The following is a 72,089-nucleotide window of genomic DNA, read 5'->3' as shown; positions in this document are numbered from 1 at the left end:
GGCCAAATTTGTGCCTATTTTTGCATTTTTCTCAAATATTATAGTGTATTTGATACAAGTAAGATATGTATATTATAGGGGCAAAGACTACAACTACTGCACCGAAAATTCAGCAACTCAAGGCAAGTAGTTATTGATTTATTGATCAAATACTGGTTTTCCCTCATTTTTGACTGTAACTCCACAACTGTTGTCCGTGCTGAAATAAAATTTCCAGTGCAGTAGTTGTAGTCCTTGCCCCTATAATATACATATCCTACTTGTCACCAATACGCTATAATTTTTGAGAAAAATGCAAAAATAGGCATAAAATTGAGCAGGGGTGTGGTACCCCCTAATTTAAGCTTTATGAGCATGCGAATTTTGCGAAATAAGACCGAACTAGTAGTGATATTTTTGGAATAGTATCTATTTTATCACATACACCAACATAGACACCCCTACTTACATACATACAGAAAATATGTCTGAAATTGTTCCTCTGGTAAATTTTAATTTTTAAATATATATCAATTGAAGTAAAAATAGTTTGCGCATAGATAGGCCTACTGCATGGATATAATTAAGATAATGCCACACTTTGTATAGGGCACTATGGGTTTGGGATTTTCTTTTGCTACATTAGTGGAACCAATGTTTTTTGACATCCTTAACCTGAAAGGATGAAAATTTGATTGGTTCCATTTTTTTCTATGCCCCCTGTGGCCACGAGGGGCCGAAGGTCACAGTGGGGAAAAGTTTTAAAAAACAGTCCCATCATGTTGTTATGTATCTCAATTAATTCTTCTCATTACAGGAAATAAAAAAGTCAATCGTCATATTTTTCTACAGTGCTTAGTTCAGGAGTTATAAGGCCGAATAGGTCAAATGTCAAAATGTTCATTCACAGAGATCAAAATTTAAAATGGTCCGATTTATTGAAACTGGCGTCAAATTACTCCCCTTAACATAAGAAATCTCAAACATATACTTAATTCATAATTTTGGTGCAATTTGTATTGTCCTTGCCCCCATAAGATTTAATGCAGCCAAAGTCCAATAGAAATATGTACATCCGATTTTGAGGTCAAACATTTCTCAAACAAATTATTTTCTTATTTAAAGTTTGTCAAGAGGAGTAATGTGAGATAAAGCGTGATTGAATCAGTGCATTGAAGTTTGGCCTCTATGCATGAGATATTTGACATTGACCTTAACTAAGGTCAAACTCCTGAACTAAGCACCCTAGTGTAATATGGCAATTGACTTTTATATTCCAAGCAATATGAGATATATTACAATATGATAGAACAAATTTTATAGTTTGGCCCCATTATGACCTTTTCTTTGACCCCTATTGGGCAGCATAGGGGGCATAGCAAAAAATGGAACCAAGTCAAGTTTTATAATTTGAGGTGTAAGGATGTCAAAAATTATTGGTTCCACTAACGTAGCAAGACGAAATGCTAACTCAATTATCACCCCATAGCGCCCTATACTAACTATAGGTCATTGGGAAAATTTGCCCCTTTTCTGCTGTAACTGAATAGGAAATACTTCGTCATGATGAGAGGAATACATTGGTATTTTTTAAAACTAAGTTTGATCAACATTGAAATTTCACCATGCTAATTTGTCATTTTAGAATTATGCAAATTAGGCACTGGCTATTCCACTACTACACAAGACTTGAAAAAGCTTTTGTGTGAGCTTTTGTAAAATGCATGCATACAGCATGGGAAATAAAGTTATAAAAGGTAAACATATCTAAAAGTTAAATAAAACAATTGTAGTTTATTCCTGACTGTGAGGGGTGGTGCAATAATTATGTGTACTCCCGGTGGTGAATTATAGGGGGGAGATTTTTGGCAGGCCCAAAGGGGGGAGGCAAAGATTTTTTGGCAGGTCGAGGGGGGGGGGCAAGCAATTTTGGCAGACCATTTTGAGAATTCACCACCCCGGGGGTACACATAATTATTGCACCACCCCTGACAGCAACAGCATTCATAGCAATTCCAAGAACAGTGGAATCTTAAAACCCAAAAGTGAATTTTAGTTCACATTTCAGGAATTTGTGTTATCACATATCAGGAAAATTGGATATATATAATGTATATACTCTGGAAAAGTTTTGTGTTATCAGGAATTTATGTTGGCAGATTTTATTGTAATGAGTTTCCACTGTTCTTGGTATAACAATGACTCATCAGTTTGTGGGGGCGGGGTAGTGCAATTGGTTATTTTTAGGGAGGGTCCATCACATCAACACTGGGCCAGGTCCCAGGTCTACTTCATCAGCAACAGCAGCCTTCACATGATTGGTGGCCTACATGAATGATCAATCCTGGCTGATGTTGACCAGAATGCTGCAAACAACAATATATTATCACAGGCACACTATCCAGCACCATCAAAGCGGGCATCAAAGCAGGGGAACTTCTTCTTGAGGTGACCATTCAGGTGTTCAATCAGAACTTATATCCTGGGGGATCTGAGCTCTGAAAATAAGTGAGAGAGAGAGAGAATTATTTTTATGTACAGAATATATTGAACTGTATTCAAAATTTCAGTATAACATTGGCGCACACCATGCACAAACAAGTTGACCAAGTAGTGCATTTTCTGAATCACAACTAGCTCCCCATGCACAAATGGACGATTTATAGGGAACCTCAATTAGGCACCTCCATGAGCTTCCATGATGGGTCATGCAGTGCTACAAACAAACCTGAGCAGTCCAGATACTGTTATATTAGACAATGAATAAAGAAAACCCTGTTCTATAGGCAGTAGCGTAGCCAGCGGGGGGGCAGGTGGGGCAGAGTGCCCCCCTGACAAAAAAATGAAAGAAAAAGTGCCCTCTGACACAAAATGAATGAGAAAAACAGGAGGGCAAGGGAAAAGAAAAAGGGCAAGGAGCCCCATTTCTAGCAAAATTCAGGGCCAAAATAGTGTAAAATACAAAATTTTTCAGCGCTTACGCTGCATACATTGTAACAATAAAGCCCCTTTTAGGCGGATAATGGACCGAAAATAGTGTAAAATACCTTTTTTTTTTTTCAAGGCCACGCGCACACTTCATCCCAATAAGGCCCTTTTCGGGAAGCTCAAGACATACAGTCTCTATGTATTGTATGATGCAACTGCAATTTTTTTTCTTCTGTCCCCCCAAAATTTTATTTTGCCCCCCCTGACCAAGAAAGCTGGCTACGCCCCTGTCTATAGGCCTAACCGACCTAGATTTTGAACAAATTGGGAAAAAAATTTCCTGTACAACTGAATGCCAACCCAAATTTGAACATTTCAAGAAAAAATTTTTTTTGTATTTTCCCCAATGGAAAAATATTTACAGATTTTGGTGATTTTTGGGGTCATTTCCAAAATTAAAAAAAAAGCCAGACTGACCGACCATACTTGAACCTGAGGCCTGTCCGATCATAGGACAGGGTTTTTTTTATCGTCTTATGGGCGATTTGGACATGTTATCGGTTAAATCTTCTTAATTCCAAGGGGAGAACCTTAGGCACCCCAGAATGGGTCATACAACACTACATTAAAGCTTTAATTAAAAACCAATCTTCCTGGCAATAGGTGCTCCCCGGTTCTGGCACTCAGTGTATCCATGGGTACTAATGCTCATTTTAAATTTCACGAAATTTGGGGGTATTTTCAGATAAAGAAAAGAGATTTGTGAAACACAACAAATAGGGGTCATTTTCATACCACTTATTTGCAAAATTAAAAAAAGACCCTCTTCATTAACGAATCACAATCCTATGCACCATCACCTCTGTTTCATTATTCTGTGCGGTGCACATTACATCACATCAATTTATTATATGTCGCATACAACCGTAGTCCAGTGTCGTGCATTATATGTCCTACACGTTTCCGGCAAAAAGGGGTTGGCCCTATATTAGAAATATTGTTTGTGTTTTATCGATGATACAGGGAGACGAAGTGCCGGATTTGGGAGGGGTTCTGGATCTGCCACTGTCATGCCTACTTCCCCCTTTCATAAAAATCATAAATAAATTACCTATTGCTTGTCTTCCTCCGCTTCTGTGCTAAGCTCATGTCTCGAACAGAAGTCATCATCCATGTATGGTTTTCAAGTATAGCCAGAATTTCTGAGCTGTCCTTGCAGCTTTACTGTCGTCATGCTGCTTGACCAAGATTGTGCCACTATCATGACTACATTGTGGATTCTTCACCAGGCGTTGATGATACTATTACCTGTATTCATGAAATTAACAGTAGATTGAATAAATACATGATGGAAGTACACTTTGCATTGTTGACATACAGTAAGCGGACTAACCGGGGTATAAATGTAAAATGCACGATCTCATGGACCTCGAGTCAGTAAAGTAAATTTTGAGATTTTCTCAAAAACTCAATTTATAGGAATGTGATTAAATGCTAATTGGATTCCTTCAATCATTTCCTTTTTTATGTATTTTTGTTGTTGTTTTGTATTGTTTGTTTGTTGTTGAAAAAAAAAGTCAGGGTCAGGCCAAAGTTAGGGTCTTTCGGGTTACCCCAATAGGTGGCGTAACTAGCGCCTGGGACAAGAAACACATGGTTAACACATAAACATGATAAAACTAAAAGGAACCCTGATTGAATAATTGTATACATCAGTTAAATTAGCTAATTCTTGGCCAAGGGAACCAAGGGAGAACAGTGCCAGTCAGGGTCTTAGGCAGGATTGAAGGTTTGGGTATTTATTCAAAAAACTGGATGTGTAAATTTAAGATTTGTGTAACAAAGTATCAGGTCATGCGGGCAAAAACTGGGTGTGTCATTACAAATTTGGGTGTGTAAAACACTCCCTACACGGCTGGCTGTCTAGCCCTTGGTGCCAGTGCATTGATTAATCACCCCAGGTTAAATAATAAATAAATAAATAAACTCGAACATTATGAACGCATACGCAGATAGCATGCATGGCCAGAGGAAAGCATGCCTGGGCATATATACACACGCGCCTTACATAGTCATTACATGCTACATCATACATTTAATGGACGCACACCACGCATGATCGTATATCGCGTATTTCAAACTACAACGCAAACACACCTTTGATACAAACCAATCACACCAAGTGCGTTGCCATGGTTTGATTCACTTCCTCGTTACTAACATCATGACATGACAGCTCACGCTGACGTACATCTCGCAGTGAACGCAAAAAACGTCACGCTATGTCACTGCCAGGCTGCGCATGTGCGACCGCTGCGTTCATTTAATTGGAATTTTACTTACCTGGCTGTATTATTGAAGACCGAATTAAAAAGTCTAGTTTGCGTCTGACGTCCTGTTAACCAGACCAAAAATGCCGTACTGCGCAGATCAGCAACCAATCACACCGCGCCGCTGCCCTGACGTCAGACGCAAACTAGTCGTTTTAATTCTGTCTTCAAAATAGTTGTAGTCAGCTGGTAGTAGTAGTATCAATTCAATTATAAAAAATAATAAAATTAAGTATTTCTTGGCCAAACTGGAACATGCGCGTTGCGTCCATGTAGTGAAGCGTGTACGCAGCCAGCAGTGACCGCCTAGCAGTGTATTAAAGGTCCGTTCATACTACCACTGCATTTGCGATGCGTTGCTTTGCGATGCGGTGCGTTGCCGCACTGCTGCCATGCCATGGTAGGCCTACTGCAAACTACTAACTTACTAGTACTGGTACGGTACTGCATTGGCATGCAATATCGCAATAAAGTTAAAGTTAAATACATGTATTTAACTTGGAAATGCGACGAGTTGGGGCAAAAAGTAATCAATATATCGACATAGCAAAGCAACGCATCGCAAATGCGGTGTGATACTTTCTTCTGTACCGTACCGTGCTATATTCGTGTGTGTTTTATCGCGGAGCCACTTGCACTAGCGTTCAGAGACTGAGACTGAGTGTTCCAGTTTGGCCAAGAAATACTTAATTTGAATAGTAATTACTATTTAAAATAATAAGCATATGACCCTAAATAAACTTACCACAGTCAGTGCAGTATTTAGGTCTTTTCTTGAAAGCTCGACGTTAGAAGATTCAAATCCATGACATATAAAGGCTAGCACTAAAAAAGCAGTAAGCAGGGGCCCATCACGATGCTGTGCATGCTGTGTGTACAGCAATGGCAATGCAATGCAATTCACTGAAAGTTATTCTTACTTCAGAATCATATGAGTGCCTTGGTCTCTGGGTTTTATATAATGGATGCCTAGAATGGATAAATATCAACTCCGACTGATGGAACGTTTTAAGCTTAATCAGTGCATGAGTATGAGTGCAAAACGTCGTCTGCTGCAGCTGTCCTGACCGCCGGTCTCGATCTCTCTGCGGCTCCGTTCGTTGCGTATTTTCACAGGATTTTCACCTGAATAATCGAAGTATCGGCAAATTCACAGTCTCAACAGACTCAACCCCGGACTTAACCGATCGCTTACATACCAACATAAACGGACCTGTAACTGAACTTTGACTCTATGAGGTTATTATAAAAGCTAAATAAAAAAAAAACGGCCCATGGATACTGGAATATATATGGCTAAAATTTAGATTTTATGTTTTTCTTCGTATGGTATTCATTTGGAGTGATTTCAGTCTGTAATGAAATGGCACAGATCAAACGAATGTCTATGTTTCTCTTTGTTTTTGGGGCGCCCTCTACGGAGGCGTCCCACAATATTGGCATGTACTTGTGAGTAGCTTCTAATTTCAGTCTTACTAGATTTACTCCGCAATTGTTGTGCTATTTTGCTAAAATTATGCCCTTGCTCAGAAATAAATCCACAATATGCTTGGATTTGATTTTATTATTGTTTTCTGTTATGCACAGGATAAAATGGTGTGCGTATATTCTTTGTTTAAAAGACAAAATTAATGGATTTGTAAAACACCAAATAAATCGAGACCTTTGACCTTTGTAACCACTTTGACCTTTGTAACCAGTTTACCGCCTCTTAGAACCCGATAGACGGTGACCAACACTATGGATTACAATAGCCTAATCTGAATGGCATAGTCCAATAAGCTCAAATAAACAATCATAGTGCAAAATTTGACCTAACTTGCAGAGTATGAGTTTTTGTACCCAAAGTTTCAAAGTCAGGCGTCTTATCAAGATCAAGATAGTGATAGTGACATAACAATTAACACGCTTATCTTACCAAGGTCTTATCTATCTGCATGGGGTAATTGGAAATTATGGTGTAGCCTATTTGTTTTAAGGATGAAACAACTGGCTCCTTTTGCATGGAAATTAGAACAAATTACTATACAAGCTGTATCAAAAAGTTTGGTACCCAGCAGTTTTGATAGTAATTGAAAAGCCTGGTTCTTCCAAATGCAATATCGGGTTCCCCTTAAAATGATAAAATGATCAGACCATAAATCTTTTGTGACTGTTTATGACATTAATCAACAAATTATGCGGATCCTAGATGTGTCGAGGATGTTATGTTTATGAACAAAACGTTACGTTTGTATTTTCAACATTGTTAATCATTGCTACGTGTATGTTAACAAATGAAAGTTCTGTAATTATTTTAATTCTTCAATGCTAAGTTAGTAAGTATTCTTTTGGACATCATCAAATTGTAAATCTCTAGTCAGATTTTCAGTGTGTTAACAACTATGTATCAAAGATGTTACGTTCATGTACAAAACATTAACGTTCTTATCTTGTAAACATTGTATACCCATATAGCTACTTTTGAAGAATGAATGTTCTGTAATTGTCTTTTATCCTTCATCTCTATTAGATTTTCAGTGTATTAGCAAGTAGATGATGTATATGTATCACAGACGTTATGATGTATATGTATCACAGACGTTATACATTCATAAAAACTTTTCTTTTGGTCAACATAGGGGTAGATCCTCTTCTATACTATCCATCATTATACCCCCTGCATAACGAAATTCAACAATATTCAATATCCAAAGCAATATCATCACTACAATATGCCCCAAAATTGAACTCCCCCACCCCACATAATCGCAAATTGACACGACAGCTTCATTCCAATTCAATTTATTTCATCCAAAACGGTCCTGTGATACACCTTCCCCAATCAAACACATTTGTCTTGCATTTGATCATCTTCTACTCTTCCCTAGAAAAAATCATTATGATACCAAATCCCCGGGACCAAATCTAAACACCATGCCATGGAATTCACCATATCACGTCCAAGCTCACATAATTTGGGCGCCCCATTCCTTTTTAAAGGAATTTTTATTATATTTCTAACGAAGATGCTCAAAAAATCCCTACACCACGTTAATTTGCGTATTTGAGCAATCACATTTCCCTGAATCCGCGATAGTAGTATTCAGTTAGTCAACAGGCCATAATCCTCCTTCCCCCCCTGAGGTGGTCAGGTTATGGAAACACCCCCTTGTGGGCATGGTGGGCATTCTGCTCAAACACTGCCCCTGCAGTGCACAGTATGCCTGGAGTAAAGTAAGATAAGAAAGTCCACTATCTGGCCTAACAATTCAAATGTCAAATAGATTTTTACAAAGTTATGATGGAAAATAATTATTTCGAAAGAATAACTTCAAAATTTTGAAACAGAAATTTTTGGAAGATGTGGTAAAGCTTCCATGAATTTTTCGTTCACTAACTATGGACGCCAAAGGACTTGAAACAAGTCTACCGCGAAGCCCGAGAACCGCTCTAGTTAGTTTATAATTTTAACGGGTTTTATTACTTTTTCTGTGTCTAAATTTCATTTCAAAGATAAATTTGGCCACCAAAATTTTCTTAAGAAAAAAATCATTACTGTAAACTTATTATAACATTATCCATTCATGCATCAATGTTTCCAATAAACTTGGTGTCTTATGCCTGAAAGTATGCAGTCGTTCTAATTGAATCAATTTCTATGGTGTATCTTGATGGTATCTTGATATTGATATCTTTCCACACGACCAATGTTTATTACCTACAGGCCTATACAGTAGTGAGTCATAAAACTCCGACCGACCGAATCACCCCAAAATTCCCACTGGAGGGCAAGCAAACATTTTTTTCTTGGCCTTATGGATCAACAGTGTAGTACAGTCGATACATTCTGCAGCAAAATGGGCATGTGAGAAATTCTTCGGATGTCCAAAAATAGTGTCAAAAGATTGTAGAAGACTTTAAGTATACATAAGAGTTTGATTTTAGGTCGAAATTTGGCCTGATAACGAAGATACAACATTTTGAGTATTTTGGCCAAAATTTTCGGATGTCCAAAAATGGTGTCAAAAAATGTAGAAGACTTAAACTATACATAAGAGTTGTTTTTAGGTACAAATTTGGCCAAATAACGAAGATACAAAATTTTGAAATTTTTGGCCATATTTTTTGAATGCTCCAAAATGGTGTCAAAAGACTTAAGAAGACTTGAACTATAATTGAAGACCGCATTAAAAACACCAGTTTGCGTATGACGTTCTGTCAACCAGACCAAAAATGCCGTACTGCTCAAGTCAGCGACCAATCACGTCGCGCCTTTGCACTGACGTCAGACGCAAACTAGTCTTTTTAATTCGGTCTTCAATAATATACATAACAGTTGTTTTAGGTCGAAATTTGGCCAAGTAACGAAGATACAACATTTTGAAATTTTTGGCCAAATTTTTTAAATGCTCCAAAATGGTGTCAAAAGACTTACGAAGACTTAAACTATATATAACAGTTGTTTTAGGTCGAAATTTGGCCAGATAACGAAGATACAAAATTTTGAGTATTTTGGCCAAAATTTTCAAATGTCCAAAAATAGTGAAAAAAAACTATAGAATACTTGAACTATACATAAAAGTTGTTTTTAGTTTTTTTTTCATAAAAATAAGGAATTTCAAAAACTTTATATTAAACGTATAGAATTATTCAATTGCGAATGTCTAATCTCTAATCTCTAATCTCGAGCCAACTTCCCCACGCTCATATGGAAAGGTTTCTATACAAAACCGACTCTCTTTTAAACCATCATGCGCACAGTTTCCACCTCTAAACACCTGAGAACACATTTTCGTCCAAGAGCTCTCAAGCAAGCAGTGAATTGTCTCCGCATAGTCTTTGATTACACGGTTATTCAATGTTATAGCAAGGCGAATGTGGAAAATCCTATCCAAGCACATTTTTGACCAAAATGTAGGTTTTAAAAGTCAAAATCTCAAGTGTTCCTTACAATATTTTATGTCATTAAATGAAAAGCACACTTATTGTCCATAATTATACTAGCGTCACTAGAATGAGCAATGGCCAATTCTATTTATATTGCAAATCTCTTGCTAAAAGTGACTATTTTTGCCTGTTTTGTCAAACGATTGTAAATTCAATGAACTATGAACTATGTCATGTACGTGTTTTGTTGCTAACAACCAAAAAAAACAACAACTTTTATAGCCACATAAAAATGAATAATTTTCTTGGTAACCAAAATAAGCTAACTTTCTGGAGAAATCCATTCCGATCATATCACCTTATGGTCGAATCCAACCAAAAGTGTCCACGGGCCAAAAATAAAAGTCCGAAATAAAAATGTCTCCACAATTTTTTCCTTTTGCCCATTGATTGATGACATATTGGCCTTATAGGGACCAAAAGTGCCATTACTAATCTTGAAAAATAAATCCAGGACGTGTGATAGTAAATGTGATATCAAAACCCAATGTTACCTACGAATACCACTAGGATGCTTTCACTATCGCAATACTAATCAACCTAAAACAAATGGAATATTCCCATTAACGCTTTTTTCGTGTAATGTAGACCACAGGGTGTCAGGAAAATGCTAGCTCAACCAGAAAATATTTGTTTTATTTTTATAACGCGATCAATATGATCTTAGTCAATTTATGCTAGTTTATTTTTGAAAATGAAGTTTAGGTCAGTTTCTGTATTTTATTTATCAAATGAGTATGAATCAATTTACACATTGTATAAGAACGAGTAGGATATATGTTTTCAAGAATATTAGGAATTATAAGCATACACCTAACGCTTTATACAATGAAAAGGTGAACAAACCCGGGTATTCGTAGGTAACATGAGCGATTTAACAATATCTATATTGAGTTTAGAGGTTTAAAGTTTGCTATTATGGTAATGAATTAATAAAATGGTAGTTTTAGATCTCTTTCAGATGGTACGTCCAAATGAATAAATGCTATTACCTTAGATCAAAATTTTTTGATGCTTTAGCAAGATTTTGACCACTTCATTTTGATATACAAGTAGTTAATCAGCAATTTTACATAATAAATAATTGTTGAATGAATCCGTATATGGGTAATAATAGTGTCCTGGGGTACCGCTTAAAGTTTTGACAATTAATTTCCATTGGTAGCGACACTTCATTACACATGTCATGTATTATGCTGTATTCGTAAGTAACATTTCAGTATTTGTAGGTAAGAATTAGACTTTTGGTGGATATCCCAATCAAAACTTCATTTTATAAAGCACTTTGAATGTATCATTTTCTTTATGTGCGTTTATTGATACTTTAGACCCTATCATGTATTAATAATGTCGGTTCACAGCGGTTGAAAGAGTATTGAAGTAAGAAACAAAGGCACTAAAGTGACTTTAATTTGCTTAATTGCACACAACTCGCTTAAAACAGTTATTGCAGACTTGTGAAGTCCATCTTGGAGTCAGTTACGTCTTGTGGCCTTTCGTTTGAGGGCAACTACAATTAGCTTTATACCAGGGTCCATCATTATGTTGTCTAGATCATGAGACAATGAGAACAGTCGTTTTTTCCATGGTATTCGTAGGTAACCTTAGCGAAAACGTCAAAAGTTACCTTCGAATAAATCAATTTGGACACAAATTACTCAGACACCAGAAGGTCGGTAAACATTTAAAATGAAGCACACATGACAGTTGACAAATCCAAGTATTTATCCCTTCTAATCTTCTTTGAAGCTGATTTTTCTTTCAAATGAGCAGACCGTCGTCTATTTCAGTACATATTTTTCAACAATTAAGCCGTGTTCAGTTTTGCATGGTGGGCATGTATGTGAATTCGCAACTTTCATTGACATATGATTTGATAGCAAACATACAGGCCTTCGTTATGTACCAATATGGGCATTGGCATGAATGGCGGTGTTTCACAATACTGTCATGATGTCATATTGTATTCGTAGGTAACATTCGGTTACCGAATTTTACCTACGAATACTTGCTTTTATTGTTGACATCTCAGAAATAGTTAAACGCAGGCTATTGAAACTTGGTAGAAATAAAGAGTGTATTACCCCGCACCTATTGCTTAACTATTGTTTACTATTCTCTCACTTTGTGGAAATGACACAGCTTTTAACATGTATTCGGAGGTAATGCATATTTTTTACCAAACCTACCTTTGTGCCATTTAGAATTTCTGGCAGCTAAACACAATAATAAAGATGCCCGAATGCAATGCATTTCAGTATTGGACATATCAAAGCTTGTATCAATTGCGCATCTACTCGTGATTTCCATTTTTTCAAGATATATCTAGTGCTATGAAAAACTGTATTCGTAGGTAATGTAAAAAAATACCACTCAAAAAATGATCACAAAAAATTCATAATTATGTACAAATATGTGAAAAATTGAACAGGCAATCTTTGAATACACGCCTTTCAGGAAATCAATTTAGATTCAATCCAATGACTTCTTTTCATAACTGATTTAGACGTTTTTAAAAATACTTTAAGAAATATTTTGAAAAAATGGGTAAAAATAGCATGTTTTGGGGTCTCTGTGTCTAAGTTTTTCACAGAAGGGGGTCTTATTATATATGGCGCGAAGCGTATGATCAAGGCGAATAAACACAATACAAAAATGAATGCCAATTGATTAATACTTTTAAGTTATGGCCCTGAACATGCCGTGTACACTTTTCGTTGGATTCGACCTTATACATTATATTTAGATGTAACAACATTTCCATCTCCAACTGAAGCTTGACTCACAAACACTCTATATAATCAGTTCCGCATGGTTACAAAGACACTCAGTGTGTTTAAATTCGAAATTCGAAGGCGAATTTTCGTTGCCGAATACTTTTGTGACAAAATATATACGGCAACGAATAAAATATGATGACACGCCGAGATGAATATCTTGTTATGGCTCAGTAGTATTTGTTTTCGGTGAAACTTATGTGAAATCAATATACTTCCAATTTATTATTAGACCTTTAGATAAGGTTTCATTAAATACTAGTTTTGAAAATGGTCTGAATATTTTCTTACCGCACTTTTCCTCGTGCTATGAGGCAAAACATGTTTACTCACAGTAAACTTCGAAAGTAGTTTGTCAGCAAAATATCACGGTTCTTACATTATGCAGACTGGGGCAGACTGGCAGACTGGGGCAGACTGGGGCAGACTGGGGCAGACTGGCAGACTGGGGCAGACTGGCAGACTGGGTTAGAATATGAGACTAGTATCAAAATATACCATTTGGTATACTAGCGGTAGTAATGTCAGGTTAAAACTACCCCTAATGGTGGACAAAAATTATCAAGGTCATGTCAGGGTCATACAGGCTCAAATTGCATTGCCACAGATTGTTGCAGGTTCTTAAAAATTGGTGTGAAGGAAAGCGAGACAACAAGCTACAACAAATGTCTGACGTAAAATCGATATATGAATACGTATAATATCTGGTAAAAATATATTATCGTTTATATGTCATCAAACATACTTTAGAACTTAAGGGGCTGTGCAATAATTATGAGCCCTGGGTGAGGTAAAATTCAGGGGAATTTTGGCAAGCCGAAAGGGGGAGCAATTTTGGCAAGCCGAGAGGGGGGGAGCAATTTTTGGCTAGCCGAGAGGGGGCAAGCGATTTTTGGCACACATTCATGGGGCGTCTTTTGAATAAAATGTGCTAAAAGGCTTAGGAAAACGGTACGGTACTGAAACGCTTTAATATGCAAATTTTCCTGCTCGATGCGCTCGCAACATTTATCAAGACCATTTAAGGTTTGTAAATTGGGATGTGCAAGGGGAGGCAAAGAATTTTGGCGGGCCGAGTGGGGGCAAGCAATTTTTGGCGAGCCGTTTCGAAATTACCCCCCCCCACCACACACACACACACTGGGGCTCATAATTATTGCACAGCCCCTAAACATTGCACAGTCCCTCGGCTGTGCCACAGCCACAGCTTAAGGGGCTCTCGGCATATTGCACAGCCCCTGCACAGCCCCTAATTATTGCACAGCCCCTAAACAGCCCCTAAATACTGAAAATAGAATGGGAATAGATTTAAAAAAATACGGTAGATATGTTACATCAAATATTTTACATCGAATAAAAAGTCTGTAGGGTGATAGGGTCACTAACACTATGAAGATTTGACAACCACTTTCCATCCTATTTATCATAAATCTAGGCCACCACACACTATGGACCACAATGACCGTATCCCAATGGCATAGCCCAATAACCTGAATTAAACAATCATAGTGCAAAATTTGACCTGAAGTTGCAGAGTATGAGTTTTTATCCCCATATTTTGAAAGGTCATTCAATGAATGTACAAATGTATTGGGATTAAAAAGAACTGTGCCCCTGATAGATGAGCATGTTGCGGATCCTAGTGACACTATGTGTATTATCCATTATAATACTAGGAACACAAGAGGATGAATTCCTAGCATGAGGGTCAACCCAAATATATTGCTCAATACAATAGGGGTATTTTGTTAAATAATTGAATTGAATTGAATACATACAATTATTAAGTATGACCTGTTTACACAGCAACTGTTGTAAAAAATTCCAGTCTGCCAGTCTGCATAATGTAAGAACCGAAAATATCACACGTTTTTTAAACATATGTGAAAAACAAAATCAAGAACATATGGAATGATCAAAATCCATTAACGCGACAACAGAGTTCTGTCAATTAAAAATGAAATAAGCTATGATATAGAAATTAGCGCACATATGTTAAACCGAACATTGTTGAAATATTATGAAAAACATAAAATCAAGAACATATGGAATGATCAAAATCCATTAACACGACAAGAGTCTTGTTCATTTAAGATAAAATGGCATAAGCTACTAGTATGATACAGAAATTAGCGCACATATGTTACGCCGAACATTGTTGAAATATTATGAAAAACATAAAATCAAGAACATATGGAATGATCAAAATCCATTAACACGAGAAAAGAGTCTTGTTCATTTAAGATAAAATGGCATAAGCTACTAGTATGATACAGAAATTAGCGCGCAAATTAAAAGCTAAACATTGTTGAATTATTAACACAATAGTAGTTCGCCAATGCAAAATCATGACATATGTTTCTTTTGAAAAAATACAGGTCGTCATGATTGTGTCCTACTTTGAAAGTGGGTCAAAACAAGGAGTACCAACATATGTGGTTTAGAGTAAAAATTAGAGATTAGAATTACTGTTATGAATGATTAGGATTAAAGTTTATGACTAGGGTTAGAAATTAGTGCTAGGGTGCTGCCAGCTTTTGGGGGTGGGGTATTCTACAGTTATTCTCAGAAACCTGTAATTTATTTTGGCTTTAGTTAGGGGAAAAAGTTCACTTTGGTGACCACTCTCTGGCTAGTAAGGTTTGACGATTGATTCGACTTCTATGGACCATTTAGAAAAAAAAATAGCCACCATGTCCCTCGCGAAAATCCCGGCATTTTTCGCTAGAGGCCAAAATCCAAAATGGCCGCCACCACCATTTTGAAAATTTAAGTTTTGAACCAGAGCACCTATAATCATGCACAAAGACACTTTTTCGGATATGTCGAGTACAAGGATTCCGATTCTGACATTAGTTTGACATTACGGCATCATTTTCACCCAGAAATCCAAGATGGTGGCCGGCACCATCTTGAAAAATTTAGTTTAGAACAAGAGGACCTTAAATCGTGTACAAAGACACTTTTTGGATAAGTCGACCACGAGGATTTCAAATTTGACATTACTTTGACATTACGAACTCATATTTACCCAGAAATCCAAGATGGTGGCCGCCGGCGCCATCTTGAAAAAAATAAGTTTTGAACCCGATTACCTAAAATCGTGTACAAAGACACTTTTTCCGGTAAGTCGACCCCAAGAAATCCGAATCTGACATTAATTTGACGTTACAAAATAATTTTTGCCCAGAAATCCAAGATGGCCCCCATTTGGTAGAGCGTAAATGTGATTTTTGAATGAAAGCAGAAGCATAAATGTGTCATTTCCGCCTTATCTGGGGTTCATGTCCCTTATATGGGGTTTAAACTGCCTTATCTTGGGTTTACATCCCTTATCTAGGGATAAGGCGCCTTACCTGTGGTTTAGACGGCCTTATCCTGGATTTACGTTCCTTACCTGTGGCTAAGATGCCTTAACCTTAGCATATCGCAGTCTAAACCCAGATAAGGCATCTAAACCCCAGATAATGCGTCGTAACCCCAGATAAGGGACGTAGACCGCCGATAAAGCAGTCCAACCCCCCAAACAAGGCGCTTTAACCCTAAATGAGGAACATAAACCTAAGATAAGGCCTCCAAACCCCACATAAGGTGCCCAAACTCTAGATACGGGTCGTTAACCCCAGATAAGGGTCGTAAACCTCAGATAAGACATCTAAACCCAAGATAAGGCGCCTTAACCCCAGATAAGAGACGTAAACTCAGATATGACAGTTTAAACCCCCGATAAGGCGCCGTAACCCCAGATAAGGGACGTACACCTCAGATAAACCAGTCCCAACCCCAAATAAGGCGCCTTAACCATAAATAAGGAACATAAACCTAATATAAGAGAAGTAAAACCCAGACGGCGCCTTATCTGGGGTTTAAACTGCCATATCTGAGTGTACGTCTCTTATCTGGGGTTAAGGCGCCTTATCTTGGGTTTAGATGCCTTATCTGAGGTTTACGACCCTTATCTGGGGTTAACAACCCTTATCTAGAGTTAAGGCACCTTATGTGGGGTTTAGATGTCTTTTCTGGGGTTTATGTTCCTTATTTAGGGTTAAGGCGCCTTATTTGGGGTTTAGACTGCTTTATCTGGGGTCTACGTCGCTTATCTGGGGTTACGGCGCATTATCTGGGGTTTATATGCCTTATCTGGGTTTAGACTGCGATATGCTAAGGTTAAGGCATCTTAGCCACAGGTAAGGAACGTAAACCCATGATAAGGCCGTCTAAACCACAGATAAGGCGCCTTATCCATAGATAAGGGATGTAAACCCAAGATAAGGCAGTTGAAACCCCATATAAGAGACATGAACCCCAGATAAGGCGGAAATGACACACTTATGCTTCTGCTCTCATTCAAAAATCACATTTACGCTCTACCAAATGGGGCCATCTTGGATTTCTGGGCAAAAATTATTTTGTAACGTCAACTTAATGTCAGATTCGGATTTCTTGGGGTCGACTTACCGGAAAAGGTGTCTTTGTACACGATTTTAGGTAATCTGGTTCAAAACTTATTTTTTTCAAGATGGCGCCGGCGGCCACCATCTTGGATTTCTGGGTAAATATTAGTTCGTAATGTCAAAGTAATGTCAAATTTGAAATCCTTGTGGTCGACTTATCCAAAAAAGTGTCTTTGTACACGATTTAAGGTCCTCTTGTTCAAAACTAAATTTTTCAAGATGGTGCCGGCCACCATCTTGGATTTCTGGGTGAAAATTATGCCGTAATGTCAAACTAATGTCAGAATCGGAATCCTTGTACTCGACATATCCGAAAAAGTGTCTTTGTGCATGATTATAGGTGCTCTGGTTCAAAACTTAAATTTTCAAAATGGTGGTGGCGGCCATTTTGGATTTTGGCCTCTAGCGAAAAATGCCGGGATTTTCGCGAGGGACATGGTGGCTATTTTTTTCTAAATGGTCCATAGAAGTCGAATCAATCGTCAAACCTTACTAGCCAGAGAGTGGTCACCAAAGTGAACTTTTTCCCCTAACTACTTATTCAGTGATCCCAGCGAAAGTGTAAAAAAATTCCTAAAAGTAAAGGAAAGTCGTTAAAATTGTCAGGTATTTTTGAAATGAAAAATTGAGCAAAAAAACGAGGAAAACAGCAGTATTGACAAAGTTGAAGCCCCATTCAAATGTATGTAACTAATTTCTTACAGATGCATATAAAATACCTTATTTAACAGGCTTTTAACAGTGCTTTCGGCTTAACTACTAGCACATCTATAACACTAACAATGGTGCAAAAATCTGAATTGTAATGAATTTTACGATCTTCTGGATGATCAAATCACTGAATAGGCCTTTAACTTAGTGTTACACACTTCCACTTTAACTTACAATCACAGGTACAAAAAGTAACCATGGTCTTGCGTATCTTTTGAAGTGCGTGTGAACTGTAACATACGTAAACCTAATGCACTTTTATGTAGAATTTATATTGACATGACTGAAACCATTAGCAAATAGCTTTTTCAACTAACATGACATTTGTTCGAATTTTTACACTGTTGATAAGAGAAGAGAAACCTCAAAATTGCTGGATATAATAAGCACACTGTACTAAAACCTACTTATACACCTGTCTAATTGGGTAACATGTGGCATAAACATACAACTGAAGGGATTGGGAACTCGTGTTTTTAAGTTTATTTCCCAGTGTCGTAGCTGGGGGCAAGAGAGTGAATGTGTTCTGGGCGCTGTCTGGGCCGGGGCACCGAATCGACCACATTAGTGCGACATAGGCCCTAGGGAGCACGGTGGCCGAGCGGAACGGGCTCCGACTCATAATCGGAAGGTTGCGGGTTCGAGCCCCGGCGACGCCATCGTGTTGTGCCCTTGAGTAAGGTACAAGGTGTCCCATATAAAGGTTACATGTAGAAAATGAAACGCATTTTGTGATGGTATAACAAAACAATATAATTTTTTCAGATATTTTATTTATCCATCCTTCTTGCAACTGTTTGCTAAGTTTCATTTCCGTATCTTAAGGGATGGGTTTATATGTGTGTAAATGGAGGAGAAATGGGAGGATTTTGGCATGTTTGCTGTGATTGTTTGCCTAGCAATATTGATCACAAGTACACAATTGATGGTGCATATCAAGGACCAAACTCTATAGTTTTATATTTGAGCACGATCACTTCTGTAAGGTCATGGGAAATTATGTAAATCGGCTTTTATATTTGATGTTGCATATCGGCTCACGCACTTTATTTTTGTACCAGTATTTCACAAAGTCCCTGTACTCTGATGACCCTATGACTTTTTGCTGGTATGTTGAGCACTTTAAACAATTAATTATAGTACTTACCTCCTACTTTAGGAACATGCGTATGTCTTAATGTATGTCGACCATGTCAACAACCCAGTGTAGTTTTACATGGTTGGAAAAGTCTATTTCCTTTCGCTATTTTGCCAATCATAATTCATAAATTGTCCAACTTTTTAACAAAAAAGAGTTTTACAACTATTCCGCCAGCAAGGAAACACAAATTTATGTGTATCCAGTGCGTCCTTTACGTTTAAATAGTTCAGTTTATTGTCAAGTTGTGCCTCTATACGCCATATTTACGGAATTGATGATACGAGCTGATACGGAATTTTTGAACCCAAATTTCTTGAAATATACATTACCTTTTAACTTCTCGCCACGAAATTGGATTCATAAGAAGGTCAAATACAAGCCTTCCATTATGGCTGGTATCATCATCTCGATTGGTGTCTTGTGTTAGTATTATTCCATATTTTGCTGGTAGAAGTTCAATGAAACCCTCCATAATTCACGACTACTGTCACTTGTGTTATAAACTCGATGTGTTTACTATATTGTCGCTCGGGTCCGCGACTAATCGCAGGGACCAGTCTATCATTAGCTATTCTATACACTTTTCAATAGCCTTATTGTGATGTGTGGGAGTTTTAAAAGCCGAGCCATGAACAAAATATAATGCGAGCACCCAGGGGCATCAACTTTAGAGGTGACGGTATGTGCCTGTCAATATATGCCCCTCTTTTGAAGCCGACTATACCCGATGACCAGGCACCTTCAGTTTTCAAAATATTATACCCAATGACCCCTTTTTCATTTTGATTGTACATAATTGACCCTTTTTTTATAAAAAAACCCAACGTTTTGTACTGATATGCGCCTACTTCGCGACGCTTGTACAAAATGTAGGCACATATACCCATCAATTCTAAAGTTGAGTGCCCCGGGGCGAGCGCATACTGCGGGCCACAATGAGATAGATGAGATAGTGGCTTTTCTGATATCACTTTGAGGAACTGTTGAAGTATAAATCAGCCAACGAGTAGGTGTGTCCAAATTGCACATCTTGAATTGAGACCAAGACATGCTGTTATATCGTTCCGGTTGGTTTATTACCTACCATTGCCTACGAGATGCAGTTCTAAGGTGACAGAGGGACAGGTCTGCAATTCGATTCCACAACCATTCATACCTTTCATCTGTTTTATTGTATTATCGTGCGAATTGCTCCGTGGTACCTTACGGGTACCTGAATTTTATTTGAATGAAGATGACTCTGTCATGCTCGACGTCATATTGCATAATTTCTATACAGTATATGCAATAAACCAACCAGAACAGTATAACAATTGAAATAATAGGCAGTTCTAAGATAGGTTAAGAAGAATATAACGTCATTCTGTATTATTATTCAAGGTTGTAACGTGTGTCTATGCTGTCATGTAGGCCTACCTGGCAACAGACACGCCCCCGGTACAAACAGATGAAATTTGTAGAAAAGCGTGATTAAAACAAAAAACATTAAAAAATGATACTTTGAGGTATTGTTTTTTTAATTTTTGTATGGCAGATCATACATACACATGTGCTGGGGTCAAAAAGGTAAAAATTTTGTTTTTGACCCCTGACTCACCTGTCATTCCAAACAACCCCTTAAAGCAACTTAACTTATGAGTGCAAGATGACAGGGGTGTCAAGAGTGGCTAACCATCAAAATATCGCACAACGAAAGTTAAACACAAGCACACCTTTGTTTTGAGAATTTGTCTTTATTACTTTTATGTTTCTCTTATTTTTCATTGTTGAACTTATTGCACAAAAGTAACATATTGAAAAATTAAATATTGTACACTGAAAATAAATCGGTTTTAAAGCTTCTTGACTCTTGGTGGTAACAAATAAAGGAAGATGGTCATTAGAGAAGAACACGTTTTTGGTGAAAGCAGTTCTGCACGCTGTATCTCCTGTCATCAACATAGTGAAATGAATTACAATCTTTTGCATTTAGGCATTGCTTGGATTTTGTTTACTTGAAATCGCTAATGTTTGTTTTTACATTTCTGACTGAACTCTTGAAATAAAACTGAACAGGTTTTATTCTTTGTTTATCAGTATAAAATACTGCGTCTGCCATGCTATGGCTGGGCCTACTCAAGTGCCCCGCCAAATGCACGGTGGCTGTGACGGTGGTATAATGACCCGTGTTGCATTATGTCACGTAAAGAGCTTGGTCAGGAATGCCTGGAATGCGGGCTAAGTACGTAGGTTGTGAACTTGACATTCACAGAGGTACTAGTAGAGGGTACATAGACTATGTCATGAAAAGAATATTTATATTTATGAACATTAGATTAGTTTCAAAAATCTACATGTAACCTTTTTTGGGGACACCCGGTACTTTATCTCGATTACTCCTCTCCACCCAGGTGTTTAAATGGGTACCTGTATTCTTTAATGCTGGGAAGGTAACAGACTCGCTGTGGAGGAGGTGTAGCGATCCCCCTACAGCAACATTACATGGAGGAGTCTGGCCCAATCGCCAATGAAAGAGAGATGGGCACTCCGTTCACTGTTTATATACAGGCTCGCCTCCTTTACTTTTTTAGGCCCTAGATCGATTCTGCTCTCCCATGAAGCAGTGGAAAATCAAAATTTTTGCGCACTTCGCTTGGAATTCATAGTCTTTTGAAAAATCGTTTTAAGATCGCAATTCAACTTGATTATAACCAAATTACACTGTTCAAGTTTTGTCAAACGTGGCAAGACTGGGATTTATGTTTAAGGTAGGAACATCATTAAAGTGGCAGCTGCTTGAATAAAAATAAAAAAGCTTTTGTGACTTGTGACAATCACATTTGGTATTAAAATCCATACTGCACGCAATATCCGCACTAAACAATAGCAGTCCACGTGCTTACATGCAAATTCATTCCCACTCCTACTGATCTCAAATAAAGCTAAATAAGTTCCTTATATCATATCGCCCACCATGAGCCCACTGTGATATCGCCCTAATAGGTTTTTTTTCCTCACTACAGCGAAAATTTAAGGGGGGGGGGGGGGGCAACCGGGGGAGTTACCCCGGGGCCCGGGGTACTAGGGGCCCATAAAAAGTGAAGAAAAGATACTTTACTATGGGGCAGTAAAAGCAAAGAAAACGGACTTCAGTGGCCGGTAAACATGGTAAAAGATACCTTGCAATTAAGGCATATTTTCTTTACTTTACTATACGGCCCGACAAAGGTCTCTTTTCTTAGGCCTAAGGTATCTCTTCTTTGCTTTTCACGGGCCTTCCGAGGTCTCTTTTTTTTTTTATTTGTCCATTAAGGTATCTTTTCTTTGCTTACATACTCACTAAGCATGCTAAGGTCTCTTTTATTTCCTTTACGGGCCTATGGTATCTTTTCTTTGCTTTTTACGGGCCCACTACGGTCTCCTTTCTTTGCCTTTACGGGTCCATTATAAGGTATGTTTTCTTTGCTCTTTTACGGCCCATAAAAAGCAAACAAAAGTAACGGGCCCGTAAAAACAAAGAAAAGAGACGTGCATTTGATAAAACAATACAAGATAGCCTTTGAAACACACACTCTAATAAATATTTCACTGTAATTTATTCTTTACTTTTTCCAAAATGATCATCCTCGATATAATGAAACCTTCGAGAAATCAGGGGAGTGCAGCTTAATCGTGGGAACACAAATTGCAAATTTTCGCGCGCTTCGCGAGCATTGTGCCCTTCATTTGTTATTTGATCATTTACCTTAAAATTGGCAATTTTACGCGCTTCGCACGGACTTTGTTTCAATAAGTCCAATCTGGGAGCAAAAGTCGCTAATTCGAATTACAAATTTTCTCGCGCTTCGCGCGCATTAGTATACAATTCATACTTGGATCATTTTAGCTTTCAATTGGCAATTTTTTTGCTTTGCACTTCGCGTGGACGTTGTTAAGAGAAACTTAATCTGGGAGCAAAATGCCGTTCAAATTCCAAATTTGTGCGCGCTTCTCGCGCATTTGTCTCTTATTTGTTTATATTTGATTATTGGCAGCTAAACATGCTACTTTCGCTGCGCTGCAACATATGTTCAAGGATTTTACACCAACCTCCCTCCCCCATGTTACAAAGAAATGTATGTCACTGTTGCCCCCCCCCCCCCCACACACACACACTTATGAAGTCCTGCACCGTCATCACTGATCAAAGGGGCCCGTGCGTTCACATTGCCCCCGGGCCCGTAATAGCTCTCGGCGGCACTGATGACGCTCCTCCTCTACACTGTAACTCAAGTTTTTGCAAGCTGTCCGTAGAATTCCTTTACCGGGAAAAGCTCGAAATTTTGATAAAGTGCGCGCGTAGCGCGCAAACATTTGCTATTTCAATGCTAAAATTCAAAGGGGGGCGTACCGGAGTCACCGAGCCAGGGGGAAAAATTTCCTAATTGTCCCAATGGTCTACTACTAAAAAAACATTACCGGGACAAATGCGCGCTAAGCGCGCAAAAAATGCAATTTCAATGCTAAAATGAACACAATTGTGGGTACTAAAATCGTGCCAAATGAAGATGCATAGGTTGGAATTCCGAAAGGTGGTTTAACTTAAGCCGGTGCTAACTTAAACCTGGGTCTAACTAGTCCCGGCTTAAGCCTAAACCTAGGTTTAAGGTATTTTACGATTCCGAAAGCTCGGACTAGTTAGACCTGGGTTTAAACCTAGGTTTAAACTTGAGACCTGGTTTCGTAGCCGCATAGTACTAACTGTGGTGTATACTATTATGCATATTACACCGAACTTTGTGCATGGGTATGATGTTTCAATTTATTTAAAAGGCTATAATAGGCATTTGCGTGGGAAATTGTGAATAAACAGCAGGTAGTAGGGCCTAGAGTTGTTATCTTTTTCATGTTTCTGAGTTTATTGATGAAAATGGTTTTATTTTTAAACCAAATACGGAGATCTATAATCCACGTATAAGTTCAGTCTTATTTTACTATGATTTCCCCAAGTTTTTTTTAACAACACTCACGTTGCATCATTGTAGGCCTAACAGTGATTAAGCCGAAATGGTATTTTCTAAAATACCGGTGCAATAATTATGAAGCCTGGGGGAAGGTAATATAAAATAGGGGGGTGGGTGGGTTGTTTTGGCAAGCCAAAAGAAGAGCAAGCATGTTTTACCCAGCTATTTTTGCACACATTTATGTGGCACCTTTTAATAAAACGCTCGCTCTATGAAAACGTTCTTTCCGTTTTTCACATGATCAATATGCTCGAATTTGCATATTGGGTTCCCACAAATTTGACACGGTGTGACGCAAAAGTTTTGGCAGGCCAAGGGGGGGGGGGCGAGACATGCAATTTTTAGCAGGCCGAGAGGGGCAAGCAATTTTTGTCAGGCTGAGAGGGGCATTCAAAGTGGCACGCTGTTTGGAAATTTCCGTAAGGTTAGGATTGGGCGGGCCTACGGAATACCCTCCGCGCTGTAGATTTATTTCGTTCGTTACATCATGACTATCGAGGAGGCATCACATGTTTCTCTCTTTTACGGACAGCGCGGTGGGTAAGCCTATATAATTGAAGATGCCTGGTGTATCCTATTGCAGGCATAAAATAGCTATAATTTAGATTTAAAATATTAAAACAAAACACTGACCTATTTATTATAATACAAAGTGCAAACTGTGTAGCATATTTATTTTATTATATTAATGTTAAACATGATACATTATCCATCACTTCAAATAGTGAGGAAGTAATTTTTAACCACCTTAGTACATTATAGACCAATAATATGTTCCGTGAGACTATATTTTACCAGTCGTTGTTCATAAGACCAATATTATGGGGGAGCAGAATACACAAAATTTGTCTTTTATGACCTTTGATATTCTTTTGTCGCGAGCGACAAGTCTTTCAATTCGCGCGAGTGTCCTTGACTATGCTTCAGTGGTCATGAAAGGATTCAAACGATAACCTCTGCCATGCCCCAAATAACCCCAAACCACAGAAGCGATGATGTAACAGGATTAATTACCATAGCAATAGCTTAAATCAATTTTTTGAATATATCGCACCGCACTTCGTTCTACAGAATATTTATATTATGCTGATCACTCGCACCTGTAAAATTAGTATCTTTGAAGAGAGCGGTATTGTATTCAATCTATGATTGCTATGGTAGTTAATCCATCATATTACATCATCACTTCTACGGCGAATAGTCTGAAACTGCTCCCCGGAGGATGCATCATAAGAACTCAGTATTCAAATGACAGTCATATAACGACCAATAGATAAATAGTTACCATGGTTACGATGACCGAAATTTTTGGGCCAAAGAACCCGTTTGAGGGGATTTTCTCCAAAACATTTTTTGCCCAAAGTTGGCCTCACAGATGGATTTGTCAAGTCATTTCCCAGGGCTGTCAACTCTCAAATAATCACGGGTCAAAATTAACATTGTAGTCGGCAAATCCCGGTACGCCTCTGTCTCACGCCAAGCAATTCCAAAAAGTTGACAGCCCTGATTTTAGTGATAAAATTTTTACCCAGCTCCTTACCATCAAATATGAACATAGAGGGGGGTTGGCGAGGCCCACCATTGGTTTCTGCTGTAAAATACATGATTTTCATTTCGCCCTTGTAGAATTATTCCAATAGCTACTGACTTTTTGCTTGTTAGTTAGGTTGAAATAGTCATTTCTTTTTATATTTAGGAGAAATTCGGCGAACATCGCATGTTTGTAGAATTTTTGGACGAAAATTAGTTTTGCCTGTACTTTTGTACATAGCCAAAATTTCCCAAATTTGCATGAACATTATGACGTCATACTCATAGCAAGATTATGTGGAGAATGTTTGTACTCATTTTGATATCACTGGATGGAGGAGAGCAAAATCAGCATAATACGTTTATAATTAAAAATTAGGGGGTGCAACAACCCTCCTCTTCGTAGTCCGTGTTACAAAATAAATCAGTAGTTCTAGGGTTATACCATGAAACACTTAAAAGAAAACGTGGAGGTAACAATAACACATGTTGCTTTTATTAGCATGACTTTGTTTATAACACACAGTTATTATTAGTCGAGATAGTTTAGCAATTTGGAGTTCAAGTTTACGTCGTTTATCCAGAACAGCAATTTTCCAAGTTAGGGTCGGTATTCATTTATACCGTGAAACAGAGCTATATATTCTGAATTATATTCATATTTCAACACGGTAATTGGAAGAGTAATTAGATGAATAACAATACTACTAATAGTAACAATAGGGATAAAAACTAATTTTCAATTAAAAGCTTCAGCATAAATACCAAGTAAGTATAATCCGTAACCTTTTTAGTTGGGGTTCTAAAATGTATTTTGAAAAAAACTGTCTGGTTGACATGTGTTGCACAATGCATAACTATGATTCTGCCTCACCCTTCTGCCATGTCTGACTTTATGCTTTATTCAGTTCAAACAATAGTGTGCCATCTGGTTTTATCATGATTATTATCGACATTAAGTTTTCCATTCGCAGAGCTATGCGGAATATTATTTAGATGGCTTTCAATGTAAAGTAAAGTAAGATAAGGTACTAGACGATAAAGTTACGACACCGGGAACTGGTTCCCGATTTATTGTCTAGCGTGCGATCTCACTAGTTTACATCTGGAGAACCATCTAAATACTACTCCACATAGCGGTGAGCATTGGAAACTTAATCTCGCTACTTTCCAAACATATTATTTTCCAATTAATAGTGCACATGTTACCATCTCTATCTGCGTCGGCATGAGTCTTTGTGGCTTTGTATGGCACACAATTATATTTGCCAGTTAATGGGTTAATTGTTACAAATGTTGCATCTGTATCATAGTATTGTTTCCCGCATAACTTTAATATTTTTAAAAACACTTCGATGTAAATGATTTTTAATGACGATTTTGTTCATAGATATTAAATATCCATGTGTCATGTGATCTGCACACCAGATATGAAGTTTTTTTCTACTCCATTTAGTTTAAAAGAACTTGAATAGCTAGTTAAAAGGTATCATTTTTGGGGAAAACATGACCGTGCTTTGATAGCATAACCGTTGCCATGGAAACGGAACAGAACGTGCGGGTTACAACTCTGCCAACATGGCAGAAAATATTTTCCAGATCTACTGAACATTTGATATATTGATTTCTCCATTTGAAACATCTGTCCTAAAAAACCGTTAATATAAAGCACTAGCTTTTGGCTGCATGTGCTCTGAGGTCCCCAAAAATATTGTGCGAAGGCCATTGAAAGGTGTGCCTCCGAGCCCTTAACAGGCTGGCTATTACAGTTGAAATCCAGACACACTCCAAAGAAGACATGAACTTAAATAAGACATGAACTTCCACACATTGAGTGTGAATTTCAAATGAAGAAGACATGAACACAGGGAGTGTGGATTTCAGGGATTATTAAATGTGTGATAAAGAAGAAAAAGTGGGGATACATAAGTGTGGTGAGGGGCATACTGCACTTCACAAACAATTCCATTTGAAAATTGAAGGGGATGGTGTAAAATAGTCAAACCCTCCAAAAACACATGTTACTGGTTTTAAGAGAACCCAGTTTTGGACCACATGGTTGTGAAATCAGATGCATTAAGTACAGCAGCATAAAGTACATGAGTTTTGCAACAGATAATGTGAGTTGCTGGAATTATTTGTGTAATTATTAATTTGAAACCAGTCACTTGTAGTTTGAGGGTTAACACTATGTTGCACAATAGATCATGTACTAATATTGTTGTTTTTGTACCTTCTTTCTAGACCCTGGAAACCCTAAATAAATTGGATATTTCTTATAAGAAAATGACAAATCTAAAGGTTTGGGATGTAAAAAACATGTTCTCAGTGATTCCAGCTTTCAGTGTTTCTAGATGATCTGGGAAACTGCACTGAAACCTGATTGTACATGCTATATCTTAGATAATCATTCATATTCCTGATTATATAACACATAGTGTTGATAAGCGCAATGATCAGATGATTTTTGTTGAGAATTAACTAAACACCAGCTTTACCAACTGTTTTGACACCAGTAACAAGTCAGTTGAAAAAAAGGTGGGGTTAGGACTATATTACACCCACCCCTTCAATTATTAAATTTGTTTGAAATGGTACCAGTTGTTAAGGAAAGTTAAAAATTGTTCAAGCAGGTGCAACTATTTCAATTAAGAATTACTTAATAACAATAAAGGTTTCAATGCTCTTGTGTCCAGGTTCTTGTTTTGACGAATTTGTTTGCTATCTTCAAATATGTCTTTTCCATCAATGACAGGCGATGCAACATAAAATCCATTTGGACATCTTGGTATTAGGCAATCAGGGCAATTGGACAGTTCTGTGCTGTCAACAGCTCGTCATGTGGCATTTTTTAGGCAAATCAGATGCAATGTTATCAACGAGACATTAGCAAGAAACATCGGATACATCATTCTTAGTCAGTGGAAGTGGTCTAGTTTGTAGACACATTTTTGATTGGACAATCGCAAGATTTCGGGTGCCGTTTATCAGGCCGTAGACGACCCCACGTCATCATGCGTCTTGATAATGCCTTACACGCTTGTAGAGGTGCGCGTATGTATTGCGCTGTAATGCGTAGACTAGTGCGGAATACGCGACGCGCTAGCAGTACGCGCAACAGAATACGTGAAGTTGTAAACAAGTTTCGTTCATTTTATAATGAGGGAGTTTTTATGACGGTAACTTAGTTTTTGCTTTAAAAAAATTGTTTACAGTTATTAAAATAATATTTAACTGACTAAGAATGAGAATAAACGATAGGAATTTTTATTTTGCCTATCCTCTACCTATGATAGACGACAGGCAGGTCCAATATTTTTATCGTAGTGGATACCGGCTGCGCCGGCTTCCACTACTCAAAATATTGGACCTGCCTGTCGTCTATCATACGGTAGAGGATAGGCAAAATAAAAATTCCTATCGTTTATTCTCTAAATAGTATACTGATGATTTGCTCATCCAAACGATCCTAGAAATCATCAAAATTCAGATTTTGATACCTTTGTCATTGTCATAGATGTGCTAACATAGCTTGCTAGTGGTTCGGCCGAAAGCCGTGTATTTAAAACAGAACAAGGCATTTAAATGCAATCTGTAATTTATATACTGTCAGTATATAAATTAGCTACATGTATGGGACTTCAACTTCGTCAATACTGCTGTTTTCTTCGTTGTTTGCCAAATTTTTCATTTCAAAAATACACTTTTACACTTGCGCTGAGATCACTGAAGGGGTCTTTAAGTTTCCAATGCTCACCGCTATGCGGAGAGGTATTTAGAGGGTTCTCCAGATGTAAACAAGTGAGATCGCATAACAGATGATAAATTGGGAACCAGTCCACGGTGCCGTAACTTTATCGTCTAACAAATTTTCAATTAAAAGCTTCGGCATAAATACCAAGTAAGTAATCCGTAACTTTTTTTAGTCGGGCTCTAAAATGTGTTTTGAAAACGAACTGGCTGGTTGACATGTGTTGCAGAAAACAAATCACTATTCTGCCTCACCCTTGCCATTTCTGACATACTTTATGCTCTATTTAGTTCAAACAATAGTGTGCCATCTGGTTTTACTTATCTTAATAGCATTTTATTGATCATACTTTCATACTTTCGACGGGACTTTCGATGACTAGGTCAGTTGGTACTGTTTGAGTTTGCATTTTGTTGCCTAATTAAACTGTTTTTAAATGTACTTTCCTTTGTTGTGTACACATTTTTAAATCTTTTTAGATCCATCCTAAGCTCCCCTGCTGGTCAGCTGGTACTGTTTGAGTTTGACCTTAATTAAAAAAGCCATAATTTTATTGTTATTTTCCTTAAAAAAACGGATTAGTTTTTCTTTGCCATAAAATCATAGCTTTTACTGTCAGATATATTTATCCCCTTTTTATATTGAGCCGAACAAGTGAGGTAAAACAAGGAAAATTGGAATTTACTATCAGCGCCAATGTCGCCAATGCGTGCCAATCCGTCAGTCGTGATACGGCACGGTCCTTTGATGTGTCTATGACCGTCCCACATGCCACGTACGTGTTATGAACATCGCGTATACGTTCGAATAATTATTAATTATTGTGTATTAATTAAACGACGGTTCCTGCGCCCTATTTAATTTAGACAAAATTTAGACACCTAAAGTCTTGATTGTTGCAGGGTATGTTAGTATAATAAAGTACATTACAATCGTGTCAAAAACAGAATTTGACAAATATGAGGGCGTCCTCCTCACCAAATGTTACAATAGGGCTTTAAGCAGGAATACACTTCTTCTTTTTTCTGTTTAATATAATATTTTGTTTCTTGTTTATTCGTGAGTTTAGTTAATGAGTTTCACTTTTTGGATTTGAAAGTGTACAAAATAATGCACGCGTAGTGAGATGCGTCTAATGCACGAGCCCCCGCGGAGGGGAGTGCGCATCAAGTACGATCATTCGACAAATCTCAGTACAATTTTTCGGGCAACAAGTGATACGCATTTATTATCATATTTCATACACGAGAACAAAATTCCATTTGCTATTTTTATAACATGAACATTGTTCCTCAAAATGTTGCAAATACAAGCAAATCATGCATCAACCCGTAAGAAAAATGAACTCGTCCGAAGTGTGCCACGTAGATTGCAGTGTGCGTCTCTCCAAATAAATGGTGGAACCCCGACCAATACTGTGATTTGTTCCTTGTAGACTTTTTGTTGGGAAAGAACGACCAATCTTATTGGTCAAAAATGAAGTGCTGTCGAAAATGTGATTATAATTGTCGGCTTCATTTCTGCATAAATATCACTGCATTTCAGTAAAATCAGTCACTTGAAGCTATCAACACAACCAGCTATAACAGATCAAACGTTTTTGGTTTCGACGAAGCATTGAATCGACTCAACCCTTGGTTACGGTAAGTGCAAATTGCATTATTTTGAAATGTTTAATATTCATTTGCAATTTAAGTGTTATTCATATCCATCAAATGTTCGTTTTAAAATTTGTGATCATGGTGATGAAATTTGAACTATGGCATGTGCATTTGCTGCTTTGCACGAATTAAGGTTAGCAACTATTTTAAACTGTTGCGATTTGGTAGTTAACAGCATCTTGCGAATGGTAGTGAGCTTTGACAAAAATTGGATTGATCAGTTCATAGCGAGTGTGTAGAAGAATTCAAATATCACAGTTATACTTTTGTAGGTCATGTGGTTCTTGAGTTATGTTGCAAAGAGGGCTGAAAGCAAGTTTTTAAGGTATATAATTTGTGGAATGAACTATTTTTGGCTGTTTCGACCAACATTACATCGTGTGTACCGTGTCCTTAAACTTGATGAAATATAAACGAACATAGAATATACGTACTTGTACATGTGAAATCAATCTTTCTTCTCCCTTTTTGGAACTTGGCGCAATTCGGAAAAGGTAATTACTGATATTTATCATTATCCGCTGAAAACATTTGCATTCTGTATCCAGAAGTGTCATGTATAAACATTCAATCTAATTTGTGGAGAATGCGGGCCAGAGTTTGCAGAGGAGATGCTGATAACATTCAACTCGTTTATTCGTTTAATTCTTTCATTTGCTTGTTCTTTCATGTTTTATTTTATAGCGCCTATGATAATATTAATTTGATGATTAATAATTGAAAATGTATAACAAGTATGCCTATAAGCATTGTTTTTTCTTGATAATACAGCAAATCCAAAATTTTTAAAATTCAAACTACCCTATATTGGTTGTTTGAATTTAATGTCATTTGATGTCGATTTTTAAAGTGGGACCAAGTTTCAAAATTGGAGCAGAGGTGAAGGATTTTTAAAACAATTTATTTCCGTTTGCAATATTTTTTGGAAGATTTGTTTTCTTTCTTTTTTTTTAAATGTATTTCACTTAAGCTTTGAAAAGGCTTGGAAAGTCATCAGGATGTGAAGTAGTAAAAAAGAAAAGTGAAAACTATTAATATTACGTTTCCATAAAATCAGGCTTTGAATGTGCTTGTTAAATAGCCATCGCATAACCCTCCCTAGTAGATAGGGATTTTGGCATCTCAAACGCGGCCGAAAATCTAAACGCAGACGGGTTAGGGGAAAATCATTAGCCTGAACTGCTGATTGTAAATTGTTTCTGGTTTGTTTTTCTGGCTCTTTTTTTTTAACAAAAATAGCAAAAAAAAAAAAAATCAAAGATATCTTGATACTCAGAAACCTCTTAAACTTTTTTTTCATTTCAGTTCTTTTCAGTTGTAAATTTTAAATATGAAAGCATTGTGTTTTATATAATAAAGACAGGGGAAAGAAGAATTACGCATCGCACACTAGCACATTTAAACATGAATTTACAAATGGAAACATAACATGCATAGGCAGATACATCAGAGAAAAAACTCCGGACATACCTGCCTGTGCGGGGACTTGAACCCCAGACCTCTCGCTTGTCGGGCGAGCGCTCTAACCACTGAGCTACACAGACTGTCCCTGATAAACAGGACTCAAGTCTGGTACTTATGGATATGAGCAGTCAAGGGTGGACAGTACAAACAACACATTACACACCAGTGTACGAGATCAATTAATGATGCTTACCCGCCAGCCTAATATAATCATACAAACAGAGGAAGAGGCTTACGCATCATACACTGGAACATGGAAACATTCAAACATTACAACTAGCGCACGAGATCAAATTATTGATGCTTAATCGTTATTCTTAATATATCAATATACAGGGGAAAGAAGAATTACGCATCGCACACTAGCACATTTAAACATGAATTTACAAATGGAAACATAACATGCATAGGCAGATATACCAGAGAAAAAAACTCCGGACATACCTGCCTGTGCGGGGACTTGAACCCCAGACCTCTCGCTTGTCGGGCGAGCGCTCTAACCACTGAGCTACACAGACTGTCCCTGATAAACAGGACTCAAGTCTGGTACTTATGGATATGAGCAGTCAAGGGTGAACAGTACAAACAACACATTACACACCAGTGTACGAGATCAATTAATGATGCTTACCCGCCAGCCTAATATAATCATACAAACAGAGGAAGAGGCTTACGCATCATACACTGGAACATGGAAACATTCAAACATTACAACTAGCGCACGAGATCAAATTATTGATGCTTAATCGTTATTCTTAATATATCAATATACAGGGAAAGAAGAATTACGCATCGCACACTAGCACATTTAAACATGAATTTACAAATGGAAACATAACATGCATAGGCAGATACATCAGAGAAAAAACTCCGGACATACCTGCCTGTGCGGGGACTTGAACCCCAGACCTCTCGCTTGTCGGGCGAGCGCTCTAACCACTGAGCTACACAGACTGTCCCTGATAAACAGGACTCAAGTCTGGTACTTATGGATATGAGCAGTCAAGGGTGAACAGTACAAACAACACATTACACACCAGTGTACGAGATCAATTAATGATGCTTACCCGCCAGCCTAATATAATCATACAAACAGAGGAAGAGGCTTACGCATCATACACTGGAACATGGAAACATTCAAACATTACAACTAGCGCACGAGATCAAATTATTGATGCTTAATCGTTATTCTTAATATATCAATATACAGGGGCAAGAAGAATTACGCATCGCACACTAGCACATTTAAACATGAATTTACAAATGGAAACATAACATGCATAGGCAGATACATCAGAGAAAAAACTCCGGACATACCTGCCTGTGCGGGGACTTGAACCCCAGACCTCTCGCTTGTCGGGCGAGCGCTCTAACCACTGAGCTACACAGACTGTCCCTGATAAACAGGACTCAAGTCTGGTACTTATGGATATGAGCAGTCAAGGGTGAACAGTACAAACAACACATTACACACCAGTGTACGAGATCAATTAATGATGCTTACCCGCCAGCCTAATATAATCATACAAACAGAGGAAGAGGCTTACGCATCATACACTGGAACATGGAAACATTCAAACATTACAACTAGCGCACGAGATCAAATTATTGATGCTTAATCGTTATTCTTAATATATCAATATACAGGGAAAGAAGAATTACGCATCGCACACTAGCACATTTAAACATGAATTTACAAATGGAAACATAACATGCATAGGCAGATACATCAGAGAAAAAACTCCGGACATACCTGCCTGTGCGGGGACTTGAACCCCAGACCTCTCGCTTGTCGGGCGAGCGCTCTAACCACTGAGCTACACAGACTGTCCCTGATAAACAGGACTCAAGTCTGGTACTTATGGATATGAGCAGTCAAGGGTGAACAGTACAAACAACACATTACACACCAGTGTACGAGATCAATTAATGATGCTTACCCGCCAGCCTAATATAATCATACAAACAGAGGAAGAGGCTTACGCATCATACACTGGAACATGGAAACATTCAAACATTACAACTAGCGCACGAGATCAAATTATTGATGCTTAATCGTTATTCTTAATATATCAATATACAGGGAAAGAAGAATTACGCATCGCACACTAGCACATTTAAACATGAATTTACAAATGGAAACATAACATGCATAGGCAGATACATCAGAGAAAAAACTCCGGACATACCTGCCTGTGCGGGGACTTGAACCCCAGACCTCTCGCTTGTCGGGCGAGCGCTCTAACCACTGAGCTACACAGACTGTCCCTGATAAACAGGACTCAAGTCTGGTACTTATGGATATGAGCAGTCAAGGGTGAACAGTACAAACAACACATTACACACCAGTGTACGAGATCAATTAATGATGCTTACCCGCCAGCCTAATATAATCATACAAACAGAGGAAGAGGCTTACGCATCATACACTGGAACATGGAAACATTCAAACATTACAACTAGCGCACGAGATCAAATTATTGATGCTTAATCGTTATTCTTAATATATCAATATACAGAGGAAAGAAGAATTACGCATCGCACACTAGCACATTTAAACATGAATTTACAAATGGAAACATAACATGCATAGGCAGATACATCAGAGAAAAACTCCGGACATACCTGCCTGTGCGGGGACTTGAACCCCAGACCTCTCGCTTGTCGGGCGAGCGCTCTAACCACTGAGCTACACAGACTGTCCCTGATAAACAGGACTCAAGTCTGGTACTTATGGATATGAGCAGTCAAGGGTGAACAGTACAAACAACACATTACACACCAGTGTACGAGATCAATTAATGATGCTTACCCGCCAGCCTAATATAATCATACAAACAGAGGAAGAGGCTTACGCATCATACACTGGAACATGGAAACATTCAAACATTACAACTAGCGCACGAGATCAAATTATTGATGCTTAATCGTTATTCTTAATATATCAATATACAGGGGAAAGAAGAATTACGCATCGCACACTAGCACATTTAAACATGAATTTACAAATGGAAACATAACATGCATAGGCAGATACATCAGAGAAAAAACTCCGGACATACCTGCCTGTGCGGGGACTTGAACCCCAGACCTCTCGCTTGTCGGGCGAGCGCTCTAACCACTGAGCTACACAGACTGTCCCTGATAAACAGGACTCAAGTCTGGTACTTATGGATATGAGCAGTCAAGGGTGAACAGTACAAACAACACATTACACACCAGTGTACGAGATCAATTAATGATGCTTACCCGCCAGCCTAATATAATCATACAAACAGAGGAAGAGGCTTACGCATCATACACTGGAACATGGAAACATTCAAACATTACAACTAGCGCACGAGATCAAATTATTGATGCTTAATCGTTATTCTTAATATATCAATATACAGGGAAAGAAGAATTACGCATCGCACACTAGCACATTTAAACATGAATTTACAAATGGAAACATAACATGCATAGGCAGATACATCAGAGAAAAAACTCCGGACATACCTGCCTGTGCGGGGACTTGAACCCCAGACCTCTCGCTTGTCGGGCGAGCGCTCTAACCACTGAGCTACACAGACTGTCCCTGATAAACAGGACTCAAGTCTGGTACTTATGGATATGAGCAGTCAAGGGTGAACAGTACAAACAACACATTACACACCAGTGTACGAGATCAATTAATGATGCTTACCCGCCAGCCTAATATAATCATACAAACAGAGGAAGAGGCTTACGCATCATACACTGGAACATGGAAACATTCAAACATTACAACTAGCGCACGAGATCAAATTATTGATGCTTAATCGTTATTCTTAATATATCAATATACAAGACAAAGAACAATTACGCATCGCACACTAGCACATTTAAACATGAATTTACAAATGGAAACATAACATGCATAGGCAGATACATCAGAGAAAAAACTCCGGACATACCTGCCTGTGCGGGGACTTGAACCCCAGACCTCTCGCTTGTCGGGCGAGCGCTCTAACCACTGAGCTACACAGACTGTCCCTGATAAACAGGACTCAAGTCTGGTACTTATGGATATGAGCAGTCAAGGGTGAACAGTACAAACAACACATTACACACCAGTGTACGAGATCAATTAATGATGCTTACCCGCCAGCCTAATATAATCATACAAACAGAGGAAGAGGCTTACGCATCATACACTGGAACATGGAAACATTCAAACATTACAACTAGCGCACGAGATCAAATTATTGATGCTTAATCGTTATTCTTAATATATCAATATACAGGGGAAAGAAGAATTACGCATCGCACACTAGCACATTTAAACATGAATTTACAAATGGAAACATAACATGCATAGGCAGATACATCAGAGAAAAAACTCCGGACATACCTGCCTGTGCGGGGACTTGAACCCCAGACCTCTCGCTTGTCGGGCGAGCGCTCTAACCACTGAGCTACACAGACTGTCCCTGATAAACAGGACTCAAGTCTGGTACTTATGGATATGAGCAGTCAAGGGTGAACAGTACAAACAACACATTACACACCAGTGTACGAGATCAATTAATGATGCTTACCCGCCAGCCTAATATAATCATACAAACAGAGGAAGAGGCTTACTTAATAAAGACACTTTTATGAACTTCTGACGTAAAAAAATCTAGCATCCATTCTAAATCTAATAAAAGATGATGATTGGTGATGTTAAAAATATTTGGGGACAATAAATTTGAATTAATAAATAAACAGCATATTTCCAGGAAAGATTTACACTATGAACAGAAACAGAAACATTTTCGTCACTCATTTGTTTATTTCAATCTCATGCTACTCTTATTTTCATGGATTCATTCTTTGCTCTCAGTCACGTCAAACGCATCAGTTTATCCTTCAATACTTAGTGTGTCCTTCATCACTGTTCGAAAACGCTGTTATATGCGATGTCGCATGCTTCTGACGAGGTGTTTTATTTCTTCTTGATCAATTTTGTTCCACTTTCTCACGAGGATGCGGCGCTCTCTAGTTCCTCTCTAGTGTGGACGTCTCTATCTACGCTTGTTCAAGCACTATGGGATGACTTGCACGAAGAAGGCTAGGTTGAGTGACTGCTTATAGGTTGAATTCACAGTCTGCCTAATCATGAAGCTCAGTCCCGTGGCCAAGTGGTTAAGGCGCTGGTCTCGTAAACAGAGGTCCTGGGTTTAATTCCCGGGTGGGATCACTTTCCCTATTTCCTTCTTTAATCATGGCTCGACGGGGAAATTTCATCACAATCTTAATATTGTTATAATTGAGGACCGAATTAAAAAAGACCAAAAATGCCGTTCTGCGCAGGCCAGCAACCAATCACGCCGGGCCGTTGCCCTGACCCCAGACGCAAAGTAGTCTTTTTTAATTCGTTCTTCAATTAGACATATTTCAGACAATGGTTGACAAATCTTTAACCTTTCCCCAACGTTTCAATATAATATGGAATCTAAAAATTATAGTGTGTCTTCTGAAAAATGGAACTGGGCCTGTTAGTGCTCTATATGAATAATTAATCATGTGGTGATAAATCGGATATCCAGATAAATCACGGTCACAAATTAAGATGTTAGTCTTTATAAGATGTCAATTCATAATTCAATTTAATGTTTCTTTCAGATGAATTCTCTCTCGCTTATATGCATCATTGGCTTATCAGGGATCGCTATAGTCCAATCTGGTAAATATCCCTTTTATTTCAGTTTATCAATTTACTTCAACTCATCAGATAAACAAAAATATTTAAAAAATGTTTTTTTACTGCGTATACAGTTTGTAACAACAAATAAATTGCTAGATTATGCTCATATCATATTAAAATGGACTATTTAAAATCTGTTTTGGGCCTGTGGTTGCATTATAACATACTGGACGAGGTGGCATTCCCTTAGAACACGAATTACAATACACCCACATAACACCCAAGAGCTCCTCATAAGTGCCACTTCGTGACAATGATTGAAATAACAACTGTTGCCCCCTGCATGATAGCAGTAAAGCAATATCTCCCAAATTAAACGGCGTTATAGTTATTTTGTTTGCTTGCTTTGTTTATTCTTTGACCTGGGACTCTCAATCAGTTGAAAACACAATTAATCACCTGTTCTTCGTTGAGGCCTAGAGATCAATGCGATTGTTCGGAACTTTGTACTGAGTGTGTAGTAAATCCAATTTCATAAATACGATGAAAAAAGATTGTACTACCCTTGACAATATTGGTTTTTTTTTCTTAATTTCATTAGCCTGTGATTGGGGATGGAAGGAATATAATGGGAAATGTTATTATATACAAGCACCATCTGTCCAGTCTTGGGATTATGCAAGGACGACGTGTCAGGCAAAGGGAGGCGATCTTGTCGTTATAAATAACCAAGCAGAAAATGTAAGAATATATCTAAATACCTGCTTAAATAGAAGAAGATTATGTGAGAAAGTATATTGGTAGGGACCCACCCATAAAACGCTAGCTTTAATAGTCAAGACCATTTCGTGGCTTCGCAATTTATGTACTCTAAGGCTGTGTAATAATTATACGCCCGGAGGAGGTGTTAGGGGTAAAATTTCAAAACGGCGTGCCAAAATAGCTTGCCCCCTCTTGGCCTGCTAAACATTGCTTGCCCTCTTGACCTATCTAAAAATTTGGCCCCGCCCCCGTTTTTTTTTTTTTTTTTTTTTTGGACCTCAATTTGTAAACCATCAATTTTTTTTGCTTAGATATGCGAGCGCAGCGAGCAGAACATTTTTCATATTGGAAAGTTTCTGTACTGTTTTTTTAAGCCTTTTTAAAGCGTTTTATTTAAAAAGGTGCTTCAAAATGTGTGCCGAAAAAACTCCCCTTCATTTCGTCCTGCCAAAAGGTATTTGTCCCCCCCCTTTACTTGTTAAACAATCCCCAATTTTACCCTCCCTATGGGCTCGAATTATTGCAGAGCCTTTATTAAACCTTGTAAGATGAAAGTTAATAAAGGGTTTACAAGTTCAAAGTCCCTCCTCCAAAAAATGTAGTAGCCAGTAAGCCTGCTCTGACAGCATCTTGCAAATGAATACATGAATACAAAACCCACCCAAGTCCATGGGAAGTGATTTTGAGAGAAAAACCTGTGTATCATTTGAATTTTTTAAGTTAGATTTACCTGGTCAATATGGTAAGTTTGAGTGGATTTAACTGTATAAAGTATGACGATTAGCATTTCAGGGACTTTGTAGTGTTCATGTTAAATTTTGGACTTGGGTGGTTTTTTGAATCATTATACAAAGACAACAACTTTGGAATGAATGTGGTTTGAGACCTCTGATGCTGTACTACTGGGTCTCCTGTGTTCATTGAAACGTGTTTTCAGAGAGCGTTCAGTTTCGCCAATAAAGGTCACGTAGTTCTCCCCTATATCAAAGGCACTTCTGAAGCCATTAGAAGGACTTTTAGCAACTACGGTGTTAGCGTTTTCTTCAAACCGACCCGCACACTTAGACAAATCCTCGTGTCACCCAAGGACAAGACAGATAAGAAGGACATTACAGGTCCGGTATACTACATCCTTGCCAGGGCAAAACTGTCACCGGTACCGGACAGTGCAAAGAAGCCTATATTGGCGAAACTGAAAACTTTGGAATGAGATTACCACTAGTAAGATAATACAAAATAAAGCACACGGGTATATATAATGTTGATAAGCATTTTGCCATGTAATATAAACCACACACGTTCCTTTATTAAACCCATTTTTTTTTCAAAAGTCACTCTCCAGCAATGAATGTGTTACAAGTGGACTTTTATACCTACTGGATTTCAATCAATGTGTTACAAGACTCAAATCACGGAATTGGGTGGTTCTTTCATACATGCTATTTCTCACATGCTCAATAGACACAGATGATGGATTTGAGTTGTTCTTTAATACATATACCGTGCCAATAAAGTATCCTTACACTTGGAAAAATAATCACAATTTCCAAACTGAACAATATTGGAGTAAATTTGTTTTTTTAATAGATGCACTATCTAATCCTGCACATTATGACACCACATTGAATCCAATGTGGCTTCAAGAAGAAAAGTTACAAGCATTTGATTAGACGAAGGTCCAGTTTCAAAAGTGACAAACTGCGTACTGGCCTATTCAAAACTCCACAGACCACAAATCTGGTTTGAGAGTGGTGAATGACTAATTTATGCGTTTGGCTTTAATTTAAAACAAAAGGTACAAAAGAAAACTGAAACAAAAGAACTGACAAATAAAATGAAAGTTATGAAAAGTACAGAGAAGTAAAAACTGAAATAAAAACTGTTTTAAATAACGCTTCATTGAAGAAACTGTGTTGTCTCTTTGTTGCGCTTGTTGGAATCTTTTCTTGCCTTATATAGGCCAGTTTGTCACTTTTAAAACTGGACCTTCGTCTATTCAATTGCTTGTAACTTTACTTCTTGATGTCACATTGGATTCAATGTGGTGTCACAATGTGCAGGATTAGATAGTGCATCTATTAAAATAAGAAATTTACGCCAATATTGTTCAGTTTTGAAATTGTGATTATTTTTCCAAGTGTAAGGATACTTTATTGGCGCAGTATATGACAGGCCTATGTATAGCAACTATTTCCCATGCTTAACTCAATTTGGCCAACGTATGGACTTGGGTGGGTTTTGTATTCATATACTCAAATGTTAGTGAGCTTTGACAAAAATTGCATTGATCATTTCATAGCGAGTGACGAATGTGTAGAAGAGGGCTGAAACAACAACACTTTTGTCGCTAACAACAAATAAATCAAGCAAGTTTTAAAGCAAATGATTTGTAGAACGAACTTTTGCAAAACATCAAAGTGTTATTTCTTAATAATATATTGATTTACTAGTAAACCAGAGTTCGTAGTATCTGATCATGCACTTATAAAATGCACTTACTGTGTACGTTTCAACAACCACTGTTGTCTTTGTCAACACTTGATGAGGAGTGACTGCAATCTACTGACAACCAACGCTAGACGGATTTCCAGCGTGATTTGTTGGGTTGCCAGTTGGTTTTCCTTTTGGGGATTTTTTAGATCCCTGTTGCAGGAACTCGTCAAAAATGTGAGTAAGCTGGTACTGCCCCTGGTCTCTTTCATAGTTGTACGCCCCCTCTTTCTAATTTCCACAGCTCCTTTGATCCAGCGCTTATATCTATCTTGCTCTGTGCCAATGACCTCAGCTTCCCCCCACCCAATGACACTTGTGCGTAGTAGTTAAGGACTCTTTCCTCTCTGCTCTAGTGACCACGGTGCTGCTGACTTTCTCCACTTCACTTTTGTGTTCCTTTAACCGCGTACCGAATTTTCAACCCGTTTCTCCAATGTACGATAGGCTACAGTTCTTGCAGGGGATTTTGTACACTGCCTAGATTAGAACAACCATACCTTTACTCTTGCTGTTTTCAGCTGTCTTTTTTGTCACCTTCTTTGGTTTAACACTTTGCATTTGATCTTTCACCTTTTCAAATGTCCAATAGCCACACGTTTGGAGGGCTTTCTGAACTTTCTTTTCTTCTTCCTCTTTATCCGCCTCTTCTGTCACTATGGTGTCCTTTCTGTAGTACAAAGATCGTATGACCCCTAGTTTTTGATGCAGAGGGTGGTAAGACTGGTAATTCAAATATTGGTCGGTGTGCGTTGGTTTGTGATAGACCATAAGCTTGACAGTACCGTCATCCTTCCTAACAATCAGAGTATCCAGAAATGGTAGAGAACCTTGCGTTTCTTGTAAATTTGATAGAACCAGACTTGTCGACCTGATTGATGTGGTCAGTCAACTGCTGAACGTTGCCTTTGTTTATTACCTCCAACACATCATCCACATAACGAAGCCACAACTTTGGTCTACAATCGAGAGGAGCCGTGGCAATCGCCTGTTGCTCCAACGCTTCCATAAATATGTTAGCTGCTATCGGCGAAACAGGACTGCCCATGGCTGTACCAAAAAGCTAGCGATAGATTTTCCTCTGAATGTAAAATACGTGGTCGTTAAGATGAAATCAAGCAGTTGGACAACATCATCACTGGTCAACTTGAACCCTGTCTCTTTGTTATACACCCGAAGTACATTCTCTTTCTCAAGTCTGTTTTTTACGATGTCTAAAACTTGGTCAATAGGAGTGTTGGTGAAAAGACTGACCACATCATGAGAGTTGAGAATATCCTCTTCTTCGATAATAACCTTTCCAAGCTCCTCCGATAGATGCTGCGAATTCATGGTGTTGCGTTTTACCGACTAAACCACCCAAAATGTCCGCCAGCCATCTTGAAGTACTGTATCCAATCGTCGCCGTGTAATCAACAATGGGGCGCAACGGAGTGTTTGGTTTGTGAATTTTGGGCGTACAGTATAACCTAGGTACATTTTCAGCCGTAGGATACAGTTGTTTGTACTTTAGTTCACTGATCTTACCTTCCTTCTTTAGGCTGGATAACACGGAGACGAGTTTTCGCTTGTACTTTTGAGTCGTAACCTTTTCTTCATATTCTACCTTATCCTAAAACCATCGTGGATTTCCCTTTATCTGCTGGAACGATGGTGATATCTTCCGCTTTTTCCAGATCTTTGATAGGTTTGCGTTCATCTTTTGTGATATTTTGTTCAGGCACTTTAGATGACTTTAACGTGCTCGCTATTTTTGCTCGCAGTTGGATTCCATCGGCCAGCGGTAGGTGTTTACATGCCAGTTCTGTTGCTAGTACAAATTCCTCCGCGCATATTTCTGGTGGCGATATGGCATAATTAAGTCCCTTAGACAAAACACTGGTTTCGGCTGTGTTTAATTTGTACTTTGAAAGATTTATTACCCATTTCTTGAGCTGTGTACCTGACAAATCAATGGTAGAATCGACGGAATTTTTGTTGCTCGCGGCGGATTTTTCAGTCAAGATCTTTAACTTCTGTAGGTGACGTTGTTTAGTATTTACGTACGTTCTTTGTCCCAACTCAGTTTCCGCGGGAATTTCATTGTTTACTTCGTCTTTGAGGAGATCCTGCAACAGGGATCTAAAAAATCCCCAAAAGGAAAACCAACTGGCAACCCAACAAATCACGCTGGAAATCCCTCTAGCGTTGGTTGTCAGTAGATTGCAGTCACTCTCATCAAGTGTTGACAAAGACAACAGTGGTTGTTGAAAGTAAGTGCATTTTCTTGGATCAGATACTACGAACTCTGGTTTACTAGTTTACTCTACCGATCCTGATGAATAATATATTGATTTATATAATGAAAATAGATTTTTGGGTTGCTTCGACCAACAATACCTCGTCTACCCTTAATGCTTGTTGCTAGAGAAGCGCGAGCGATAAAATTTGGAACTTTGCGCATATATAACCAGGGAAGTGCTATGACGCTTCGATTTATTGGTTTAGGTGGTAAGAGTGCTGGTCTAGATACCCTGGGGTTGGTCCCACGTTCAAATCCCGGTCAATAATAGACATTTTTCTTCGTCCATGGCTTATTCGAATGAAAGAACAAATTTGACGTTTTCCATGGAGTCATTCGGGTTTCGAGTTAGATCGAAAAGGGGCTAGACATAATTGCATTATATCCAGTGGAGTAGATTTCTTTTTGACATTGGGGGATGGGGTTGGAAAAATTCTTTAACTATATTGAATCCAGCCCCTTTTGGCGACATAATAAGTTTATGGTACAAATGCGCGCGAAGCGCACGAAAATGTTGCTATTTTGAAGATAAACTGATGAAGTATGGTGTAAAAGTGGAATAAATGCGCGCCCCGAAATTATTTTCCACTAATTTTCGCTATGAAATACCGCGTGAAATGAAGCAAAAGTGTTTTTTTATTATCAAACAATGGTTGACTGAAGGATTGGTGTCCTTTTTGAATTAATGAGTTGTCAAGATATTACATTTGGGACTCTAAATAACATTAAACATGGTTTTAGATACACTTTGTATCCAGCGAAAATATCATAGAACAATAGAAGTCAAGTGTTTTAATGTTAGGTGTAAATATAGTCTCGCGGGAGCATCTGTTTATTAGTCTTCTTTAACAGTCTTTTTTTTAAAACTTGCTGCAGCGAAAAATATCATAGAACAATAGAAGTCAAGTGTTTTAATGTTAGGTGTAAATATAGTCTCGCGGGAGCATCTGTTTATTAGTCTTCTTTAACAGTCTTTAAAAAAAAAAAACTTGCTGGTCACGGCTACCGCGTGACTCTAATTATCGATAAGACAAGTTACAGTTCTTGCAGGGGATTTTATACACTGCCTGAGTGGTGTTGAGAGGGTCTCGCTTATCTTTTGGGTGGACCAGTTGCTTTCTGAGGGTGATGTGTGGCCTCATCGCTGTAGATATATTATAGTTCTTCACCCCGGGGTAATGCGATCCATATACGTTCATTTTGATTGATCAATATCAAACCATCATCTTCCATTGTGCACCGTACACAAGATATCTTCAATAATATTGAAGAAAAATATTATTTGTATTCAGCCCTGCATCTAGGGTCCCCAATCAATCAAATTAATCGTGTATGGTCTGCATTTTTGTATTGTATGATCAAGAGATTGAATTTCCTACATGGAATTGACCAATACAGATGAACTTCATGCTGAGTTTACAAACGACTTTTTTGACTGAAAAATAATATATTGGTTTTCTGCGTTTGTTGTTATGAAAGGATTTTCTTCGCCGGAAACTCATTTCTTCGGGAGGACACTGGATTGGTCTAACGGATGCTGAGAGTGAAGGGACGTTCGTTTGGGTAGACACTACATTTGCCCGCACTGGTGGAAAAGACCTTCTTTATACGTGAGTGGATCATTCTATCACTGTGTGCTAACTTGTTGTGTGTATGTAATTATTTACCGGGTTGGAAATATTTTCAAGGGGAATACCGTAAAATACTCAAGATGTTTCATGTTAAAGTTGTAAATTTACTTCAAAATGTGTGCTAAATACATGAAATTCATTGCACCAAAATGCTCAATCCATCAAGTTTTACGACAATCCAACAGTCTATACTCAGTTGACCTTGGCATGACCTCGGACATTTGTAGCTTTCAATGGTTATTACATCCACCACGTTTGATTACAGGCCAACAATCTATACTCAGTTGAACTTAGATGACCTTGACATAACCCTGAATATTTTGGCACTCAAGTCTCATGATAATCCGATAATCAATACCCAGTTTACGGGGCATTAATATCGTTATGAACACGGCAGAGTGCCGAATATTGCTGTTCTTAAAAATTTAGAACATTCGTGAGCACTTGTTTGAAATGTATATTATAGAAGTGAATGTGTACCAGTTATTTCATGTTCTGAAACAATCGATATATCCCTCAAAACAGCTATTCGGCTTTATGCTAAATCCCAAAAGTGTCCACCGCTGCTAAAGGAGTTGTATGCGGGGACGAATCCGCATTCAACATGTAAACTATAGCACTCATCCTTGATTTGGGGCTTTTAAGGCTACATGCTCTTTTTGGTTGAACTTTTTGGCGGGAAATAATCCCGCCAAAACATTAAAGTAATCTTTTCCCACAACTAAATATCATAGTCAGGAAATTAATGATGCATCTGGTAGCTTAGATCATAACTTTCATTATACTTAGTTGCAATTATCCCAGAAAATTCTTGATTTGTTTTTACATAGTCTTCAATTGTCGATGTTTTTGATCAAAACACATCACTCGGTGTATTTTGAAACTCGAGGCATTAACTCTTCTCAAATTAGCCCCAAATCATAATTTATTATATGCACGTGTAGCAAACACCAATGGGAATAATTGGACGTTGTTTGCGGAGCCTAAATTTGGTTTGATTTTATTTCACAATAATTCTAAGGTGAGAATTTTGACCTGACATTTCCTTTTTGGATTTCCAATTTAAATTCATTGATATGTGATATTTTGAATAAATAAAGAGTACGCTTACCTTTCTGCAACACTTCCGGTATCATTAAGAATCTGCTGATAACCAACATTTTAGCTGAAAACAGTCCCTTCCTATCATTTTTGAACAAAATATGGTTTAAAAGTGCGTACACTACGTGTATAAACTAGCACAGCGAGGTAATCAAGAGAGCTATTTACGGTGGGGTATCTATTGTAAGCTATTAGGGTAGGCCTATAGTAAATTTATATCTTCCCGCAAGTGACAAGATGTGTCAAGCAGGGCGGTATATTCAAACGCTATTGTCTGGATCATTGAGTATCGATTGCGCACGTATACATGCAACACGGATGTGTGTGGTCCTCCCAGGTTTTGACATGAATTACAAATGACGTCGTGAATGACCCAGCGTTTTCATTTTATTATTACTAAATTAATCGTCGTTTATCACGAGTGCTAAGAGTCGTACCAGTTCAATTCATCAAAATTAATTTGTATTAAATGAAAAACAAACAGACAAGTAGAGTCATATGTCTTTCTATGACCGTATTCCTACCAAAATCTGATTTTCAATACACTAGAAACGTGTTGATATGTATATCTTTGAAAATCGCCGAATGTTAACCACAGTCACCGTGGCACAGTAGGCATCTTCAGCATTCATAGTGCAATTGGCGGTGGTTCGAACCCCGGTGAAAATTTTAGCATTTTTTATTCTTTTTACTAATGCGCTGTGCCGTTTTTCAAACACGCCCCTGAATGAAACTGATGGGCAAGTACCCTTAAGTAAAAGTAACTGGTTGTCCTAAGGCTATAGATTCTAAACTTGGAATATAAGTTATAATTAGTCATCCCCGTAATATTTAGTGAAAACTCCGGTTGAAATCAATGATTTTAGAGTAGAAATAATAATATTGGCCTATATTGTGTATAACTTCCTGTGATTTCCCAATTTTGCGACGGCGCTCTGATATAATTACGCCATAGCGATATCTTGTGTTCTGCACTTATTATTCAACTTAAGGGGTACTACACCCATTGAATTTTTTTGCATTTTTTTTTTTGCATTTTGTGAAGAAATTACAAAAAAAATTGGACAAAGTGGTATGCAAAATGAAGGGCAAATCTTCTCGTTTTATTGGTGGCGTCGGTATCAATGTAGTAGCTTACATGCTTTTAAAGGTAGAAGCCAAAAGGTGGTACATCACTGATGTTTTAAATTCACTTCATTTTGGAAAGCTTACTATCAACGGATTTCGTTAAAATTTTGGATAAGTGTTGCTAACACATTAGGGAAACAAAGTTGATATGTAAAATGGGAAGAAGTGGTTCCTGATTTCTTTTATGACTTAATGAACTTGGTGCTCCACACCTATCAAAAAAGGAACTGGTTAAAATGCTTCTATTTTCAATGTTGAGCTATATTTTGTATTTTTAAATTGCGACATTATTTCACTGAAACTTAATTAAGCCATAGGTAACAGGTTACCACAACCATACTACAGCAATGTTGAAAAAATTGTATTTCTTGTCACCTATACCACCATATTGGGTAGTTTTCCGTAAGCTTAACTTTTGTGATTTTATATTTATTTGTGAAATCCATCTCAACTAGGCTTCTAAATTATACTCACCATTTACATCCCAAGGTATATTAATATATCCACCTTGCACTTCTCGATATATATCCAGTTAAAGACAGAATATCAAAATTATGCCTCATTATGATATCACAGACTCTCACATGTGTATTTAAAATGGATGCTTAAATTTGACCTGAACCAATTGACCTATAACCTGACATACGGTGACCTAATAGCCTTTTCTTCTCCTAACAACACATTATAGTATTAAATTGACTAATGACTATGCATCCATTGTGTGACTGTTTATTTAATTTATTCAGTGTTAATATTAACTGTTATTTTGCATGCACCACTAGATTTTCTATAGAGAGTATAACAAAGGATTTAATGTATTCTATTCATGTACTCTACTTGAACATGTTGAATAGAATAAATTATGGTTTGTTATGGAACACACATCTGAGTTACTAGGATACAGTAAACAAAAAATATATAGGGCTAAAATGACTTACTAAAATGGTTTAAAAGCACTTTGTATGTAGAGATATTTTATAAGTTCAGGACATGAGGTGATGAACATATTTATGTACTTCATAAATTTGCAAGAAAAAAAAAGAAGGGAACTGATGAAAATCACGGTATTATTTCCCTTTAAGTAAACCCACTAACAGTACTCACAAATCAAATTTCCATCACCAATTTAATTTAACACCATAAGAGAAATTAAAAGAAATGAAATGATTTATAAGTGCTTCTAGGCCTAACACAATAGGCCTATTCTTGGTAATTACCATAACGACATAGGTTTGCGCATTAGGAGAGACAACAAATCGATTCTCATAACGGTTCTCATACATTTATTTGAGACAATAAAAATCAAAGTTCATTCTTATTAAAAACGCATTGAGTTAAGCTGCTTCTCTTGATTCTTGCATAATTAGGTGTTTTTGCTATATCTTTTGCAACACTTTTGGCAAGGGTTAAAGGGTCAATCGGAGATTTTGTTTTTGTAAGCAAAAGTGACACCAAAATAAATGAATAATAATAAGTAAATAAATAATAAGTACAAATACCATATCTGTATAGACCGTGTGCTGTTAAGTTGGACTAGACAGTAATCAGAAATCGGCTCATTGGGTTATCTACATAATTTATATTATATTTTCTTTGTTTCAGTAATTGGCAAGACGGCGAGCCGAACCAGTTGGGCGAAGAAGATTGCATCACAATGAGTACAGGGGGATGGAATGATGAAGATTGTTCCACTTCAGATAATGGTTATATCTGTGAAAAAACAAGTAATTTATTGACTTTATCTTATACCTTTACTGAATTCCCCGCCAAAAACTAGAATATATATATATATATATATATATATATATGCATATATATATGCACGAATGGAAATACCCATCCCATCGTCTACCCAGGGTAAGGTTACCCAGGGTAACCTTACCCTGGGTAGACTCTATATTACTTTGGTAAAATCTGGATATATATCCGTGTGCTGTTACTATAACTAGGTATATCACCTCAAAAATAAGGGCAGCAGAAACACGTTATTTAATGTTTCTACATGAATGACCTTTATTGAAACATCAAAAATCAAAAAACCGAATTGAAATCGGTCAATGCATTGTGACGTAGTGTCAATTTTAAGATGCTCATAAATGGGATGCAAATCTGCCACAAATTGCTATAATGACAAAATTGGCACATTTCGAGATTTTGAAGGTTTATTTGGACACTTGCTTGAAAAAGCAACGTTAATTTAAGTATCACAGGTTAATTGCCTATCTTTTTTAACTTCGTCAAAGAAAACAAAATTAAAAAATCTATCATTGAATAATTATAATAAATTAACCAAATTTACTATTTTAGCAATTCCGGCCAATCTGCAGACAAATAAAAGTTGAAAAAATGACTAAGTTCAGCTAATTAATATGCAAAATTGATGCCAAAAGAAAACCGTACATGATATCAGAGTGCGGTTTTTTTCACAAACATATGTATACAAAGCTCTTTCAATTGATAACAAAAAAATACACAAAAAGTAATCAATTATGCAAATTAGCTTATTACAGCTAATTATGTAGGCCCTATTCATGATATTATTATGTAAATTAGGCATGAGTAATTTTGGTTTTTTTCGATATTTAATGAAAGTCTTTGCATTTATCATGAATTTGTCAAGTATGAACCTGTTATGATGTTGAGTAAAGAATCTGCAGTTAATTACTTTAATATAATACAAAAAATACAAACTTTGACATTTTGACGGTGTCTGGAATAATATTTTCGTTTTTTCTGTAAATATGGTATGTGTCACCATTGCTCAAAGCCAAATCCGAAAAGTAAAAATAAAAATTTATTTGCAATGAGACTTTAAATTAACATTTTGTTATCTGGATTAACATGGGAAGAGAAACGGTAAAAGGAACAGCCCCTCTATTATAGCGCGTATACAAAAATGGTGTGGCCTCGGACACACACAATGGCTTAGAGCTATTGTGGTTTGGAATATTACTCCCTTTAAACTCACTTAAAAATGTTTTGTTTCAAATCGTTTTCCTCAAGTGTGCCATTCGTTGTCGACGGAAATAATTTACATGCTTAGAAAGATTAGTATTTCAGCTAAATGGTGGTAGATCTTGATTTTTCAAAAGGCCTATATTTATTGATTTATGAGGGATCTTCAAAATCCATAAAAACAGGTAGTAGCTCTTAAACGAAGCAATATTTATTTTTTTAAACCGATGGTAGTCACAGAAAGGTTTCACACACCATATATCAAAAATTCAAACAATTGTGATAAATAGCACATATGAGGAAATTAATTTTTCGGCATCGATGTTTGCCAAAATTGAACAACTTTCATGCGCGCGCTTTTCAATTTACTGTTATGCTTGCATGCACAGTGTGGCAGAAGTATTGTGCAGCCACTGTGACATGCCTACTATAACAGACAAGGTATATGACGTATGACTTCTTGCCAACGTGTAATGTCTATGAAAATTATTCGCCTATGAACATTACACATCTTTTGTACGTTTAACGCTATGTGCACAGTGAAATGAATCCACTGCTATTACATAGCATCAGAATTATCGAAGGGAGGGAACACTGTAAATACAACAGCGCGCACGTGTTTATGTGATTCGCCGAATGGTTGAATGCAACTGCTGCAAGATTCGAAGTTCATTTCTTATTGTTTAATCCAAATAGCGTGGCCATGTAGATGTAAAATAACAATCAGAAGTTAATAAAAGGTCCTTAACGATAACCCCGGGTAGATACTGCGATTTTGGTTTTGTTTCAATCAAGGAAAAGACATAAATTTCTGGTTGTTGACAATATACATTTGGTGACAATATTACATTATTGAGCGCTTAATCTACATATATAGAACTTTCCCAATAAGCATCACTTCACTGAACTAAATTTATATTCATCTTACATGTTCAACTATTCATCTTACATGTGTATTAAAGTATACATCCCGACTACACCAGGTTGACACGCACACTGAAGTAACAACCTGAAGTTGACAAAATATCTTCAACGGTCACCCTATGTTGACACTATGATTTTCGTTTTGTTACATCCAATAGGCGACGTATTTTGTGATCACCCAAGTTAGAATGCTCTATAGAGCTGTATAAGAACAGCCGTATGGTGTGCATACATCGTAACTCTATATTAAAGTCCCTATCACATTGTCTACCCAGGGTAAGGTTACCCGGGGTAAAGTTACCCTGGGTAGACGATCGGATGGGTATTTCCATTCGTGCATATAGCACACACATATATATATATATTTGGGTGGGGATGCTTTTACTTTCCTGGTGACCCATTCGTGAAGAATAATGTATATTGGAAAGAAATTGGAAAAAGTCTGGTGCGTAGCACTAGACTGCGGAACTCAGTCCTCAATGATAGTCAGTCACTTATCTTTTGGTCGTTATATGACTATCATTTGAGGACTGAGTTGTTACCATACATCTTCCGAGGTGCAGTTTCAGACAATAGCTCGGGATTATAGGGGCAGAGGTTATCTTTTGAATTCTTTCATGACCACTGAAGCATAGTCAACCCTGTCAAGGACACTCGGCGTGAATTGAAAGACATGTCACTCGCCACAAAAGAATGTCAAAGCCTCACGGTCATACGACACCAATTTGGTGTACTTCCGCGCCTCGGAATATGATGCTTAAAGTCTATGTCTGGCGTAGCACTACATCAACAAATTACTGATTTTATTTACCAAAGCTTTCGCCCTAGGGCTTCATCGGTGGTGCTGAAAAAAATAGAAAAAATACAAAACATGCCCAGAAACAGTGATACCATTTAATAAGATTAATTTACAAAGAAACTATACGAAACAAACCTTAATTATACGCCTGAAAAAATATTAATTAATGGATATAAATATCCACTTACCAAAAAGCTGGCCTGTATATGTGATTACATGTATTGATGTGAGTCTGTGAGTTTGGGAGTGAAGCAAAAAGATGTGCACGATGATGCGTGAAATGATAAAAGAAATCAGAATAACAATAACCATGAAAACGGTGAGATGCAACAGATGAATGAACTGACGAGGCTGTGCTAACCAAGGAAAATGGAGCAAGGGAATGGGTACTTAGGGGTCAGACATCAAACACAGGAAGAAAAATATCCCCATTGTTGATCACTTCAACACCACTAACCACTCTCTTTCTGACATCTCACTCATGGGTATCGAAACCATCCACACACACAAAGAACACATCATACGCAGACGCGAATCATTTTGGATAGCTAAGCTACGCACCCTCCGCCCTTCTGGCATCAACGCTGTTGTGGTTCTAGTGGTTTTAACGACCCGTAACCACCCCAGTCAGCTGCATACCGCATCCAGCTATTTTAATTATCAAAATACTAGTTTTTTTATGCTATGGGGTAACAGAATTATTTAAAAATTAATAGCTGAACCCAATGGTTCAGCCAAGGACTGGAAACGACATATTGATGACTTTATATAGAGTGTATTCAATAAACCCAAGGCGGAACGAGAGTTGCTAAGTAACCGCTATCCGAACCATAAACACACATGCATGATCATACAACGAGTATTCAATTTCCTCATAGCATCCCACGTTGTACACACGTCAGTCGAATTTGGCGGTGTTGGTTTGTTAGCACTCCAAGTTATAACATCGTTCACTTTGTGTTGAACATTGTATGTGGGCCTCGCTGTAATAACATTAAGATCAGTATGATCAGTGTGGTATCACAGAGCAGACCCTTGAGAGGGTCTGCTCATTTGGCTCATTTGCATTAAGTTTGTACAAATGTGACCCGTTACAGCAAAAGGTACCTTAAGTCGGGAGCTACATATGCCTTATTTTGCTAGTAACAAATGCATTCTAAACCAATCATTAATCCTATTGTTGTAGAGGATAATAAGCTTGTACCTGTCTATAGAACTGTTTGTTATACAGCTCTAGTCTTTATTTGATATGGCTAATCCCTGTTCAAGTGGCGTGAGTGGTGGGTTACAAAAGCATTGTATTGTATTTGTATAGGTATGTAGCCACCCACTAACAATGAGAAGACATTCCTGAACCTCGTTGACTTGTAGATGATTTGAAATGACCGCCACTTCAGATTGTCATTATTGTTTGATATTTTCTGCCAACATTGGGAAAAAGAGACACTTGTAGCAGCCGACATAAGGTACCTTTCGCTGTAACGGGTCACAAATAGACACATTTTTGGACCATTCCAATGGGGGTAATACACATTAACAATAATATGTGGTTTATTATAAAAGAAATAAAAGGAAACGCCAAGTGTTGCTGAGTAGGAGTTCAAAATCAATCAATCAATCTCCCAAAGAATGTTTTTCACACGTTTCTCTTTGGGTTAAGGGCTCGGATAGCAACGTTTGCACAGTATTTTGTGTGGGACCTGAGAATACATCAGACATATCGAATTGCATTCTGAATACGAGGAATATCCTTCTGATATCAAATATTTTATTATTTTTTTGAAATTCGAGATATAACACACATTTTATGGCAAATTATTAAAACTTTATATTTTTGATATTTAACCATCCTCGCAGTAAACTTCATAAATGTAATGGTATGTACTTAATGTACTTATTATTATACATACATAATTTAGTGGTTTAAACCTTTGATCACAACATAAACATTTGCGTACCTGGAATTTTCAGTCGTCACTTCGACTTTCAACAGCAGACTGGCAACCCAATTCAGAGGTCAGCGACCTTTCGGACACTTGACCCCAAAATCGGGTCGTAGCTTGTATCGGCCCGTCTCTGTTCAGCGAAGACTGGTTCACTCTGATATCGATGGCCTCCTTCACACCACGCTCAAAATATCTGGGTTTCTTGTCCAGAATTTGAACTTTGTCCAAGTCTATGTGATGGCCGGGAGACTCGATGTGGATGTGTTGGGAAACCCACGAGGTGGAGCTGGGGTCGACGGTATTCCAAAAATCTGGTGCGAAGGGATCTTTCCGTCTCGCCGATATAAGATTCGGAACACTGACCCTTACGGGTTTGTCCTTGGCATGGAATGAAATAAACCGGCCCCGCTATGTCCTTCTTCTCGGTTTTGTCTTTTGGGGAGACAAGCAGTTGTCTTAGCGTTTGGGTAGGCTTGAAGCTCGCTCTTATGCCGTAGGTGCCAAAAGTTCTTCTAAGCGCCTCGGATGTACCTTTATATACGGCAAAACCACTTGTCCCTTTGTCTCAGTGTTCGTCTCACGATTAACTTTTTCTGTGTCTTTCTTGTCTTTGTTTGGCTTAACAGCTCTGTCAAAGGTCCAAGCACAGCGTTGATATGCGACCTCTCCTCCTCCTTGTCCTCAGGATTTGTGACAATGCAATCAGCCCGGTGATATACATACATATTTTGTCAACCATGCAAGAGTAGGGCTGAACTTTATATTGAAGTGGCTGAAATATTTGATTCAAAAGAAATTGGTTCCCTCGAAATGAAATATCCAGGTGATAGTATTGATGGTGAAATAAACAAAAATTTATAAACAACATAAATAACAGAAAAGAGGCATAGTTACTGATCAGGCAAGTTATCCCCTACCTAGCAACACTGTGAGTTGATGTTTGACACTATTTCAAACTATTGCGATTTGGTAGTTCACATCATATTGCAAATGGGAGTGACCTTTGTTAAAAATTGCATTGATAGTTACAGATATACTTTTGTAGGTCCTGTGGTTTTCGAGTTACGTTGTAAAAAGGGATGAAACAGCATCACTTTTGTAAAACTCTTTAACAACAATAAATCACTATATTTGTGTATATTCTCAGTCATCAAGGTATATAAAATATCAAGTTGATTTAAATTAAAATCTAGTCAACTGGACTTAATATTTATTGACAATAAATCAAGCAAGTTTTCAAAGTATGAAGTTTTGCAAAACATCCAGGTGTTATTTTTCAATAATATTTTGATTTAGATAATGAAAATCGATCTTTCTGTCTGCTTCGACCAACAATACTTAGTCAACCATTAACTTCATTAATTTCTTCCATTCTAAACTACAATGCAGCACATTATTGTTAATGTGTATTGTCCCATTGGAAAGGTCCAAAAATTAGTATATTTGTAGTTTCCCAATTATCTCAGTGACCAGTGAACGGATTTTGATGATTTATGCACCAATATGTAGAAGACACTTCACGGATTTTGAACCTGCAAGAAAGTTTTAATTTTACTGCTGATATTTTAAGTTATGTCCCCCGATCCACAGGGCCTATTTTTATTGAGACACCCTGTAGTGATAACGATTTTCTGTAAAAGTGAGTTGAGGCCTGTTAGTTTGGCGTAGTGCCCTATGCGAATAAATAACCTCAATATACGTCACACTGCTTGCTATTTGCACCGGGCAAGTTCTAATATTTGAACCCTGTTGTGAGGGAGAAATCCATTAACTCACCATGCTTACGGTCTCAATTAAAATGTTAATCTTTAGATGTCAATAAGCCCAATCAGCATTGGAAGTTTGCAAATCATTGTAGGACAGTTTTTGCAGTTTTTGCAGTTTTGGGACACTTTGTCCTTTGACCTAACGGGAAAATTCAGAAAATTTGGTTTTTTGTGCATACAAAATATAATCTAAAATGTTTTATAAGAATAAAAACAAAAAAAAAAAACATTATTATTGAATAAATTAATTAAATATTTTTAAAGATAATATTATGACAATAATAAATAATTTAATAATAATTACAGCAATTTCACCCGATAGGTCAAAGCGTCAAAAAAAAAAAACACCCGGAAGTTACAATAGCGATTGGGCTTATTCAATCTAACTTTACTTTCATATGAATTTTCTCTCGCTAATAGGCCTAACTGCGTCAACGCCAAGCGCATAACCACCAACACCAAAAGCCTGGTATGTAGATTTAACAAATAATGTCATTGTTTCATTTATATATTATTCTGCATTCAGCCATGCATTCACTAATTCGTTCGTTCATTCATTCATTCATTCATTCATTCATTCATTCATTCATTCATTCACATTCATTCATTCATTCATTCTGTCATTCAATGCGTGCATAGTTTTATCACAATTACCATAAACTATTAATCCTTGGATTTGTTTTGTCATCAAACTATATTATAACCCGAGGGGTCTTCGAAAAAAATTACGGGGATGTGCCACGCAGACTTTCGGATGCTAACTATCTCTATACCAACAATTTTGAAATACATCCAATTGACTGACCAATCATTTCAGCTAAAATGACACCGAAACGCAAATTGTCTGTGACAAGCACAGAAACTGGCACTTTATAAATTGACCCCTTCTATTTCTAAACAAAATGCCGTATACGATTTTGTTTTACACCCTGCAAGCAAAAATGCCATAAACATCAGATAATATTTCCCGAAGAAAGAAGAAAGCGTTTGATTATAATCAGATACAAGCTGGCCGTTTCTTTAATATTTACCCCTAAACAAATAACGTATTTACGTAAGCGTACAGTGTATTTCGTGTGCCCTAGATTACATTTAACAATGCCTTTTTCGTTTGTGTTCTTGCAGACAGAAACCAACATCGGCAACGCTTTCGACACCACAACTAGCACATTTACCTGTCCGGTCTCGGGCCTTTACTTCTTTGCTTTTCAGATCAGCATGAAGCCCAAAGGAAACAATAACCCTGTTTATTCATTGACGAAAAATGATCGCGTGGTTATTTCCACATATAATTCTAAAAAAATCCGTATTTCGAGTAACACTTCACTGCTGCAGTGTGAGGCTGGGGAGGAAGTGAAGTTGCAATTTAAAGGCCGTAAGGGCACTATTCCTCATAGCGATCGTGGCAAGCATGAGCTTTCCAGCTTCTCGGGCTTCATGTTGTAAATATAGAAAGTCTGAAACCAGAAATATTAAAGGCGTCAATACGCCGAAAAGGTGAATTGAAAAAGAAAATAGATATTATGTAATAATAGCCATATCTTAATCAAAATACGTATAATTATTTTCTCTGCAAACCCTTTCAAAAACAGAGTGCAGTTATGGTAATCGTTAATCGAATTAACGATTACCATAACTGCTCTGCTATCACGTAAAATAACCGTTTTGTTTTGAGGGCTCGGTATCACAAAAACTACAAAAATAAGGAGTACGAGAGTGTCTGGTGAAAATAATAATTTCTGAGATGAGATTGCCTCATTTCAAATATTGAGTTTTAGTTTTGGTTTTGGTTTTGGTCACGTGGTTTCCTATTGTCCTGCCTAACCACTTGAATCACAAGATATCGAACTCATTGTTTCTACCTTTTGTTTAAAACTAAACATTTGTGACAGGTAGTTTCGGTTTTGGTTTCAGTTTCTTATAAGTGGTGTGACGAATAAAATTACAGGATTTTCGAGTTACCTGATCTAAGTATACAAAAGAAATGTTTAAATTTCGCAGTGCAATATTCACGAGCAGAGAAGTCGAACAAAGCAGTCTACATTTGAAAGCATTGATTTAGTTTGAAAGCATTGACTTGAGACTACGAATTAGCCTAAGCTGATTTCACTGTGAAAATATATAGACCATCGAAATATTTCCACAGACATTACAATAGCCACTTGACAGATTATGACTTCATTGATATAAACACTATTATACACAACTCTATTTATGTGCATGTCGCATGACGGAAGATCAATATCATAGAAAGCTGGTTTAAACCAACTTTTATTCAATTTATTTATTGGAGAATAGAGAGAGAGATAGAAGAGATCGCCAGGGAAAGAGGGTATGTGTGTGGGGGTGTGTGTGTGAGGGGGGAGGGGGTAAGGGTAAGGGAGAAAGAGAAACAGAGGGGAGAGAGCATTGGAAGTGGGAAGGGAAGGCGGGGGAGAGGGGGGCTCAAGAGTGGAGTGGAATAATAGGGAAGAGTCGATATCGAGTGTGGGGAGGGGGAGGGAGGAGGTTATATATAGGTGGCGGAGGGAACATAGGTAAGAGGTATGGGTTGTGCTTTCCGGGGAATAATCTAATTCATAATCAAATCATCTACATCATCATGCATCGTTTATATTTCAGACAAATAAACAAAACACCCCCCCCCCTCAATATATGGACATGATTTCTACATGTAGGCCTAGGTCTCGTATAATCCATCCTTTATGTCTCAACCATGTCTATGCATAACTTATCAAACGAATCTCGGAACTCGGGTGTAATTTTATGGTGTCATGGAAGTGTGCCACCTACGGCAAAAGTCGCCCGCGTTGATAGATATCGATAATGAAAATGTTAGCACAATAGGCTATTATATACGTATGGTTATAGGCCATTATACTTTTGATTATATATACCCTCTTGTGTCCTCCCAGCACAATAGTGTTATGATTGCATACCAGTTCATCTCCACATTTTAATCCCTTGATTTTTGGTTTCTGAACAATAGAGAAACCAAAACTATATATTTGAAATGAGGGATTGTCTAAAGCCAAAGCATCAACTATTGGGTTGTTTTTGTCCTGCAGGTACATTATATCGCAAATAATTGGACAGAGTTTGAAAATGTTGTACCTTGGTACCATTCCATCGGTCTTTCTAAAATTATGCAACATTTATGATCAATAATTTGAAATGTATAATCATAGAAGAGAATATGTATAAATTTATAGTATTTTTATCTTCTAAAACAATAATTGATATAACTAACTTTATGATAAATCCAAAAAGTCCCAACCGCTGCGTTTTTAATTTGCATGCGGATTTAAATACGTATAAATCATAGTACTCATGCATCATTGATTTAGGATTTTTTGCAGAAATTGCTTATTTTTCTGCGGATATGGACTGTAAACTTGACATACATTATATTCATTGCCTGTCATATAATAGGAAAACAAATCCGGTGGAAATCGTATATTTCTAAGATTTGAAAGCACTATTATTTTTGTCTTTATTTTGTTTATAATTTTTCTAGGCTTTTCCTGTTTCGCTAAGGCGCACTCAAATTATTACTTCATAATGACATTATGTGGATAATGTCTGTACTTAAAGGAGGATTTCGTGATCCTAGTATCCTCTTTTTATGACATTTTTCAGTAGATATCTACGAAAAAAGCTTACTCCCAAAATTTCAGTTGATTCCGATTTTGCGTTTGCAAGTTAAACAAAAAGAAACTCGTCAGTTATAGTCATCCTTGCTGTTCTACAACCTGATAATTTTGGATTATTCTGAAATAAACATTTTGTTAATTGGACTTTGCTTTCTCATTTGACACCCTGTTCGTGAAAAACGAGCAAGAATTGACCAGGATATGAATGAATCATGAGTGATTGACATTGATTAATTCATGGTATTCTCATAATAAATACTCAAAAATTCAAAACAAGGTTATGGAGACAGAAGAGAGGTAACAGAATCTGAAATCGAGTCAATAAGACGATATTCGCCGCACTGCGCAGGCCAATCACGAAGTTTTGTCGTCAGACGCAACATTCCGAGCTTATATGTAAATATTTAGAACCAGATTTATTTTATTTTTTGGCAGAATTTATTTTGTAAATTAAGCAAAAAAATAGCAAAAACCATGAAAACCAAGCAAAACGTCGGCCAATTTCATCATGCGATTTGTCGCCACTATACTATTTTTCACCCTGATATGGCAGTGACGTCAGTGCGTATTTCGTTGGGCCCAGCTTCAAATCACCTGTGTTCGCTTAAAGCGCTAGCTAACTCACATGCACGCTGTATAAGCTGCAAAGATACGCGAACGAAACAGCTGCTACAACACCGTGCGTCCAGGGCGAAAACTACTTTACCTCTGCAAGATAGAGGTATGGCGAATTTGGCCTGCATTGTTTTGTTGTGGCCGCAGCTCTAATATATTGTCAGCTTGTGGTACTGAACCCTCGAAACTTATTTTTCTTTTAATCTCTTATCATTTTGTTAAATGTCAGCATTGTAACATGGTTATGGATTTTATTAAATTTCACGTTATACGCAATGTTCGCTGTTCTTTGTTGTCTAGTTTCCTTAGATTTTGATGTCCCTGAAATATTTTACCATCGGACAATTATTTAATTTTGGGTTTTGTAATGCCTGAATTAAGAATGACAGAATTTGTTAGCATGTTTGAAATACTGTTTGAATTTTTTAAATGGCGGTGTCCTTCTTGAAATATAAGAATTTGACAAAAAAATTTAATATTCGTTCCATGGTGCAAATATTATCATGATCGTTCAATATAGTTTATGTGTAACTCCAGTAATGGGTAATAAATGAAATTATTAAATTTAATGTAATCATTAAATCACTCAAAACTGGGGCGGTCAATTGCCATAATTCAAAACGTTCGTTATAGCTGCCCGGGGGTGCCAGTTGAACCGTCAATGAAGTCATCACCGACCAAAATTTCGCGGTAAAAGGGTATCTTTTTAAGCATAGGCCACGTCCCGCGCGGGACGCGAAAAGGGTCTCAATTTTGGTGTTTTCTGGAAAAAGGGTACCTTTTTACAATAGATATGTCGGCGTTTTGGGTTCATGAAAAATCAAAGTCCAGCATTTGACGTCAGCCGCTGTTTTCGTTCCTGATTGTAAACAACTTCTTACCGGGTCTGTAAGGTCAGTGATATGGGTACCTTTGTTTGCACCATGGCTGTGGTCAGTGATTTGGGTATCCTTTTTTTCATAGCAGGTCAGTGGTAAGGGTTACCTTTCAGCCCTTGGGCATGTCAGTGTTTTGGGTGAAAAATAAAAGTGTCTGGTCAGTGATGACAACATGCAATGGTATATGAGTGGCACCCCCGGGTATAGCTGTTACAACGGTACAGATCTTTTGTTGGCAAATATGCATTCATTCTGAACTCTAGCATCCCTTCGCATTGGGCTACCCCAATTGAAACATCCCGGAAGACATTAATCTCCGACCCATGGGGTGCAGATTTTAAATGAATTCACTCTTTCAGGTAATCCCATTTGAAATTCGGAATCCTGAATATAAGATTAAGGTCATGTCTTTGTCTTCCGTTTTCAACTGGAATAGCCTATTGTCCTATCCCTGCGATCAGATACAATATTTAGCCCAGCGCCTTACCCGGGGTAAGGCAGGCTATCAAATATGACCATAGAGGGGGAAGCCATTGGTATATGCAGTAAAATGCATGATATTCATTTCACTCTTGTAAAATTATTCCAAGAGCTACTGACTTTTTATTTGTTAGTTAGGTTGAAATAGTCATTTCATTTTATATTTAGGAGAGAAAGAAAATTTGGTGAATATCGCATGTTGGTAGAATTTATAGCCGAAAGTCAAGTTTGCCTATACTTTTGTATATAGCCAGAATTTGCATGGGCGTTTTCACATTATGACGTCATAGCAAGATAAAGTTTGTACTTATTTTGGTATCAGCATTTATAACAGCTGCGTTACTTTTTGTGCAGACTTTATAACAGCATAATACGTTTATAATTGAAAATCAAGCTAGGGGTTGCAACAAATATGGCTCAGTAGTAGGGTTATACCATGACACACTTTAAAAACAAACGTGTAGGTAAAAACAACAGATGTTGCTAAGTCTCTATTCGCTTCCATTAGCATGACTTTGTTCAGAACACACAGTTATTATCATGATTCAAGTATTATCGACATTAAGTTTTCCATTCGCAGAGCTATGCGGAATATTATTTAGATGGCTTCCAATATAAAGTATTGCAAGATAAGGTACTAGACGATAAAGTTACGGCACCGGGAACTGGTTCCCGATTTATTGTCTAGCATGCGATCTCATTAGTTTACATCTGGAGAACCATCTAAATACTATTCCGCATGCGGTGAGCATTGGAAACTTAATCTCGATATTTCCAAACCTATTGTTTGCCAATTAATGAGGCACATGTTACCATCTCTTTCTGCGTCGGCATGGCTTTTTGTGATACTCAATTATATTTGCCAGTTAATGGGTTAAATGTTACTAAATGTTGCATCTGTATCATAGTATTGTTTCCCGCTCCTTTGTCAGCATAGAAGACTGTCACGACAATATGTTTTTTTCCCAGCTCATTTGGCTTGACTGCAACAGTCAATTTGTGAATCCTGTATTCACTTGATATACCGTATGTGACGTGTCATGTCAAAAGGAGGCACTTTTGGGCAGGTTATCAATTTTGAAAAACGAATAAAAGACGTATAAAGTTGTTCTCTAAAACCAAGTTTTCTCAGCAATTAAATATCGCAGTGCAAGAAATGTTGGTGCGTTGGATGTAGATTTACATTATTTTTGTGTGTTTATACACTTTTTAGAGTCCGTTTGCAAATTCTTTGTTTATATCCCTTTTACACACCATGCAAATGAGACCAAAAACGCATTCCATGCTATTTTTTTTCCAAATGTGTGCCCCGTATAAAACCACACCGAGTGATTGCTTTCTCCTTTTTTGTATTGTGCTACAAACCGATCAAAGAAATAATGCCACCATTTATTAGAACTAATTATATCCTTCATTAATATATTCTCGTTCATTAATTGGTTAAACGAGTATCATGTGACCAAAAATAGTTTTGCTATTTTGCAAAGCAGTCAAAAAGCCGACTCAAAGTACTATCTCCCCGGGATATATTTTTTGTTATATACCTCATATATAGATTCCTGTCATCTGATTGGTTAAAAGTGCAGTCATTGAATTAGCTATGCCCTCCTTTTAAAGAATTACGTAAAAACTGAACTATTCCCCGGGCAATAGTCTTTTAAAAAGACTTATTTCCCGGGCATAGTCATTTTCACATCATCGGTGTGCGTCCCGATCAAACTCTACGCGCGCGATGGTGTGTTCGCATTACGCACGCGGCGCCAACGCGCTACCTGCCAGTTGCGGTGACGCGACAGGTTTATAGGCAATAGGCCTTTTAACCAATCAGATGACAAAAATCTATATTAATGAGGTATATAAAACAAATATTGACTGCTTTATTCGGATCATGGTTAACATTATAGGCCCGCGGTGATCTCAAAACCATGCTATGACCCTCGGGTCATAGCATGGTTTTGAGATCACCTTGGGCCTATAATTTTAACCATGCCCCTCATAGCAGTCAATATTTGTATACTATACTCCCTCTGAGCGCGTATGACCTCATAGCCGCGTCGCAGTTCCCAGTGGTCGGTGCAACTCGCCACATACGTGGGATATCGCAACCGGTTCTGGGGTATTAATGTGTAGCAAGTCATGTTGTTTTGCGAAGCACACAAGCAGCAGCACAGAAGTGCAGCTAAAATACGGCAGTTTCATGACATAAGCTGAGTTACATCAGGAACAATATCCTAATATTGACGGCGAAATAACAGAGAACATGGTTAATCGTTTCACGGCGGTGTTGTAGAGGTTACAACATTACACCGGTAAGCTTTATAGCCACTCAACTGTGTGCGTGCTTTGTGCATGTAGGCCTAACATGTATTCAATCAAAACAAAGCACGACAAGCCTAGCCTAGCCTTGATAATGCTAGGGCTTAACCTATAAGCCTACATTTATGCCTAGGCCTATGTCTATGATAAAGGCCTTTCTAATATTTTAACCAATTAATGAACAAATAATATATAAAGGATATAAAACAAATATTTACTGCTCTAAATTCTGGATCTGGTGGAATCTATTGGTTCCCTCGGTGAACTGGAGACCGTGAGCCTACTATTTCCCTCGACCTGGCGGTCTCGGGAAATAGTAAGCTCACGGTCTCCAGTTCTCCTCGGGGACCAATATATTCCACCAGATCCCCCATGAGCAGTAAATATTTGCATAATATAGTATTGATTCAATTTTAGAAGCTCGGTTTGGGGAAAAATTTTGGAGAAATTGCATGAGAAAAAACTGGTTTGTAAAATTATCGATATCTTGATTAATTTAGACATCTGAATATCCACATTATTTTTCAACATTCTGCCAATTACTATCACATTTGATTTTCACTCCAAATTGAAGGTAGTATTGCAAAAAACGAGTTTTTTCTCCATCAGTTCGTCCAAAATTTCAGTGTCGACATGCGTGTTTATTCTAAGAGCCATTATGCGGACGCGATTGTAATCACGTCGGAATTGGATAGGATTGTTCGGAATTGGTTTTATATCTATCCAAGAGATGGATATAAAGGTGTGTTAATACCACAGTAAACCTGACTACCTGTCCCCCCTCTTTTCTGAGAAATTGAAAAAGACATCTCTATTGTCATATCTTTTACCTAGTCCATCTTTGAGAAATTGAAAATGGACCTTTCCTTTTTATAGAGATTTTTTTTTAATTTTCCATCCGATCGAATATGTTTTGGTGAAGGCATTTCTGCACACTGTATCTCCTGTCATAACATAGTGAAGTTAATAGCAATCTGTTAGAGTTTGTCTAGGGTTGTTGAGTTGAAATCGCTAATGTGTTATATCAGGGACCGTGTATGGTTCCCGGGGTATGGTTAGATACTGTAAAAATATCGTTTATTTCTGACTGAATTCTTGAAATAAAACTGAACAAGTTTTATTCTCTGATCATTGGAATAAAATACTGCATCTGCCATGCTATGGCTCGGCCTACTCGAATGCCCCGCCAAATGAACGGTTGCTGTGACGGAGATAGAGCCTCGAGTTGGAAAGATGTACATAGATTATGTTATAAAATTACATTTATATTATTTTGTTAATATTAACCTTTTTTTGGTGACCCGGTATATTTGACTTCATTACTTTGTGTGAGAACTGACATGTGTTTTTTTCGAATTGAATTAAATTGAAATGAAAAATCCTTAGCAGAGTTGAAATAGAATAATAGGAAGCTGCTGTCCAGATGCGGTATTTCATTGTTATCTTGGTTTAGAAATGGAGCCTGAAAGAGACGCGATCAATGATTTAAGTGCCTTCACTCAGTGGCGACACCAGGAATTTTTTTTGGGGGGGCATTGGTAAGGCAAAGTGAATTTCAGGGAGAGGGGCAAAATCAACCAATTTTGCGCAAAATTACCACAAAAAGTGGAAATGTACGTACATTTAGGGTTTTTGCCTCAAAAGTGGGGGCAAACTGGTGGGCAAGAAAAAAATGGGGCAAATGCCCCCCTTGCCTCCCACCGTAGCGCCGCCACTGTCTTCACTGCCCTACTTACTTTGTGCGAGAAGTACCAATTTCAGGATTTATAACCCTGCTGACATTTGATCCAATAACATGAAATTTAAAGTGAATTTCATGCTTTCGAGTAGAAGATGGGAGATTTATGCAGTTATTGAAGTAATAAATAATTAGTAACAGCATTAACACTCAACATAACAACAACAACACAAATAATACATAATGGCAATTGCAAAATCTCTTTTCAAGACTGACTGGTTAATTCCCTATAAAATTTTGGAATGCTTTTCAGTGGCCTAGCAGCCTTTTAGTGTAAGGGGGCAAGTTTTCGTTCCCATTTGTCAATTGTTTGTCCCATTTTAGTCATTTGTATGACACTGTACTCTTTGCCATCCCCATCCCTTAACCCGTTCTGAGCCTTTTGTGATTTACTGTACTGAACGCTTTTGTTACATCTCATTTGGACTGCAACAACTCTCTTTTGTATGGTTTACCTAACAATCTCCTGTCATCACTTCAGAGAATTCCAAATTCTGCCGCAAGTCTCATTACATGTACTAAGCCCTATGAACATATCTCTCCTATTTTAGACGAACTTCATTGGTTGACTGTTAAAAAAAGAATTCATTTCAAGATCCTGCTGCTAACAATGGACATGCACCCAACTACATCTGCAACCTCATACCATTATCCACTAAACAGCTCTCTCCGTTTCGCTCACCAGCTCGCTTTAAAACCCGAACCGCTTGTCAAAACATCTTCCTATGGCGACCGGGCCTTTGCAGTAGTGGCACCTTCCTCTAGAACAATATCCCTTTCGTTTCCATCCGTTCTGCTGTCTCCACTGATCAATTCAAAACCAAGCTCAAAACTTTCTTGTTCAATTAATTACCTAGCTGGGGGGTTTACACCCCCAGCTAGGTACTGTAATGCTCTCCGATTCTTACCTAGCTGGGGGGTTTACACCCCCCAGCTAGGTATTCTAATGCTATCCGATTCTGCTTTCTTCTGGCAACAAAAACTAGGTAATTTCAAAATGCTTCTCCTCCTACATGTTACACCCTACAATTACGTAACTTGCACATACAGGGTGTCCCAGATAAAATTACCGGGCAAATGAATTTGGACGTAAGTCGAGAAATAGACATCAAAATCCAAAAATCTAACAATCAGCGTGTAGCCCATCTTATTCTGCATCTTATACGCTAATTTTACTGGAATCGGTCGACTGATTGCGAAGAAATGAGCGATTACATAACGCATGCGTCAATTCACTTCATTCCAAGTTTGAAAGAAAGATCATTCAACACAAATGCACAATAGTGGTTAACTGTCAATGGGTTTCATATTTTGTAACGTCAAATCCTTTTCATTCTTTTATAATCTGTTTCTTACAAAACATTTAATTAGGTTTTGTTCAAATTTGAAAACCTACACGACATTGCAAATGAAAGCTTGCATGTAAGATGATGCTCCGTACTTGTAAAAATCCGTTTTCGTTAATGTTGATATAAATGTTGCATAAAGAATTCCATCTGGCTTTTTCTCACACACATTTATGTTTTTTTTTTTTTTCCAAGAAATTGTAATGCAAAGTTTGAATATTTTAAACTTCAACATTAATGTTACATGGTATCAAAAATCACACGTAAAGCTGTAAGCACTTGTTCATTGTCATTCAGAGGATGATTTAAGGAAGCCCCATCATGCACTGTAAAAGTGTTATCACTAGAGTTTCAACTGCCACTTTACTTTTCAAATCCCATTGAACTCTGTGCAAAAGATGTTGTTTTAGAATTGCCCGTGTGTCATTAATACTTGGTCGATTTCAGATCTAAAGTGATGTATGCACGAAGGATAATTCATACCTTCTGTAGATAACATAAAATGTGAAATCGACCAACCTTTAGAAGGTGTTTTTATTGTAAATATATCTGTCCAAATTCAAATTTAACCATGCACGTGTGTATGTAGTGGGCGGGCAGTGGTGTCATGTTCACTCACACAGCTGTGCTAACCGCAAGACTTGCTGGGAAGTGCTTTAAAAATCATCCTCTGATTGTCATTCTTGGCTCAAATGTTCTTTGGAAAGTTAAAATATAACATATTTGCACAACCTAAAGAATGAAAGTTGAATAGAAAGCTACCAATTGCAGAAATCAAAGTTTTCTCGGACAAACTATTCATCTTCAGTGAAAACGTGAATAACATAACATCGTCGGATTATAAAATAGATAACGTGGACCAATTTAATGAAAAATACAACCTTTAGGAAGCGGTGAGCATGAAAAAAGCGGCTGTTTATCAAACTTGGAATGAACTGCATTTATGCATGCATTATGTAATCGTTAATTTCTTCGCAACCATTCAACCGAATCAAACAAAATTTTCGTATGTGATGCACAATAAAATAAGCTATGGGCTACATTTTAAATTATTTGATTTTGATGTCTAGTTCTCGACTTACGTTCAATTTTATTCACTCGGTAATTTTTTCTGGGACACCCTGTATGTATCGCCTATATCCAGTGCCCATATGGTGCAAACAGAATTGGGATCAAAGGTCATTAAAGGGGCATTTTCTGTATATAACCAAATATCTTCAAAATGCTTCTTCTGCCACATATTACATAGTACAATGGCGTTCTGCAACAGACACTCCACGTCTCTCTGTACCAAAATTCAACCCTAAAGGCCTGCAATCAGCTTTCGACAAGAGTTTTTCTCTCACCGCACCTGCACTCTGGAACTCACTTCCATCTGAACTTCGTACTGCTGCTTCTCTGCCAAGTTTCAAGAAAGGCCTCAAAACCTTCCTGTTCCCACAATAATCTGGTGGCTTTGTTTCAGTTTTGCTGTTTTATTTTGCCTTTCAAATATTTTGTGTTCCATCTTGGCGCCGTGGTCTTTATGAAATGGCGCCCTATAAATGCCTTGTATGTAATGTTGTATGTAATGTTGTGGAGTTTGAGCCCTGTACCCCTAACAGATGTCCAGAAAATGCATTTAGAAAATTTGACCTCTACAGGACCTTTGACCTGACCCCTGCAAAATGTTCCCCTGGTCATGAGATTTGTTGTCACTGAGTTTGAGCCCCACACCCCTTGCAGATATCCAGAAAATGAAGTTATAATGATTTGACCCCAGATAACCTTTGACCTGACCGCTGCAAAGTGTTCCAACATGTTCCCCTGATCATTAAGTTTGTTGTCACCAAGATTGAGCCCCGTACCCCTTACAGATGTCCAGGAAATGCGTTTCTAAAATTTGACCTCTGCATGACCTTTGACCTGACCCCCGCAAAATGTTCCACTGGTCATGAGATTTATTGTATTGAGTTTGAGTCCCATACTCCTTACAGATGTCCAGATAATGCAATTGTAAGATTTTACCCCCTTAATGACCTTTGACCCCAATTCTGTGTGCAAGGTATGGGCACTGGGTAAAGCCGATGCACATGTGTAAGTAACGCCATTGTACTATGTAATATCTACATCTATCATATACTCAAAAAAGTTGCCGAAGCAATATCTAATTGAGAAACAGTGTGGTGGCATTGAATGAAAAAACACATAAACATATAGACACTAATAATCTTACAAACAAAAAATTAGTTGTTACTTAAAGCTGTTTTGAAAGCTGAAATATTGGTGATGTTGAGAGTGTTTGGTGAGAGATCATTCCATTGAACTATTGTACGGGGCCAAAACTGAATTTGTAACTGTTGATTCTGGTTCTCATAACTCTGTACTTAGCTGGATGGTATTGCCTAGTGTTGTTATCAACCTGACGTTGGACGTAGTCTGGTTTTGGAATTGCAAGCGATTCATGTTGTATTTTAAACATGGTGGTAAGCCGGGCTTGTTTTCTTCTTTGTTCCAGTGTAGGCCATTGCAATTTATTGAGGATTTGTGTCATGGAGCCCTCTGTTCTGTTGTAGTTCTTTGTGACAAAGCGTGCTGCTCTGTGCTGTATCATCTCAAGACGATGGATATCCGATGATGTAAAAGGGTCCCATACAGCACAGGCATATTCTAGATGGGGTCTTACAAGCATGAAGTATAGCTGTTCCTTTACCTTCTGCGGACATCTCCAAAGATTTCTACGCAGGAACCAGAGGGCTTTATTTGCCTTAGCTATGATGTTGTTAATGTGGATGCTCCATTTTAAATTATGCGAAATGTTTACTCCAAGGTAGGGATGGTGAGAGACATATTCAGTTCATCATTACACATCGTATATGTAGTAATGAGGGGATTTTTCTTGGTTGTGATTCTGAGTGTCTTACATTTAGCGGTATTGAAGCGCATTTGCCATTTTTCAGCCCAATTACAAAGAGATGTTAAGTCCTTCTGCAGAATATCTGTATCTTGGGATGTGTGAATGACTCTGTATAGAAGACAGTCGTCAGCGAACAATCGTATTTTTGTTGAACTATCGATGTGGTCTGCAATATCATTAATATATAGGAGGAACATTAAAGGGCCCAATACCGTTCCTTGGGGAACTCCTGATTTAACTTTTGCTGGGTCCGATGTTTCACCGTCCACCACAACTCTTTGCGTTCTTGTTGTCAACCATTTGTTAATCCATGTCAGGAGGCTGCCGCGCACTCCATAAAAATCTAACTTCTGCAACAGCCTCTGGTGGGGTACAACATCGAATGCTTTCTGGAAATCTAATATTTGGAGGTCAGTTTGGTGCTTTTGGTCTAAGTTATGAGCAAGATCTTCGATTGTGATGAGTAGTTGCGATTCACATGAATGACCAGATCTGAAACCATGCTGAAAAGTGGACAAAATATGATGCTTTTCAACATGAGACATAATGTGACGGAAAATAATATGTTCAATGAGTTTACAGGTAACAGAGGTTAAAGATACTGGGCGGTAGTTTGCCGGTTTACTTTTCTCCCCCTTTTTATATATGGCAGTTATATTGGCTGTGAGCCAGTCTTCCGGCAGGTCACCTGTGTCAAGTGACTGCTGGAAGATATAACATATGACAGGGGCCAGCTCTTCACTTAGCTCTTTTAGCACATGTGAAGGTATGCCATCTGGTCCACTTGCTTTTCTAGTATTTATTTCTTGCAGGAGCTTTTTACTCCGTCCTGATCTATTGTCAAAGGATCTATGTCGGGAAATGGTTTCCCTTCCATACGTGGAATTTGCTCAAGATTTTCTGAAGTAAACACACTTTCATACTGCTGGTTTAGAGCTTTTGCCTTTCCCTTTGCTGAAGAAATTTCCTCGCCATCCACACTAAGTGTGGCCACTCCACATCCATCTCTTTTAACAGATTTCACGTGCGTCCAAAATTTCTTACCAGTTGTTGGGTTTACTTCATCATTGCCTATAGTTTTTGTACCGTCATCAAGCAAACACATGAAGTAATCATTTTTGGCTTTTTGCATACTTTTCTGAACAGACTTTCTAAGCTGTTTGAATTGTTCCCACTTCGATTCACTATTGTATTTTTTATAGACTTTGTAAACGCGGGTTTTCTTGCGTATTAGCCTTTTGATCTCGGGAGTCATCCATGGGACGTCCCATTTTTGCCTGATTGTTTTTTGAGGCACATGTTTTTGCACCATATCATTGACTTTGGTCTTAAAATCATTCCAGCTGGCGCTTGCCAGGTTGGGATTATTTCCTAATTCGTTTTTTTGGATGACATTTTCCTGAAAAGCCTTGGATTCCTTTTTCATCTCTTCAACGTTCATTTTCCGAAAAAGGTATACTTTCCGGGGTGGATGTTTGTTAACTTTAGCCTTGACATTGACAACACCTGTAACCACGCTATGATCACTCATTCCTGGAAACACCTGTATCTCTTCAACGAGATCAGGGTTGGTGGTTAGAAGTAAATCCAGGATGTTGTTCAGGCGTGTTGGTTTATTGACATGTTGTTGAAGACCATGATCTTCAACTATGTCAAGTAACAATCTATTTACCTTGTATCCATACTGTGGGTTTGCTTGGATTGTATTGTTATCCCACTTTATACTAGGTAAGTTGAAATCTCCACCTAATATAACATTAGGAAGAGAGCCATTCTGTGATATTTTACTGAGAGATGTATTCAACTCCTGCAGTGGTTCTTGCTTATCATTTGTAGGTCTATAATATGAACCAACATACAGGGGCTTATTACCAGCAATGCATATTTTACACCACATCACTTCGCACTTTGAATTAAGTGAGTATTCAGTGGTTGATATCAATCTGTTTGAAACGGCAACAAAGACGCCACCCCCATGAATATCTCTGTCTTTCCTAGACATATTATATTCTGCAGGGAAAATTTCTCCATCTGCAAATGAGCTATCGATGTGGGATTCCTGACCGCATATAACATCAGGTTTGTGGGATTCTATTA

At 37.7% G+C, this 72,089-nt stretch overlaps 2 protein-coding genes and 1 long non-coding RNA gene across 3 annotated transcripts in view; 1 reads left to right on the top strand and 2 right to left on the bottom strand.

Annotated features, from left to right (window-relative positions):
* Positions 1 to 1,902: 1,902 nt before the first annotated feature.
* LOC140158284 (uncharacterized) lies at positions 1,903 to 6,083 on the bottom strand. Its single transcript, XR_011859757.1, has 3 exons — positions 5,983 to 6,083; positions 4,019 to 4,215; positions 1,903 to 2,477 (listed from the first exon to the last, which is right to left on the bottom strand). It is a non-coding gene; the product is annotated as an uncharacterized lncRNA (long non-coding RNA).
* Positions 6,084 to 31,035: 24,952 nt separating this feature from the next.
* On the top strand, positions 31,036 to 58,440 carry LOC140159127 (CD209 antigen-like protein A). Its single transcript, XM_072182482.1, has 7 exons — positions 31,036 to 31,155; positions 38,266 to 38,326; positions 38,889 to 39,028; positions 45,300 to 45,430; positions 49,283 to 49,404; positions 56,491 to 56,539; positions 57,196 to 58,440. The coding sequence occupies exons 2-6, from the start codon at positions 38,266 to 38,268 to the stop codon at positions 56,517 to 56,519; spliced, it is 483 nt and encodes a 160-aa protein (XP_072038583.1). The 5' UTR covers positions 31,036 to 31,155; the 3' UTR covers positions 56,520 to 56,539; positions 57,196 to 58,440.
* A 12,351-nt stretch (positions 58,441 to 70,791) lies between these two features.
* Positions 70,792 to 72,089, bottom strand: part of LOC140159585 (uncharacterized) — a 1,356-nt gene continuing 58 nt past the window's right edge. The window contains exon 1 of the mRNA XM_072183078.1: positions 70,792 to 72,089. This exon is cut by the window's right edge and continues 58 nt beyond it. Within this exon, the coding sequence (XP_072039179.1) occupies positions 70,792 to 72,089 (1,298 nt within the window).

Source organism: Amphiura filiformis, chromosome 8, assembly GCF_039555335.1.
Source record: "Amphiura filiformis chromosome 8, Afil_fr2py, whole genome shotgun sequence".
Taxonomy (NCBI): domain Eukaryota; kingdom Metazoa; phylum Echinodermata; class Ophiuroidea; order Amphilepidida; family Amphiuridae; genus Amphiura; species Amphiura filiformis.
The sequence above is the reverse complement of the archived record's forward strand: the minus strand, read 5'-3'. Positions and strand labels throughout refer to the sequence as shown.

Bases quoted from the DNA above. Each gene is read 5' to 3' on its own strand.
- LOC140159127 (XM_072182482.1), top strand. From the start codon at position 38,266: ATGAATTCTCTCTCGCTTATATGCATCATTGGCTTATCAGGGATCGCT. The intron at 45,431-49,282 runs GTGAGTGGATCA...TCTTTGTTTCAG, and splicing joins GGAAAAGACCTTCTTTATAC to TAATTGGCAAGACGGCGAGC. The intron at 49,405-56,490 runs GTAATTTATTGA...TCTCGCTAATAG, and splicing joins TTATATCTGTGAAAAAACAA to GCCTAACTGCGTCAACGCCA.